The 71,045-nt window shown below is 43.5% G+C and overlaps 4 protein-coding genes and 3 pseudogenes across 4 annotated transcripts; 4 read left to right on the top strand and 3 right to left on the bottom strand.

Moving 5' to 3' along the window:
• Positions 1-7,553: 7,553 nt before the first annotated feature.
• Positions 7,554-11,401, top strand: LOC113100638 (cytochrome P450 3A30-like). Its single transcript, XM_026265265.1, has 13 exons — positions 7,554-7,663; positions 7,875-7,968; positions 8,191-8,243; positions 8,540-8,639; positions 8,953-9,066; positions 9,198-9,286; positions 9,531-9,679; positions 9,760-9,890; positions 9,974-10,061; positions 10,129-10,289; positions 10,363-10,589; positions 10,702-10,864; positions 10,946-11,401. The coding sequence occupies exons 1-13, from the start codon at positions 7,593-7,595 to the stop codon at positions 11,060-11,062; spliced, it is 1,557 nt and encodes a 518-aa protein (XP_026121050.1). The 5' UTR covers positions 7,554-7,592; the 3' UTR covers positions 11,063-11,401.
• A 2,240-nt stretch (positions 11,402-13,641) lies between these two features.
• LOC113100631 (cytochrome P450 3A27-like) lies at positions 13,642-20,010 on the top strand (annotated as a pseudogene).
• A 203-nt stretch (positions 20,011-20,213) lies between these two features.
• Positions 20,214-23,080, bottom strand: LOC113100642 (general transcription factor 3C polypeptide 1-like). Its single transcript, XM_026265267.1, has 6 exons — positions 22,914-23,080; positions 22,342-22,622; positions 21,814-22,255; positions 21,707-21,740; positions 21,401-21,587; positions 20,214-20,812 (listed from the first exon to the last, which is right to left on the bottom strand). Exons 1-6 carry the CDS (start codon positions 23,047-23,049, stop codon positions 20,582-20,584), a joined length of 1,311 nt encoding a protein of 436 aa, XP_026121052.1. The 5' UTR covers positions 23,050-23,080; the 3' UTR covers positions 20,214-20,581.
• An 8,235-nt stretch (positions 23,081-31,315) lies between these two features.
• On the top strand, positions 31,316-35,149 carry LOC113100639 (cytochrome P450 3A30-like). The gene is made up of 13 exons (XM_026265266.1): positions 31,316-31,435; positions 31,647-31,740; positions 31,934-31,986; positions 32,283-32,382; positions 32,700-32,813; positions 32,948-33,036; positions 33,282-33,430; positions 33,511-33,641; positions 33,725-33,812; positions 33,880-34,040; positions 34,114-34,340; positions 34,450-34,612; positions 34,694-35,149. The coding sequence occupies exons 1-13, from the start codon at positions 31,365-31,367 to the stop codon at positions 34,808-34,810; spliced, it is 1,557 nt and encodes a 518-aa protein (XP_026121051.1). The 5' UTR covers positions 31,316-31,364; the 3' UTR covers positions 34,811-35,149.
• A 2,390-nt stretch (positions 35,150-37,539) lies between these two features.
• Positions 37,540-45,471, top strand: LOC113100640 (cytochrome P450 3A30-like; annotated as a pseudogene).
• A 212-nt stretch (positions 45,472-45,683) lies between these two features.
• Positions 45,684-66,304, bottom strand: gtf3c1 (general transcription factor IIIC subunit 1). The gene is made up of 36 exons (XM_026265262.1): positions 65,990-66,304; positions 65,203-65,583; positions 64,238-64,381; positions 64,068-64,164; positions 62,666-62,789; positions 62,402-62,578; positions 61,589-61,704; positions 61,256-61,496; positions 61,051-61,187; positions 60,692-60,795; positions 60,457-60,610; positions 60,266-60,369; positions 59,242-59,387; positions 59,001-59,168; positions 58,785-58,930; positions 58,199-58,296; positions 57,827-57,923; positions 57,574-57,754; positions 54,712-54,811; positions 54,491-54,626; positions 54,310-54,403; positions 53,816-53,980; positions 53,587-53,732; positions 52,864-53,006; positions 52,651-52,732; positions 52,259-52,371; positions 50,144-50,203; positions 49,903-49,996; positions 49,610-49,782; positions 49,216-49,515; positions 48,913-49,151; positions 47,812-48,092; positions 47,280-47,721; positions 47,177-47,210; positions 46,871-47,057; positions 45,684-46,282 (listed from the first exon to the last, which is right to left on the bottom strand). Exons 1-36 carry the CDS (start codon positions 66,217-66,219, stop codon positions 46,052-46,054), a joined length of 5,865 nt encoding a protein of 1,954 aa, XP_026121047.1. The 5' UTR covers positions 66,220-66,304; the 3' UTR covers positions 45,684-46,051.
• Positions 66,305-67,957: 1,653 nt separating this feature from the next.
• The window catches only part of LOC113100630 (THUMP domain-containing protein 1-like), an 8,572-nt pseudogene continuing 5,484 nt past the window's right edge, over positions 67,958-71,045 (bottom strand).

The following is a 71,045-nucleotide window of genomic DNA, read 5'->3' as shown; positions in this document are numbered from 1 at the left end:
ACAACTCATGGGCCAAGCTTTCGGTGAATAGGGTCACTTGGGAGCCTGTATCCAAGAGGCACTGCACTTTCTGGTCATTGACCTGAACCACCACCACTGGGCAACAGCCCACCAGGCGGCTCCTAGAAGTTGTAGGCAGAGAGGGGTCTGATAAGGGGGTCCCGACCACTTGACCCACAGTGGCCGGAAACTCTAAAAACCCCCCTGCGATGCACGTCGAGCAGGACACTGACGGAAGTAATGTCCAGCTCTCCACAGCCGTTGCAGATGGGACGCCCACGCTCATCCCACTGAAATCGAGAGCCGGAAGGTCGGGATGGACGGCGGTCGGGAGGACGGTTCCCATCAGAGTAAGCCCGCTCCCGCGGTAAAGAGGACAACTGGAGGCGCTCTCGACGAAGCTCCTCCATAAAAGATTTAGATAGGTCAGACATTTGTTCCCGCACATCTCTCTTCAACTCTTCCCGGAGGACCTGCTTCCAGTCAGATGTCATAGTAGTCGAAGGGGTGCTAACAACATTCGTGGCTAGGCAAGCTGGGAGGATCTACATTCTCCATGTGATCACACTCAAGGGCCAGTGCTTCTTGTCGAAGCTCTTCAAAGGTCAGGTTCGGGGTTCGTCGAAATTGCACCCGCAGACTCTGACGCACAGGGCCTTCCCGCAATCCCACTAAAAACTGATCTCGTAGTAAAACCTCTTCGCCCCCAGGCCATGATCCTGTCTCCCTGTAAGTCTAGAAAACTGCTCCCGTAATTGTAGGGTAAATGCCCGAACAGATTGCCGAGGGCCTTGCCGAGAATTGAAAAACTGCATCCTCAGAACAGCTACTGGGGTGGTGTCTCCATATTGTCCCGTGAGGAAGTCAAAAATGGCCTGGACAGTCGCTCGAGTTGCTGCCGGTGCTGCCTGAACTTCTCTCCTCGCTTCCCCTTCCAAGGAGTTTAAAACAAACTGAACCTGCTGCGGGGCACTCAGACCTTGGAGCCCTGCCAGGTACTCCACCTGCACCTTCCACATCGACAAGCTCATTTCGGATCCCGGGCCTCCATACTTCGGAGCCCACGGAGCCCCCATAAAGATTGGCACGACGGGTTGCCGTGCCCCAAGCACTTCCTCTTCTGCCATCTCGACCTCTGGTCGCTCAACTCGAGGTAGAACCCTGCCGACTACGCCAATCTGTCACAGGTCAGGAGGGCCAAGCTGGACTGCGCCCACCCCTAAACCAGGACCACCTCGAGGAGCATATCAGAGGGAAGAGTCGGAGACAGAGAATAAATTTAACAAGTTTTATTTTGAAGTAAAAGCAAATTGGGAATCCTAACCTAAAATCTTCTTTGTTACTCTCAGGGATTGAAGGTGAACAGTGCAGCGACCGGGGACTCTCCCGCCCTCTTCCTCTGTGCGGGCCCCGCAATAGATAGACAGATGGGTGGTCAAGTAGGTATTTCACAGGTGGGAATACGATCGGCAAGCCAGCAGTCTGGTAAGTCTCCTCTGGTAATTAAATACTTCCAAACTTCCTTCCCTTTTTCACAGATGCAGAATTTGGGACAGATGGATATCGGTCAGGTCCGTACACGGCAGATACACAGCCTTGAGGTGGGGATGTGTTTGGCAAGTGAGGGGTCCGGTAAGTCTCCTCCGGTAGGTATATAATTCCAGCCTTCCTTCCTTCTTCCACAGGTACGGAATTTGAGGTGAATGATATCAGTCGAGTACGTATACGGCAGGTGCACGGTCTTACAGTAAGGTGGCTTCTCCTGACACCGTCAGAGTGGATATTCCAGACAAAGCGTGCCCATCTCACGTTCGTGACAAAGGACAGTCACCTCTCTCAGCACAGGTGGGCCACAAGGATGCAACAAACTCTAAGTCAACAGGCTGAATGGGGCTTCTTCTGAGACAGACAGAATGGATGTTTCAGGCAAGTATACAGTTCACATGCATTGGAAGGAGCGAACACTTCTCACCATACAGATGAATGGCAGGGATACAGCAGACTCGAAGTCAACAGGCTGAATGGGGCTTCTTCTGAGACAGACAGAATGGATGTTTCAGGCAAGTATACAGTTCACATGCATTGGAAGGAGCGAACACTTCTCACCATACAGATGAATAGCAGGGATACAGCAGACTCGAAGTCAACAGGCTGAATGGGGCTTCTTCTGAGACAGACAGAATGGATGTTTCAGGCAAGTATACAGTTCACATGCATTGGAAGGAGCGAACACTTCTCACCATACAGTTGAATGGCAGGGATACAGCAGACTCGAAGTCAACAGGCTGAATGGGGCTTCTTCTGAGACAGACAGAATGGATGTTTCAGGCAAGTATACAGTTCACATGCATTGGAAGGAGCGAACACTTCTCACCATACAGTTGAATGGCAGGGATACAGCAGACTCGAAGTCAACAGGCTGAATGGGGCTTCTTCTGAGACAGACAGAATGGATGTTTCAGGCAAGTATACAGCTCACATGCATTGGACGGGACGAACACTTCTCATAATACAGTTGAATGGCAGGGATACAGCAGACTCGAAGTCAACAGGTTGCACAGAGCTTTTCTGAGGCAGATAGTAAATATTTCAACAGGGCATCTCTTCTCCTATTAGCACAACAGAGGGGTTAGGACTCTTACTATTGACAGTCAGCCCTCATGACACATAGAGAGTGCATGGCAAAAAGGAATGTAGCTTACACACACACACGACAATTCCACTTCAAACATATATTGTAGGGGAAAACATCAATTGTAGCCACTGCAAACTCACTTCACGAAGTGCAATTTAAAGCCAGCACTCACATTCGGGTTTCTGTCCGAGGGGAAGGGGGGGGGGGGCGCAATCCTCACTGCCACTGAGGATGTGCTGAGATGTTTTTCTTCACAGTCACAGGCAGAGTTCACATCACCATTTATAGAGGAGGGAGAGGTAAGAGATCGGTAATGAATCAGTACAATCCACTCAGTGAAATTTATGATCGTGATCCAAACACTCCAAACCACATCCAATTCAGTGTCAAACGTGTGCAATTACAAGACTCAGTTCTCAGTTACTCAGCTCCTCTCCAATGCAAACAGGGTAATTCACTCTCCTTCTGTTGTCCTCGAATCCCTCATCAAGCAACACTTTCCTCTTCATTCACCCGTCCTCCAGTAACTATTACCACCCAATAAAACGACTTTTCACAAGGGAGAAAAACCACCCACACCACCTCTCTCTCTTGCTTTTTATCCTCTCCACTGTTGATGAGGCCTCACGCAAACTCTGAGTAAATCCCCCACACCTGTTGCCAATCCGTCATTTGGGGTTGTCACAGCAACAAACGCACACACAGGCCTGGGAACAGGGTTACACTCAAAGCGTTCCCCCGGGAACACTGCTTCAGCGGGAATAAGTTCCACATGCCATTTGTCACACTGTGACATGAACTTATTGAAGCAGCTTCAGTGCAGGGGTGGATTCCTCACACAGGCCGATTCTTCCAACGGTGCCTTGCCAATGAAGACATAGCCTGTGATGTGGATGAAATCTTATGGCCTGATCCAGCCAGACGGAGGGACGGATAGTTACAGTATTCTTGTTGCTTTTACAATAGTTTTCTTTAATTTCTTTTTACTTTTTCTTCAGAGTCAAAGTGTATGTACTGTAATTCATGCAGTAATTTTTATTTGTCAATAGATTTTATTTGTTTACAGTAATTGATATCATTGTTGGTTGATTACTGTAACTGATTAGGGTAAGAAATACTGTAAGTATTGGAAAAAAAACTTGAAATATTCAGTCTGCAGCATCAAGTGTTGTAGAGTGCTTGGTAAGGTTATAGTAGGCCTACAGTATTTGTCTACATTCTCCTTGTATCTCAAAACAAATCACGAATAATGTGAGTTTCTCACTATATTTTTGTCACCTAAATTGTCTCTTACATACAATAAGAATGTCTAGCCAAAAGTCATTTTGCAAACAATCTAGGAATTTTGCTAATTGATTGTGGTGTTTGGATAATTGTGATTTATATTTTGACAAAAAGAACTCCGTTTTCAAAATTGCGTGTAAACAATTGAAAAAAACTGTAAGTACCCCATAATTACCATAGCAAAGGTGACCTTTCATGTGTGGCAGATCGGAGTTGTCACAGTGTCTGGTTTGTGTTCCCTGGTTAACTACTAGATGTCCTCCTTCCCCACGGTGTCTGTCACTTCCTGAACCACATTCCCCATGATCTCTGTCTCCTCATTGCACTCAGCTGTCACTGGTCATTAATCATTGCACACAGCCAATTCCCCATTAGCATTGTCATTTCCCTGTGTGTGTATGTATCCCCCGTCTGTTTTAGTACGTGTCACAGAGTCCTTGTAGTTTTCACAACTATTCTAAGTCTTGTTCTTGCCATGTGTTTAGTGACTGTTTATGTTTCATTGGCTATTTTGGTTTTGACCCCTGCCTGGACTGGATTTCGAATTGGATTACCCCAATAAAGACATACCTGCACTTGGTCGAGAGGAGGTTCAGTATCGTTCTCCACCATGGCCCCCCCTTCGACCTGGGGCTCGTGTGGGATGGATCAGAGCCGCCGTCTCACCATGGCGGACGGAGAAGGGAGAGGAAGTGCACATCTGCCGAGCCAGCGCCACAGCCCATGATGGCCGCAAGTCAAGCGCCACAGCACAAGATGACCGCCAACCCAGTGCCACTGCCCAAGATGGCCGCTGAAACATTTTTTTGATTATTTCTCTATGCTGTCCAAAATCCTAGAGATTCAAAAGACTGTTCACGTCATGTCTGCCGAGCCAGCGCCACAGTACAAAATGGCTGCCAACCCAGCGCCACTGCACAAGGTGGCCGCCAGCCCGGAGCCCTGCAGAGGATGGCAGCTACAGTGGGCTTTCCAGAGTCAACTCAGGTCCTCGTTGACTTTCCAGAGTCAACTCAGGTCCTCGTTGACTTTCCAGAGTCGAGTCAGGTTCCCGTTGACCTTCCAGAGTCAGGGCTAGTCACCGTTGACACTCCGGAGTCAAGCCAAGTCACTGGTGATTTGCCTTTGTCCATGAATTTCACCAGTGTTCTTCATGGGCAAGGTCAAGTCACTGACTATCTTCATGGGCAAAGGCAAGTCACCATTGATCTTCACAAACAAAGGCAAGTCACCATTGATCTTCATGAACAAAGGCAAGTCACCATTGATCTTCTGGAATCCAGTCTAAACACCATGGGATTACCAGAGCCTCTCCACATCTCTGCTGAACTACTAGAGCCTCTCCTCATCTCGGCTGAACTACCAGAATCTCTCCTCACCTCTGCGAAACTTCCAGAGCCTCGTCACATCTCATCCGAACTCTCTGAATGCTCCACTGATCCTGTCGTGGCCATGGGGGCTACCTTTAACTTGTTCATGTTTTCTGTTTCAGACTTGCCTACCCAGACTTGCTCTCCTGTCAATTTGATCCCACTGTGGTGGTCTTCTGCGCCGCCCTGGTGAGCTTCTGTCTCGACCGCGCGGATGTGGTGGTCTTCTGCTCCGCCCTGGGGGACTTCCGTCTTGACCACACGGACGTGGTGGTCTTCTGCTCTACCCTGGGGGGCTTCTGTCTCGACCACATGGACGTGGTGGTCTTCGGCTCTGCCCTGGGGGACTTCTGTCTCGACCACACGGATGTGGTGGTCTTCTGTGCCGCCTTGGTGGGCCTCTGTCTTGACCTCACGGAGATGGTGGTCTTTTGCTCCACCCTGGTCTCCTTTTGTGGTGGTGGTGGTGGTGGTGTTGTTGTTGTGTGTGTGGTGTTTTTTTTTTTCACTTCCTGTCCCTGTTCCCGTCTGTGAGCCTGGCCCTCTGTCCCTCCCCCTGATCCTCTGCCGGTCCACCTCCCTCCTGGGCTCCCTGTTTTTGTGTTTGCACTTCTGGTCTCTGTTTGCCTAATTTACATGTTCCTCTTGTCTCTGTTTTCCACATTTTACCTGGCCCTCCATCCCTCCACCTGTCCACCACCCTCCTGGTCTCCTGTTTTGTCAGTCTCGTCTTGGAGCATCTGGTCGCCGCTCCGTAGAGGTGGGGGTTGTCACAGTGTCTGGTTTGTGTTCCCTGGTTAAGCACTAGATGTCCTCCTTCCCCACGGTGTCTGTCACGTCCTGAACCACATATTCACCACGATCTGTCTACTCATTGCACTCAGCTGTCACTGGTCATTAATCATTGCACATAGCCAATTCCCCATTAGCATTGTCATTTCCCTGTGTATGTATACCCCATCTGTTTTAGTATGTGTCACAGAGTCATTGTAGTTTTCACGACTATTCTAAGTCTTGTTCTTGACGTGTGTTTAGTGTCTGTTTATGTTTCATTGGCTATTTTGGTTTTGACCCCTGCCTGGACTGGATTTCGAATTGGATTACCCCAATAAAAACATACCTGCACTTGGATCTCTCTCTGTGTTTTCCTGTGTCCCGATCGTGACAGGAGTAGTGTCTTGGAAACCTGTTTAGAAACAGTCATTATTTAGGTCCGATTACAGTTGTTGCATGAATGACATATAGGTCACCTGTATCGTCTAACAGGTCATTTCCCACATTCCCAGGAGAACATGCCCAGACCTGCCCCAGGAACAACTGCATACTCATAAACACGCAACCTGAGAGCCGTAAAACACAAGCTGTTCACTCCTCCTCCTCCTCCATTCTTCTGCACAGAGTGGGAAAATAATTTCCTCAATGAGGGCCGGAATGGACTCTGGTTTCTGTTTGCAAAATCAAATACGGTTTAGAGAGAAAAACAGAGCATCTAAAACAGTCCCACGAGCCACTGGATCACATTGCTGAATATGCTATGTTTACATTCAGCCAAAGCAAATGAGTTATGAAATGAATTCATGTACACATGCTAATCTTATCAAGCTCACTCTATAGAGTAAGTGCACAACACCATGATGTCATGTGCGTGTCAAAACCTCATCACTGTCAGTGACTGATTGACAGAAGCTGAAAACATGACCATTATCCAAGAAAGAGGAGCCATAAAATATGAGGCCGAAGAGTCACACACTAATTTGGTTTAAAAAGACTCATGCAAAATATGCCACACTCCTAATTCAGGTTAAAGAGATGAAATAAACATTTCATTACAGCAATGCACCTATGAACACAGTCCAGAACATCCAACAAAACCAAACATCACAGCTTCTGCACTGTGAAAATACTGGAGGAAAACTGGTCAGATGCTGCTTCAGGAGACATGATGTTTCTTAGTTATATTTGCATGATACTTACATTCATATGATAAATTACATTTGAATGAAAGCCACACTGACATGTATGAAATTACATCAAATTTGACCAATCTATGTGGTTATGTAACAGAATGAATCATGTTTGAGCTGTGTTTGGTAGCTGTTAGACTAGTCCTGGTGGTTTATGTAACCATGATGGTGCTGCTGTGGTTTGATGAACAGAAGTGAGTGTGTTCAGAGGTGAGCGTGACGCTGTGGGAGGGTTTGTGAGGCTCTTCTCCACTAGTTAATATGTAATCTGAGAGCAGAATAAAGCTGCTGCTGCTGCTCGCTGCCAGTGTTTAGTCTGAGCGTCCTGGAGCAGGAACCATGAGCTACGGTCTGTTCTTCTCTGCTGAAACATGGGCTCTGCTCATACTGTTTGTGACACTTCTGTTCATGTAAGTGATGCTCTCTTCAACTGAAGAACTAGTTCTAGGTCTGGAATCTTAATAAGAATGAGTCAGTAAGTAATGAGTTTGAAGAATTACAGTCGTCTTCTGTCAAAGGTCTAACAGTTTAAACACTCAAAGCAATCAGTAGCAAAAGCTGCTGTTGTGAATGTCATACTATCTGTCTAAAATATTCATTTGGTTCTGATGTCATTTCCAGATATGGATCCTGGCCTCATGGTGTCTTCAAGAAGTTGGGGATCCCGGGGCCCAAACCTCTGCCGTTCTTCGGAACCATGCTGGAATATAGAAAGGTGTGATATTATGTTAAACTGAGCTTTGGACACATTTGGATGTTGATGATCTCCTGATTTTCCGTCAGTCTTCAGTTCAGATCTACTCCTTTTATTGAAGGAATGTGATGTGAATCTGGATGTTGTTACTTCAGCTTCACTTCTATTCATAGTCTTCTCACAGTGTTTCTTTGGTGACTTTTTAGATTCGTCTCTAAATGTGAACACATCTGTTATTTTCAGGGGTTTCACAACTTCGATATGGAGTGTTTCAAGAAGAACGGACGAGTCTGGGGGTGAGTGTGAGACTAAACGATGAAGCCTCAGAGATCAGTCTCAAAGTAAAGAACATCTGACACAAATGAAACAGAGCTGATTCAGATGACGATACTTTGAAACTAAATGATAAATATGACTGATGGTTTGACACTGTCTTTATGAGATCATTGACAAGATTCATAAGATCTGTAATGAAGAATCAGAGCAGACAATGATGGTCATTACGCAATACTGAACTGTTAAAAAGTCATGATTATAATGAACTGAATGATTGTTCTCAATTTGATGTTAATATTGCTTGTGGTTCTGGCAGTATTTACGATGCGAGGCAGCCTGTTCTGTGCATCATGGACCTATCCATCATCAAAACCATCCTGGTTAAAGAATGCTACTCTCTCTTCACCAACAGAAGGGTAAAATCATCTTCATCTGAAATTAAATCAGCCTCATCAAATACTGATTTGATCTGCCCTGAATGTTGACATTACTGATGACCAAAAAAAAAGGAAAGGTTATATTTGCTCACAAAGCAAGAAAATGCAGAGGTTTTGCAAGCAATTGTTTTTAGTCACCACGTCCACTTTGGGGCTCAAAAAAATACAGAGGGACTTGAGCAGAAAATTAGATTCTTTCTAATAATAATAAATCTGCATGACTGGGATGTTTTAGGGCCGCTGGAACAGTATGTGTTTGTGTTTCATCTGGGTTTGTTCTCTGAACCGGCAGAACTTCCGTCTGAACGGGCCGCTGTACGATGCCGTGTCCATCGTAGAAGACGACGACTGGAGGAGGATCCGCAGCGTCCTCTCGCCCTCCTTCACCAGCGGGAGGTTAAAGGAGGTGCGTGAGTCTGGAGTCACTCACACATACATAATAATGGCACAGAAAAACTGTCAGTCACCTGTGTGTGATGGAGATGGTTTGAGTTAATGATGATGATGATGATAATATACTGGCATTCCTCGCTCTAGATGTTCGGTATCATGAAGACTCACTCTCACACTCTGGTTGATAATCTGGGGAAAACAGCAACGCGAGGAGAAGCGGTGGAAATTAAAGAGTGAGACACACATTCAAGATTCTTACATAATATTACATATGGCCTGTTGTTATCTTAATAGATAAGAACAGAGCTGCAATAAATCACTGTAATTACAGACCAAAGGTGTTCAAATGCCTCAACTATAACCTACAATAACCTATACAGACTGATAATATTCATGGAGAACATTCACTATTTATAGAGAATATAGGTTATAAGTTTATCAGATGGCAATATCTCACTGTGGTCTGAATGTGTTCAGGTTCTTCGGGGCGTACAGTATGGATGTGGTGACCAGCACAGCGTTCAGCGTCGACATCGACTCCCTCAACAACCCTAAAGACCCATTTGTGACCAACATCAAGAAAATGCTGAAGTTTGACTTTCTGAACCCTCTGTTCCTGTTCACAGGTAAACAGCTCAACTAGTTCTGTCAGTTCAACAGTGTTTAGTGTAGGAAATGTTGTGACCTTTTTCAATGTCTTCCCCAGCTTTATTTCCTTTCATCACACCTGTCCTGGACAAAATGGATTATGCCTTTTTCCCAACATCCGTGACCGATTACTTCTACGCTGCCTTAAAGAAGATCAAGTCCGAAAGAGTGGCCAAGGACCACAAGAAGGTACGACAAACACTTCACACGAACAGACAGATGTGAGCCTTTAAATGAAGCTGTCACCAGAGCATGTTTCTCACTTCCTGCAGAAGCGAGTGGACTTCCTGCAGCTGATGGTCGACTCTCAGACAGAAGGGAAAACTGAGCATGGAAGCAGCGAGGAACACCCAGAGAAAGGTAAAGCATCTCAGAATGATCTTGTGCTGTATTTGAAGAAACATTCCTCACACAGTGTCCTGTGCAGGTCTGAGTGACCACGAGATCCTCTCACAGTCCATGATCTTCATCTTCGCCGGGTACGAGACCAGCAGCAGCACTCTGTCCTTCTTCTTCTACAATCTGGCAACCAACCCAGAGGCCATGAAGAAACTGCAGGAGGAGATCGACCAGACCTTCCCTAATAAGGTAGAGCTCGGAGAACTGAGTGAATTTGTAGATGAGAAGAGTTTGAGAGGTTAAGCTCTGAACTGTGTTGAAGGCTCCAGTGGACTATGAAGGCGTCATGAACATGGAGTATCTGGATGCGGCTCTGAATGAGTCTCTGCGCCTGTTCCCCGTCGCTGGTCGACTTGAGCGGGTCTGTAAGAAAACGGTGGACATCAATGGCCTCCTTATCCCTAAAGACATGGTGGTGATGATTCCCACATATGTCCTCCACAGAGACCCAGATTATTGGAGCGACCCGGAGAGCTTCAAACCCGAGAGGTAGGTAACCACAAAACACAGCTCTGTAGAGAACTAGAGCCAGATAAACACAGAGTTCACACTGAAACCTAGCATCTCAGTGCTTGTGTCAATGCTTCTGCTTCATTCCCAGGTTCACTAAAGACAACAAGGAGTCGATCGACCCCTACATGTACATGCCCTTCGGTCTGGGGCCCAGGAACTGCATCGGGATGAGGTTTGCTCAGGTGACCATGAAGCTGGCCATCGTGGAGATCCTGCAGAGGTTCGACGTCTCTGTGTGTGACCAGACTCAGGTGAGCAGACGGATCCTCCACACTGTCTCACATGACGACTGCAGTCATTCGCTCACACTCACCTTCTCTTGCTCTTCACAGGTTCCTCTGGAGCTTGGCATCAGCGGTTTCCTTTCTCCCAAAGAGGCCATTAAACTCAAGTTCAAGCCTCGGAAGGTTTCCCTCTCAGAAGATATCTGTAACAACAACACATCGTAGAGCAGCTCCTGAACCACCATTCATCTGCTGTTTGATTCTCTTTCAGTCCGAGGAGGAGGTTTGATCTGTCTTTTAAAATAAAAGAATAGACATAGTTTGTAGTCTTCAGTGAAGAGGAGGATTCTCTGGGTCTTTCGGACTCGGACTGAGAGATTGGACAGGTTCTCCTGTCATCTGGAGCTTTCAGAGAGTGGAAATGATGATGCCATGAGATTTATATTAAGAGGTTTTTCTTTGTGATGATTGAGAAAACTGATTAAATGAGGTTAACCTTGAAAGAAATGAAATAGAAATATGAAATGAAATGAATCAAATCAATTAAAGCAGATATGTATCTGATGTGTGTGTGATGTCTATTACTGTACAACACAACCTTACATTTTACGGGATTTGGTTTAAAGAGACTCTGGTGCCTGTTTACACAATCATACAGAGTTTAAATAATAATTCAGTGTACAAAGAGAAAATTATGCTGCATTATCACCAAATATTGGATTAAATCTTTTTGATTATGAACACTACAATTGTGACTTTGTGCCATTTTGTACAAGATAAAACATCTCAAAACAAACTTCATTGTTAAACATTAAAGAACAATACTGTGATAAACAGTGCATTTCTTAATATTTTATGTAAAATTACTACTAATAATACACAAATTATGCTTTTTTATGTAAAACCTAGTTGATAAAAAGATCAACTATTTAAGATCCAATATTTGGTGATAATATACCATAGTGAGAGATTTATAAACTATTTTATTGTAGGATGGTCTTTTTGGACCAGGAACACTACACTACAACAACAAAGTGGGAAATAAATCCCCCCAAAATACAAAAGTAGTCCAACATTTTTTTAAAGCTGTAACAGTACGTTTTAGTTCTGGATAACATGTTGTTATGGAGCTGCTCAAACTATTACCAGCTTCACTTGTTACTAACCAGTTTGACTTTGTTTTTGTGAGACGTCTACAAAAGCTATTTTTGAGAATTAACAGAGGTTTAAATGTTGATGTTTTTTTTTGAAAATGTAAACCATTATTTTGATCAGTGTTTGCTTTAGTTGGGTAGTTTGACTCTTGGCTTAGAAAGTTTGTGGTTCTTGTAATAGTTTTACAAAAACAAAATTTATTATAAAAGGAGCCATAAATGAAGATGAGTTGGTATAGTTTTCATCACCATAAAGAAAACTGATTGAGGACTTTCATAATTGAACAAGTGGTGATTTATTATAAGTGAATTATTTTCAGCAACTACTTTCCACAGATCAGACATTTTGAATTTTCATTTTTAAATACATTTTGGGAGAAAAATCTTTCATGCAGCAATGCATGCTGTATAAAACTCATGGCTCCCAGCATGCATTGCTGCATGAAGCATGTCACCATTATTGAGATGCATATGCTGTTTGTTGATGTCTGCGTGTGTCAGCTTAGGTTAAGTTTTTTGAGCTCATGTTTGTTATAATTCTGCTGGATCTGGGTTTGAAATATGAATGTACCTAAGAAACAACATAATTGTTAGATTAAAAAAAACATCAGTGAATCAGGTTATTTCATGATGATTATAAAACCATCAACTGATAGCAGCTATCACCTGATCTCATGTCACTTTAGCTTTCTTTGATGTGCTTGACAAACACAGCCACAGTAGCCAAAAAAAACAAAATATATAATAAGATTTATGAGCCCAACTAATGGAAACACTAATCACTGTTATGGTGTTTAACTGTTATGCTGTTATGGAAATTAAACACATTAGAGTTAAACCCCTGTTAATTTTCAATGAGAGCTTTTGTAGACGTCTGACAGAAATAAAGTCAGGTTAGTAATAAATTAATCTGGTAATGTTGTTTGTGGAGTTGTTTAATCCTCCTCTGCTGAGATCTTGAGATATTTAAAATGCTGCCATGCATTTAACCCTTTGTTGCAGTGTGGTGCTTATTCTAACCAAAATTCAACGTCTGTCTGATGTCGGAGTTTTACGTCAAACAAAGTTGGGTTTAGACGTCAACCCGACTTTCATTTTCAACCAAAATATGACGTCTGACTGACGTTGGATTAGTTGGAGTCCAACGTCTTCCTGACGTCACATTGATGTACTGTGCCTGCTGGGGAGCAATAGAAGGCAGCAGCTTGAGGATTTCAGGAAACATGGACTATAATCCAACACCAGCATCTCTAAAACACACTCTTTTGAGCTACTAAACCTCGAGCAACACCTTCAATTTGCCACATTCTGATTCAATAACATTCTTGAGGATACAGTAATAAAATATAGGTCAACTCAGTGACGCCTCTATCTAGAGCTTCAAACTAACATTACAGACTCTAGAATGGAGCAGAGTCACCACAAATACATCTCCAGATCAGATCAGATCGTATGCTGCTCTTTCACAGCTGCCCATAACAAACCCAGATCTTAAAGAGCTCATGTGTTGTGTGTTTGTGGTGGGATCGATGAGTTCAGCTCAGTTCAGCAGTGATTGTGAGTGTGTTCAGAGGTGAGCGTGTTGTTTGTGAGGCTCTTCTCCACTGGTTAATGTGTAATCTGAGAGCAGAATAAAGTGTTTCTAGTCTGAGCGTCCCGGAGCAGGAACCATGAGCTACGGTCTGTTCTTCTCTGCTGAAACATGGGCTCTGCTCATACTGTTTGTGACACTTCTGTTCATGTAAGTGATGCTCTCTTCAACTGAAGAATTAGTTCTAGTTGTATCTTCATAAAAATCCACACAGAAATCTGATAAATGTGAATCTGTTAAATTTACATATTGTGACGTTGTGTGTTAGGGAAAACACAAGGAGAGGGTAGGATCCAATTGCAAGATATGTTCAATTAACAAAAAGGGTAAATACAAAATAAACAGTCCAGGAAGACAAACGAAACAAAACAAAAGAATGTATCGGATGGAACTCGGAGGAACGAGAAGGTAAGGGTAGGTCTCAGGAAATGAGAACATATGACACATAGGGTAAGGACTCCATACAAACAACAGAGAAGGACAGCTATATATAAGGAGACTAACGACAAAGGATTGGAAGCACCTGTGCGATTTAATTGGAGTGCAATTACTGTGAAGACAGGACCAGACTAGAGGAATTAAAGTGCCTATGGTGAAGTGCCTAAGGAGAAGTGAGCTTACTAGGGAACACCCAGGAAAACAGAGACTGACAGCGTGACATTACCCCCTCCCCTAAGGAGCAGCTACCAGATGCTCCACCTGAAACCCAGTAAAACCCGACAGAAAAAGTGATAGGAGGGAGGTGGAGCTGCGGCGGACTAGGGGGAGGGACGGAGGGTCAGAAAACAGAGACAGGAGAACCAGATATAATGGAAAGGCAAAGACAGGACAACCATGTAAAATGGAAAGACAAAGACGGGAGAAGTGTAACACAAAACAAGGAGTCCAGGGGGGTGGTGGACCGGCAGAGGATCAGCGGGAGGGACGGAGGGCCAGGTCCAAAGAAGGAGACAGATAGAGGGCAAAAGAAAACAAAAACATGGGTCCATAAAGGACATCATGTGATGCCCTCCCGTGCGGAGCAGAGGGCCATCACCACCATGTGGAACTAGCCCTGATTCTGGAGGGTCAATGGTAACTAACCCTGACTCTGGAAGGTTGATGGTGACTAACCCTGACTCTGGAGGGTCCATGACCATCTGACTCGACTCTAGAGGGTGAACCGGGAACTGACTCAACTCTGGAAAGTCAATGGGCACCTGACTTGACTTGGGAAGGTCAACAGGAATCTGACTTGATTCCGGAATGGCCTCGGGCACTGCCTCGGCCTCCGGGACAGCATCGGGCACCGCCTCGGCCTCCGGAACAGTATCAGTCACCGCCTCGGCCTCCGGAACAGCCTCGAACATTGCCTCGGCATTGGGGCACCACCTCAGCCCCCGGAACAGCATTGGGCACCACCTCAGCCCCCGGAACAGTATCAGTCACTGCCTCGGCCTCCGGAACAGTATCGAGCACCGCCTCGGCCTCCGGAACAGCATCGAGCACCGCCTCGGCCTCCAGAACAGCATCGGCATCGCCTCGGGAACTGTCTCGGGCACCGCTTCGGCCTCCGGAGCGGCCTTGGGAATGTCCTCCTGGACGGCAGCTGCCCGCTCGGGAACGTCCTCCTGGACGGCAGCGGCCCGCTCGGGAATGTTCTCCGGGCTTTGAGGAATGGTAGACGCCGGTCTCCTCCTCCTCCATGATGGCGAGTCGGTAGCACCTTGTCTGGAGACTCAGGCGTTGAGTCGGCCATCTTGTTCTTTGGCACTGTGCTGGCTGCCATCTTGCCTCGTTGTGCTGGGTTGGCGGCCATCTTGTGCTGTGGCGCTGGGCTGGCGGCCATCTTGTGCTGTGGCGCTGGGCTGGCGGCCATCTTGCCTCGTGGTGCTGGGTTGGCGGCCATGCCGTGCAGCGGTGCTGGGTTGGCAGAAATTTTGTGCAGCAGCACAGGACTGGCGGCCATCTGATACAACGGTGCTGGCTCGGCCGATTTGCGTCTCCTTTCTCCTCTCGGGACATACTGGGTAAATGGCGGCCCCCAACCGAACCCCGGGTCAACGGGAGCCCACCGTGGAGATCGCTGCCGGACCTCCTCTCGACTGTTTGCTCCGGAGCGACCTCCCCTGGTCCCCCGGAACACCACTAGGCGAGAGCCCTCAAAGCCACCTTTCTCCCGCTTGCTGGCTGGGGAGGAAATGGCAGCAAACATACCGCTGGATCCTTGGTGATGGAGTCCTTCTGTGACGTTGTGTGTTAGGGAAAACACAAGGAGAGGGTAGGTTCCAGTTGCAAGATATGTTTAATTAACAAAAAGGGTAAATACAAAATAAACAGTCCAGGAAGACAAACGAAACAAAACAAAAGAGGGGACCGGATGGAACGAGAAGGTAAGGGTAGGTCTCGGGAAATGAGAACATATGACACATAGGGTAAGGACTCCATACAAACAACAGAGAAGGACAGCTATATATAAGGAGACTAATGACAAAGAATTGTCAGCACCTGTGCGATTTAATTGGAGTGCAATTACTGTGAAGACAGGACCAGACTAGAGGAATTAAAGTGCCTATGGTGAAGTGCCTAAGGAGAAGTGAGCTTACTAGGGAACACCCAGGAAAACAGAGACTGACAGCGTGATACATATGAGATACATTGTCATATAAATCAAAAACATGGAACATAAAACTGAAATAATTTCATATATTAACATGCATATCTAGTCCATACAAATATCTATGTTTTCAATATGAATGTGTAATACATTTTGGGGCATGAATGTCATGTATTAGATATATTACAAAAGCATACAGATTTTTGGCATGCATGTTTTTATTTAATTTGCATAAAATATATATCGTTGACACTTGCAACAAACAATATCATAAATTTAAGAATATAGATATTAAAATATGTACATACCTGTATACACATTTTACTATGGGGGTTTTATATTTTGTAATATTGCTCACCTACCCAGATAATGACCAGAAGTATTAATTTTTTTTCATGTATGTGAAAATGATACAGCTTTATTTGTAACACATAGATAGTAAAAGTCTTGATACAGGATATACATGTATATGTCATATAATACATTTCTGTATGGGGATGATTCAGTAAACAGTGTCTGTGGACACACTTCATAGCAGAAGAAAGTGATTCTCAAACACGTGACTGTTGCTGATGTCATAACATCTGTCTTAAAAGATTCTGATGTCGTTTCCAGATATGGATCCTGGCCTCATGGTGTCTTCAAGAAGCTGGGCATCCCGGGGCCCAAACCTCTGCCGTTCTTCGGAACCATGCTGGGATATAGAAAGGTGAGCTCCTGAAGTTTGACTTAACTAAAGATTCATCCGCTCTAATGAATGGATGATCTCCTGCACACTTCAGCTTCGTCTCCTCTGCTCTCAGTGTCTTATCATAACCTGCTCTTTCAGGGTGTTCATCTTTTCGATGTGGAGTGTTTCGAGAAGTATGGACGAGTCTGGAGGTGAGTGTGAGACTAAACGATGTAGCTATGAAAGAATCTGATCATCTGGTTCACAAACTCAAATTATTCAATAACAATGAAATGATGAACATGTTTGAAACTCTGTGATCCTGAGAGCTTCAATGAATCACGTCTCTGGAAGTGAATAATTTATACAGTTGCATTGAATTCATGATTAGAACAGATGAGAAGCAGAAATCATTCTTCTGAAATCAAGAGTTTTTTTTTTTTTTTTTGCAGTATTTACGATGCGAGGCAGCCTGTTCTGTGCATCATGGACCTATCCATCATCAAAACCATCCTGGTTAAAGCATGCTACTCTCTCTTCACCAACAGAAGGGTAAAATCATCTTCATCTGATATTAAATCAGCCTCGTCAAATACTGATTTGATCTGCATTGAACGTAGAGTGATGGACCTTGATGATGGTCAAAAAGGAAAGGTTATATTTGATTACAAAGCTAGAAAATGCAAAAGTTTTGCAAGCAATTGTTTTCAATCACCGTGTCCACTTTGGGGCTCTAAAAAATACAGAGGGACTTGAGCAGAAAATTAGATTCTTTCTAATAATAATAAATCTGCATGACTGGGATGTTTTAGGGCCGCTGGAACAGTATGTGTTTGTGTTTCATCTGGGTTTGTTCTCTGAACCGGCAGAACTTCCGTCTGAACGGGCCGCTGTACGACGCCGTGTCCATCGTAGAAGACGACGACTGGAGGAGGATCCGCAGCGTCCTCTCGCCCTCCTTCACCAGCGGGAGGTTAAAGGAGGTGCGTGAGTCTGGAGTCACTCACATGTCTTCTTCTGTTTAATAATGCCACAGATAAACCATCAGTCATCTGAGAGAGAAACCCAATAATCTGAGGAAAACAGCAACGTGAGGAGAAGCCGTAGATGTTAAAGAGTGAGTCTTACTAATATCATGAGTCATGGCTTCTTCTAATCTGAATAGATAATGATAATAATATGACTATATTTTAATCACCAAAGCAAAGGTACTATGCATCATTTATTATTATTATTATTATAATAGTAAGTACATGTAATGTGTAATAAGGACATCTTGAAATAAAGTGTTACCATTCTTTGCTTTTGGTGATGGTCATTAATACACCAGTGGACTGTAAAAATCACGACTAAGAGAAGAATATATTGCTCAAAGTAACTGAGCAATATCTCTCTGTGGTCCGAATGTGTTCAGGTTCTTCGGGGCGTACAGTATGGATGTGGTGACCAGTACAGCATTCAGTGTCGACATCGACTCCCTCAACAACCCTAAAGACCCATTTGTGACCAACATCAAGAAAATGCTGAAGTTTGACCTGTTCAGCCCTCTCTTCCTGACCATCGGTAAAGTCTCAACAGAACACACAGAAATCTCTGTGGGCTGCCATATTAGAACAGTGACCAATGGTGTAGGCTACATGACGTACCAATTCATTTATCTAATTAATAGCACATTAATCACCCCATGAGGAGAGTAAAGCATTGATTTGAGATTTCAGAAACTAGTTTTAGAGAGAAACATTCTGATGCATTCAGAAACAAAGACAGCTTGTGTGAACGAGTCACTGAATCATTCACTCACTCATTTGATCAAATATTTAGATTTACGGAGTGTAAGATGACACATAGGTCTGGCCTTATATATAATGTATTACTCATTTAACATACTCTCCCCCCAAACTGAAACATACCAAATTAATAAAAATAAAAATAGTTCAACACAAATCGACACATTCCTACTTGTGAAAGGTTATCCCATTTGATCTTGAATTGGTGGTTTTTACATCCGTGCGCTGCTCAATACTGTGGCATCGATGAGAACTCGCTGGTTTGTTAGTGACGAACTGCATCGTGTTGATCATCCAGGTACAGGTTTTTAAAAAGCTAACGTACTTTGCAAACATCCTGCATTTCAAAAATGTAATAAGAATCTTTTTCAATGTCTTCCCCAGCTTTATTTCCTTTCATCACACCTGTCCTGGACAAAATGGATTATGCCTTCTTCCCGACATCTGTGACCGATTACTTCTACGCTGCCTTAAAGAAGATCAAGTCCGAAAGAGTGGCCAAGGACCACAAGAAGGTACGACAAACACTTCACACGAACAGACAGATGTGAGCCTTTAAATGAAGCTGTCACCAGAGCATGTTTCTCACTTCCTGCAGAAGCGAGTGGACTTCCTGCAGCTGATGGTCGACTCTCAGACAGAAGGGAAAACTGAGCATGTGTGTGACCAGACTCAGGTGAGACTCCTACAGCTCACATGAAGCTGTACATGTAATCTGGATTAACATACACAGTTTCTGCCAGGTTTAAGATACATTTAAGAGTTATTTTTAAAGGTTTATAATGTCCAGTAAAGACAAGCTAAGAGATTACATTCTCTAATTGTAAATGTCTAGTGATAAACACTATGACTTTATTAGCAACACTTTAAAGTCTGGAAAATTTAATCAATATCAGCTCCTTTCTTTATTTTACAAAAGACCAAGCTTAAGGCTTGAATATATCTGCTGACAAACACTAAATAGCATATGGAAATTATTGTTTTAAGAATAACTTAAATGTAAAACTTTTCCAGGATTTATTTTACATTCATGCATCTTGATTTAAGGACTTTTAGATATTTTAACCGGAAAACAAAAACACTGAGGAAGATATACATTCGACCGCATGATCTGAAGACATTCTGCTCTGATTTAAGAGCTTTTTAGACTTGGTGTAAGTGTGAATAAAGAGGTTTTTCAGACCTGCAGAAACGCTGTAAACATTAGCATCATGTGTTTCTGCATCGCTGCTGTGGAACAGTGAAACCGTCTCTCTCTACACAGACTCCTCTAGAGCTCAGCTTTAACGGCCTGCTGGCTCCCAAAGAGCCCATCAAACTCAAGCTGACACCGCAGATAATGAAGCATAACATCACGAGGAGCGCTCCGACGTGAACCTAGTCCTCAGACTCCTGACCTCTGGGTCCTTCTCTGAAGATGACTGAAGAACAGCCATGTTTAGGGGTTTGGCTGTGTGACGGTAAGACCAGGAGAAATGAGATTAACATCTGTAGGAATAAAAGTTTGATTGAAGAGACTGAAGTCTGCAGAAATGCATCTGATGTGTGTGGTGTCTAACAAACACGCTTGACAAGATATATTTTCACAAGCTCTTCCACGCTGTTTATTAGTAAGAATGAAACATACAAGCTTAAAACTAAAGTAAACTTTTAAACAAATGTGGTATGATTAACCTCCAAAATGTCTAAAATAAAGCTATTTCCCAGAGGGAGACCTTTACATACAATTATTTCTCATTGATTATGTAATTGATCTGTTTCGAGCTGCTTCAGATCCTCTTCCTCTGAATCATTCACATTCAGCATTTCTTCACTGTTATCTCTCAAAATAAAAAAATAAAACCAGCTGGCTGCTCCAGGAACATGTTGAACTGAAGTGGCACATCATGGACAGAAGTCTTTGTTTAGACGTATGAACAGATGATGATATTAAAACACAGTTCGTCTCACGAGCGCAGACACAGCTGCACCCATCTGTTCCAGTTGAGCTCGTGAGGAAAGACCCGCGCCAGTCTGAGCACACAGTCCACCGTCGGCTCGTAAAACACCGTCCCAGCGTCCCTCAGACTGACCTCGGCCTGACCTTTGACCTGCGGCGCTCTGGGCTTGGAGAAGAGCGACGGTTTGTGCTGCTGGATGGTGTAGCGCTTCTTCACGCAGCCCACATCCACCAGGACCTGACCACACACACACACACACACACACACACTTCTCTGAGAACATGTGAAGTGGCCAAGACACTACACAGACACAAGAGTTTGGACTATTGTCTCCATCACGGTTAAATGCTCATGTGGCGTTGGCGTCAGTTTTTTTTGATCGAACCTTGGTGTGTCAAAATAGCATCTTTGCAAGTATCCTCGTAAACACAAGAGGTCGTAAGAGAAAGAAAACACATGTAACAGTACACTGAGTCCAGGAAGCTCTTAAAGTGACAGCAGTCTAATATTCCTGCTGTCTGTCATTCATGCTAATCAAACTCTCACTGCTCCAGACTAAATCAGTTTTATTACTTTAAAAAGAAGAAATATATACATCTGTTAGTTTTTATTTCCTATTGCCTGTAATTAGTTTCTTTCTTAATCGTCGACTGTTTCCTTGTCTTCAGCGAGTGTGAGTTTATTATTATTAGTATTTAGGCTAGTTTTATATATTTTTATGACTTTGACACTGGTGAAAAATAACTATTTAGTGATATACACTTTTGTGGTGTATTAAAACGAATGTCTCTGAGGGTGGTGTAGGGGTGTAGGGGTGTAGGTCACCTGCAGCAGCTCCAGCACCACCACCGGCTGGAGCACCTGACTGTAGTGCTGCAGCAGCTGAGCCTCCAGCAGCGCCGGGCTGGACATGATGTGCAGCAGCAGAGACTCCAGCATGCCTTTACACACGGGCCGGTTGAGCGAGCCGTCCACCACACGCCACGGCCGGCTGACGAACCGCAGCGACCCGCTGACGGAGAGAGAGAGAGAGAGCGCTCGGATCACTGCGTCACACACACACACACAGCCTCTCTCAGGACTCTGATCAAGCGCTTCAACAACTATAATGCTATAAAGAGTGTGACTCACTGTGTGTCCAGATCAGCAGCTCCTTCAGCTCCGTCTGGAACAACAACAGAGACATCAGCACACACACACACACACACACACACCACAGACCAGAGGCAAACACACACCTTTCATCGGGGAGGGGGCGGGGCTTGTGTTAAGCCCCACCCCTTTGTCATCTGATATATGCTGTTCTGAGCCTCCGTCATCTTTATGGACCACCTCCTCCATAGCAACCACCTCCTCAGCATCAAGCTCCATGGAAACGGACCGATTTTCAGCGGTGTCTGTGGAAACAGGTTCCATGGCAACAGTCTGATTGACAGCTGTGTCCATGGAGACGGGATCCTCAGTGACTGTCTCCTGTAGTTCTGATTCCACAGGCTGTCCCTCAGTAGGTGGGGGCGTGTCATGGGCGGAGTCGGGGGCGGGGCTTCTCGTTGGGGATGCCTGCTGAATCTGCACACTCTCACACCTGGTGTGTAACAGCCAATGAGACGCAGCCTCCGCACACACCAGCCTCTGTGAGAGAGCGCCCGCCTCCACCAGCTGCTCCCCGTCCACCAGGTCCTGCACACACACACACACACACACACGCTCTGAGCAGCTGAACCCGTGGGGATCTCTCTCTCGTCACCGGTTCGTCTCTCTCTCACCTGTATGTACTGCAGGAGTGTTCTGCTCCGCCCATCTTCAGGCTGGTCCAGGTGTATGAAGCGCTCGCAGAGGTCCTGTCTGTCAACGCCAAACTCCGCCCCCTCCTCCACGGCGCGCGTGATCTCCGTCAGCGCCTGCACGTCCTGCGCTCCGTATCCCAGCAGGCTCACACAGCGCTCCAGGAACAGCTGCAGGTCGACGGGAGCCGAGCGATACGTGCGAGTGAAGAACGGAGGGAGAGACGGAGGAGTGCAGGGAGACAGAGCTGAGAGAGCAGCAGCTACAACACAGACACACCAGTGAGGAACACCACCACCACCCAGTCAAGAGTGTGTGAGTGTGTGTGTGTGTGTGAGAGAGTGTGTGTGCGCGTGTGTGAGGAGTGTGCGCTGACCGCTGCTGCTGAACAGTGTGTGTGTGAGGAGTGTGTGTGTGTGTGTGTGTGTGCGCGTGCGTGCGCTGACCGCTGCTGCTGAACAGTGTGTGTGTGTGTGCGTGTGTGTGTGTGCGCTGACTGCTTCTGCTGAACAGTGTGTGTGTGTGTGCGCGTGTGTGAGGAGTGTGCGCTGACCACTGCTGCTGAACAGTGTGTGTGCGGGCGTCTGTCTCAGTCGCAGGTGGACGTTGCAGGTGTTGACCATGATGCTGTCGGTGCTGTTGGAGTTGTGTGTCTGAGAGCGCAGGATGGGTGTGTAATATCCCCTCATCAGCAGGTAATTAGTGTGAGACGCCTGAGTGGGTTTGCCTCCTCTTCCTGTCACTTTCCTCCTCCTCCTCTTCCTCCTCCAGCGCTCTAGTGAGGCTGAAACACACACATGGTCAGCTGCAGAGTCTCACACACAGACATGAGTCTTGTGAATCACCATTTCTCTATTGTCACCATTTCTTTCGAGGTTTTCACCATTTTAATTTCCCCTTTAGTTCTTCATTCTTCGAGTTCCAATGGGAAAATATAAAAAAAATGTAAAATTATTCCTTTTTTTGGCATTTCACTTAAGGATACAATGGAATAATCAGGTCTTGTAGGATTACAGCCTGTAAACTTATTGACACTTTATCTTTGATTGCTACACCAAAGTTTATGAACCAGAGCTCTGAAACAGTCTCAGGAATAATATGTTAATGATGACCCAGAAGCATTTCTATTACATAACTAAATGTGCACTAAACTGGTAGAAAATTACTGAGCTTGCTGCCCTCTGAACGATGATAATGACTGATCATAAACATCCCACATGATACAGATAACTCTGTGATTGAATCTGTGATCAAGCATTCCTCATGCTATGGAGCAGAACTGCAGTGAACTCAATTTTTTTTTCACAGGTTTAGATTTGTACTTTCTTTTCTTTCCTTTTTTTTATATATAGGTTTCCCAGGGTTTGAAGCAAGTGTCCCTTTTGTTTCCTACCATCAATGTCAGTTGAAATGGACAATATTTTATGAATTAAATGAAAAATCTTATATTAAAAACTATGTCTGTAATGTGCTTTGTGAATGTTTTGTTAACCTTCCATTAAGATATAAAAAATATATATTCTCTGAATGTTTCAAACATCTATTTTTAAATGTTTTAGAAATGTTTCTCCTGGTGATGTGAAAGTTAAAGGAATGTTTCATTGTGCAAACATTAGGGGAATGTTACTTTTGAATGTTCTTCTGAAAGTTCAGAAAGAAGTAACATTTAAAAAAATAGGTCCAACAAATAATGTTTCAAAAATACAGTGAGTTATGAAATCAATTTTACTTACATTTTTAGAACATTATACAATCTAAAAAAAAATGTAATTTTAATGTTACTGGAAGTACGTTTGTCCGTAGCTTACCGGAACATTAGTCAGAAAACTGAGGACAGCTGAGGATACAGCACTCATATCTCATTTCACTGCTGAACATGTGTAACAGTCAAGCTATCTGCTTCTTATCACAGATCATTAGTTTCCCTCCCTCAATTTATCAAGATAATTATTCCTTTCTTCCATTAATGGAATATCTCAACAAAACTAACCATTCACTTTATGAACACTTTCACTTCATACAAATATGACAGTTTGCTTCCAGTTATTTTAAATGTACAAAAAAAAAATTACTTTATAGTATTTTATATTGCAAACTACTATTTTTTATTATTTGAATTAATATATTTAATTTTAGTTTGCAGCACATATATTTTTTTAGTACATGCATTCACAGAAAAAAACTATTACAAAATATTTTGGACATTCATTAACTAATTATCAGCTACACAGCAAAATCTCCAGTGTTAATTTAACACTCTGAGTGTGGACACACATAAACACTGAAGCAGTGTTAAAAGTAAAACACTGAAGCAGAGTTGAAGTTAATGAGATAATTACGAAATTAATTGAGTCATGGTTGAGCATTATTGAAGACACCTAATGTTAACAAGCAGACTCACCAAACGAGAAAATCACAATTTGTGTGTCACCATTATAGTGATCAGTGTTTGCTTTAGTTGGGATCTTTGCTTGTGGCTTTTTACTTAAAAAATTTGTTTTGGAAGTCAAGAGCAAAAGTCATCGGGTGGTGATGATTATGTTTTAATGTAATCATTGTTTGACCTGGGTTACTGAACTAATTTATAGTGTTTTCTCCAAATAAAACTTCCATTATTGATTGTAACAGCTTTGATTCCACAATGAAAGCGTCTGCATTTTCTATTCATTTTGTAGCCATCTCTTGCAAGTGTTTTTTTTTTTTTTTTTTTTAATTAAAGAGTCTTTATTTTAGGCACGCACCGATAACAAGAATCAGCGTATGAATCTCAACAACGGTGACAAACAGCATATTCAGATAAACAGATCTACTCTGAACATCACAAAAATAGATACTAAAAATTCACATAAAAACAGCAAAATAAAATATAGTTAGAATAAAAAGTTAAAAAGACAGTTCAGCTCATAATTTATTCAGGCCGCAATGCATGATGGGAGCCATGGACGAGTTTTTATTGGCTACAACATGCTTTTTTGATGGTCACCGTTGTTGTGATGCTCACGCTGATTCTTGATGTCTGTGTTTCTAAACTGAAGACTTTTTTCTTTATGTAGAACTAACTTTTAAAAACATGTCATTGCTATGTTTGTTTTTCCCACTTAATTTATGTATACATTAATGAAACCTGAACTCACACATTCAGATCACTCCATGACAATTAGTTCAAACCACAATCAATAGCACACATGATTGCCTTTGCTCTGGTCTGTATGTTATAATTCTGTTACCACAGCAACACAAAATCTAAAGTAAATAACTGAAGGTTCAATATCCCAACTAAAGCAAACACTGACCACTATAATGATGACACACACATTGTGATTTTCTCGTTTGTCTTCAATAATGCTCAATCATGACCCAATTAATTTCGTAATTATCTCATTAACTTCAACTCTGCTTCAGTGTTTTACTTTTAACACTGCTTCAGAGTTTATATGAGTCCTCAGACTTTACACTCAGAGTGTTAAATTAACACTGGAGATTTTGCTGTGTAAACAGTAAAAAAAATAGTGTGTTTTAATGTTTGTGTATTCACTAATTCTTATGTGCAAGAACTGCAATGTAAATATATTTATATTTTTACAGTTCTTTACGATTGTTTACACACTAAAATTAAAATTTCCACACAAGTAGCAAAATTTTACTCCAATGAGCAAAACACCTCCACAGATTTGCACAACATTACACACAATGTCTGCTTCAGCCTTTTTGCAAAACATTACACACAGTGATTTGTAAAACTCTACACACATTTTCATACCTTAGACACAAATAAGGATTGTGAGGTTACTTCCTTGTAATTACAAAACGGATTGCCAATTACCACAATAATGAACGAATTGGATAAACACATCTACCAGGTATGGAAGCACACATGTGCTAATTTGAAAATGCAGCACTCAGGTGTGCTATAAAAGGCAGCAGGTTTGTCTTCAACAAAAATGGAAGGAGTTAGAAGAAGAAGAGTGAGAGTGAGAGTGAGAGTGAGGGTGAGGGTGAGAATGAGAGGGAGAATGAGAGGGGGAGCTCAAAGAGGAGAAGAGGGCGGTAGAGGAAGAGGCATAGGTAGAGGAGAAGAAGGTAGAGGAAGAGGAGAAGAAGGTAGAAGAGGACACCTAGGTAGAGAAGGACTTGAGGTGATAGAACCTGAACAAAGAAGACGAGGACCAAATTTGACTCGAGAAATCCGTGCAACACTTATTGACCATGTTATCAACCATGGACTGACACTGATGGAAGCTGGACAAAGAGTCAACCAGATCTCAGCAGAAATACTGTTGCATCAGTAATTCAGACATTTCATGGAGAAAACAGGTAAGCTAACCACACAGTATACATTGAAACTGAAGCTTGTATAATCAATATTGTTAACTGTGACATTTGACAGTAGGCTATAGATAGATAGATAGATCTATCTATATCCTTTTTTTTTTTTTTTTTTACATAGGATTGAGGGTCGAGGACACCAAGGTGGAAGGGGTCCTATGTTTAGTCGTGCACAAGAGGCCGCCATTGTGAACATGGTTTTGGCCAATAATTGTATCAGGCTACGAGAAATCCAAGTCAATATCATCAACGATGACAATATTTTCAATAACATCCAACGAGTCTCTCTGTCAACATTACGTCGAATCCTAAAGAAAAATCAAATATACATGAAGCAACTGTATTGGGTACCATTTGACAGAAATTCAGAGAGAGTGAAACATCTGCGCAATGAGTATGTGGAGGTATGCATTGTTCATCTGACTATGGTGTGGTATCATGCACTGCTCATAATGTTCTGTCACAAAAAATACTGTGCTATAGATATTGAATAGCATCCTATTTTCTTTAATGTGTTTCAGAGAGTCTTGCAAATGGATGCTGCTGAAATTCAACATGAATTTTTATGTGGATGAGGCTGGATTTAACCTTGCAAAAACAAGAAGAGGGAGAAATGTAATTGGGCACAGGGCAATCACCAATGTGCCAGGGCAGCGAGGGGTAACATCACCCTTTGCGCTGCTATCACACAAAATGGGGTCCTCCACCACCATGCAAATCTGGGACCCTATAATGCAAATCTGATACTTGCATTTCTTGACCGATTGCATGAGATTGTCACAGCATTACACCAAATGGACCAGATGCGGTACATTGTTGTTTGGGACAATGTCTCATTTCATCGGGCTGCTCCAGTCCAGAACTGGTTCCATGATCACCCTGATTTTGAAGTTTTATACCTTCCCCCATACTCCCCCTTCCTGAATCCTATAGAAGAATTTGTTTCAACGTGGTGGTGGAAGGTATATGACCTGCGGCCTTATGACCGTTTGCCCCTCATTCAGGCCATGGAACAGGCATGTGATCTTATTGAAGCAGCTTCAGTGCAGGGGTGGATTCCTCACACAAGGCGATTCTTCCAACGGTGCCTTGCCAATGAAGACATAGCCTGTGATGTGGATGAAATCTTATGGCCTGATCCAGCCAGACGGAGGGACGGATAGTTACAGTATTCTTGTTGCTTTTACAGTAGTTTTCTTTCATTTCTTTTTACTTTACTTTTCTTCAGAGTCAAAGTGTATGTACTGTAATTCATGCAGTAATTTTTATTTGTCAATAGATTTTATTTGTTTAAAGTAATTGATATCATTGTTGGTTGATTACTGTAACTGATTATGGCAAGAAATACTGTAAGTATTGAAAAAAACTTGAAATATTCAGTCTGCAGCATCAAGTGTTGTGGAGTGCTTGGTAAGGTTATAGTAGGCCTACAGTATTTGTCAACATTCTCCTTATATCTCAAAACAAATCACGAATAATGTGAGTTTCTCACTATATTTTTGTCACCTAAATTGTTTCTTACATACAGTAATAATGTTAGGCCAAAAGTCATTTTGCATACAATCTAGGAATTTTGCTAATTGATTGTGGTGTTTGGATAATTGTGATTTATATTTTGACAAAAAGAACTCCGTTTTCAAAATTGGGTGTAAACAATTGAAAAAAACTGTAAGTACCCCATAATTAGCATAGCAAAGGTGACCTTTCATGTGTGGCAGATCGGATTTTCTTCCCCAGCCACCGAGCGGGAGAGAAGGAGTCGGTTTGAGGGAACCCGCCTGGTCGTGTTTCGCGGGACCAGGGGAGGTCGCCGAGGAGTGAGTGGTCGAGAGGAGGTTCAGCATCGCTCTCCACCATGGCCCCCCTTCGACCCGGGGCTCGTGTGGGACGGATCAGATCCGCCGTCTCACCATGGCAGACAGAGAAGGGAGAGGAAGCGCACGTCTGCCGAGCCAGCGCCACAGCCCATGATGGCCGCAAGTCCAGCGCCACAGCACAAGATGACCGCCAACCCAGTGCCACTGCCCAAGATGGCCGCTGAAACATTTTTTTGATTATTTCTCTATGCTGTCCAAAATCCTAGAGATTCGAAAGACTGTTCACGTCATGTCTGCCGAACCAGCGCCACAGTACAAAATGGCTGCCAAGCCAGCGCCACTGCACAAGGTGGCCACCCACCCAGAGCCACTGCACAAGGTGGCCGCCAGCCCGGAGCCCTGCAGAGGATGGCAGCTACAGTGGGCTTTCCAGAGTCAAGTCAGGTTCCCGTGGACCCTCCAGAGTCGAGTCAGGTTCCCGTGGACCCTCCAGAGTCGAGTCAGGTTCCCGTGGACCCTCCAGAGTCAAGTCAGGTTCCCCTGGACCCTCCAGAGTCGAGTCAGGTTCCCGTGGACCCTCCAGAGTCAGGGCTAGTCACCGTTGACCTTCCAGAGTCAGGGCTAGTCACCGTTGACACTCCGGAGTCAAGCCAAGTCACTGGTGATTTGCCTTTGTACATGAATTTCACCAGTGTTCTTCATGGGCAAGGTCAAGTCACTGACTATCTTCATGGGCAAAGGCAAGTCAGCATTGATCTTCACGAACAAAGGCAAGTCACCATTGATCTTCTGGAATCCAGTCTAAACACCATGGGATTACCCGAGCCTCTCCACATCTCTGCTGAACTACTAGAGCCTCTCCTCGTCTCGGCGGAACTACCAGAATCTCTCCTCACCTCTGCGAAACTTCCAGAGCCTCGTCACATCTCATCCGAACTCTCTGAACGCTCGACTGATCCTGTCGTGGCCATGGGGGCTACCCTTAACTTGTTCATGTTTTCTGTTTCAGACTTGCCTACCCAGACTTGCTCTCCTGTCAATTTGATCCCACTGTGGTGGTCTTCTGCGCCGCCCTGGTGAGCTTCTGTCTCGACCCCGCGGATGTGGTGGTCTTCTGCTCCGCCCTGGGGGACTTTCGTCTTGACCACACGGAGATGGTGGTCTTCTGATCCACCCTGGTCTCCTTTTGTGGTGGTGGTGGTGGTGGTGTTGTGGTGTGTGTGTGTGTGTGTGTGTTTACATGTTCTTCTTGTCTCTGTTTTCCACATTTTACCTGGCCCTCCGTCCCTCCCCCTGAGCCTCCACCTGTCCACCGCCCTCCTGGTCTCCTGTTTTTTCAGTCTTGTCTTGGAGCATCTGGTAGCCGCTCCGTAGAGGTGGGGGTTGTCACCGTGTCTGGTTTGTGTTCCCTGGTTAAGCACTAGATGTCCTCCTTCTCCACGGTGTCTGTCACTTCCTGAACCACATTCCCCACGATCTCTGTCTACTTATTGCACTCAGCTGTCACTGGTCATTAATTATTGCACATAGCCAATTCCCCATTAGCATTGTCATTTCCCTGTGTATGTATACCCCGTCTGTTTTAGTATGTGTCACAGAGTCATTGTAGTTTTCACGACTATTCTAAGTCTTGTTCTTGACGTGTGTTTAGTGTCTGTTTATGTTTCATTGGCTATTTTGGTTTTGACCCCTGCCTGGACTGGATTTCGAATTGGATTACCCCAATAAAAACATACCTGCACTTGGATCTCTCTCTGTGTTTTCCTGTGTCCCGATCGTGACAGGAGTAGTGTCTTGGAAACCTGTTTAGAAACAGTCATTATTTAGGTCAGATTACAGTTGTTGCATGAATGACATATAGGTCACCTGAGAGCCGTAAAACACAAGCTGTTCACTCCTCCTCCTCCTCCATTCTTCTGCACAGAGTGGGAAAATAATTTCCTCAATGAGGGCCGGAATGGACTCTGGTTTCTGTTTGCAAAATCAAATACGGTTAAGAGAGAAAAACAGAGCATCTAAAACAGTCCCACGAGCCACTGGATCACATTGCTGGTTTCTATGATTGACAGAACTGTGAACCCCTGAATATGCTATGTTTACATTCAGCCAAAGCAAATGAGTTATGAAATGAATTCATGTACACATGCTAATCTTATCAAGCTCACTCTATAGAGTAAGTGCACAACACCATGATGTCATGTGCGTGTCAAAACCTCATCACTGTCAGTGACTGATTGACAGAAGCTGAAAACATGACCATTATCCAAGAAAGAGGAGCCATAAAATATGAGGCCGAAGAGTCACACACTAATTTGGTTTAAAAAGACTCATGCTAAATATGCCACACTCCTAATTCAGGTTAAAGAGATGAAATAAACATTTCACTACAGCAATGCACCTATGAACACAGTCCAGAACATCCAACAGAACCAAACATCACAGCTTCTGCACTGTGAAAATACTGGAGGAAAACTGGTCAGATGCTGCTTCAGGAGACATGATGTTTCTTAGTTATATTTGCATGACACTTACATTCATATGATAAATTAAATTTGAATGAAAGCCACACTGACATGTATGAAATTACATCAAATTTGACCAATCTATGTGGTTATGTAACAGAATGAATCATGTTTGAGCTGTGTTTGGTAGCTGTTAGACTAGTCCTGGTGGTTTATGTAACCATGATGGTGCTGCTGTGGTTTGATGAACAGAAGTGAGTGTGTTCAGAGGTGAGCGTGGCGCTGTGGGAGGGTTTGTGAGGCTCTTCTCCACTAGTTAATGTGTAATCTGAGAGCAGAATAAAGCTGCTGCTGCTGCTCGCTGCCAGTGTTTAGTCTGAGCGTCCCGGAGCAGGAACCATGAGCTACGGTCTGTTCTTCTCTGCTGAAACATGGGCTCTGCTCATACTGTTTGTGACACTTCTGTTCATGTAAGTGATGCTCTCTTCAACTGAAGAACTAGTTCTAGGTCTGGAATCTTAATAAGAATGAGTCAGTAAGTAATGAGTTTGAAGAATTACAGTCGTCTTCTGTCAAAGGTCTAACAGTTTAAAAACTCAAAGCAATCAGTAGCAAAAGCTGCTGTTGTGAATGTCATAATATCTGTCTAAAATATTCATTTGGTTCTGATGTCATTTCCAGATATGGATCCTGGCCTCATGGTGTCTTCAAGAAGTTGGGGATCCCGGGGCCCAAACCTCTGCCGTTCTTCGGAACCATGCTGGAATATAGAAAGGTGTGATATTATGTTAAACTGAGCTTTAGACACATTTGGATGTTGATGATCTCCTGATTTTCCGTCAGTCTTCAGTTCAGATCTGCTCCCTTTATTGAAGGAATGTGATGTGAATCTGGATGTTCTTCTCACAGTGTTTCTTTGGTGACTTTTTAGATTCTTCTCTAAATGTGAACACATCTGTTATTTTCAGGGGTTTCACAACTTCGATATGGAGTGTTTCAAGAAGAACGGACGAGTCTGGGGGTGAGTGTGAGACTAAACGATGAAGCCTCAGAGATCAGTCTCAAAGTAAAGAACATCTGACACAAATGAAACAGAGCTGATTCAGATGACGACACTTTGAAACTAAATGATAAATATGACTGATGGTTTGACACTGTCTTTATGAGATCATTGACAAGATTCATAAGATCTGTAATGAAGAATCAGAGCAGACAATGATGGTCATTACGCAATACTGAACTGTTAAAAAGTCATGATTATAATGAACTGAATGATTGTTCTCAATTTGATGTTAATATTGCTTGTGGTTCTGGCAGTATTTACGATGCGAGGCAGCCTGTTCTGTGCATCATGGACCTATCCATCATCAAAACCATCCTGGTTAAAGAATGCTACTCTCTCTTCACCAACAGAAGGGTAAAATCATCTTCATCTGAAATTAAATCAGCCTCGTCAAATACTGATTTGATCTGCATTGAATGTAGAGTGATGGACCTTGATGATGGTCAAAAAGGAAAAGTTATATTTGCTCACAAAGCAAGAAAATGCAGAGGTTTTGCAAGCAATTGTTTTTAGTCACCATGTCCACTTTGGGGCTCAAAAAAATACAGAGGGACTTGAGCAGAAAATTAGATTCTTTCTAATAATAATTAATCTGCATGACTGGGATGTTTTAGGGCCGCTGGAACAGTATGTGTTTGTGTTTCATCTGGGTTTGTTCTCTGAACCTGCAGAACTTCCGTCTGAACGGGCCGCTGTACGACGCCGTGTCCATCGTAGAAGACGACGACTGGAGGAGGATCCGCAGCGTCCTCTCGCCCTCCTTCACCAGCGGGAGGTTAAAGGAGGTGCGTGAGTCTGGAGTCACTCACACATACATAATAACGGCACAGAAAAACTGTCAGTCACCTGTGTGTGATGGAGATGGTTTGAGTTAATGATGATGATAATGATGATAATATACTGGCATTCCTCCCTCTAGATGTTCGGTATCATGAAGACTCACTCTCACACTCTGGTTGATAATCTGGGGAAAACAGCAACGCGAGGAGAAGCGGTGGAAATTAAAGAGTGAGACACACATTCAAGATTCTTACATAATATTACATATGGCCTGTTGTTATCTTAATAGATAAGAATAGAGTTGCAATAATATCACTGTAATTACAGACCAAAGGTGTTCAAATGGCTCAACTATAACCTACAATAACCTATACAGACTGATAATATTCATGGAGAACATTCACTATTTATAGAGAATATAGGTTATAAGTTTATCAGATGGCAATATCTCTCTGTGGTCTGAATGTGTTCAGGTTCTTCGGGGCGTACAGTATGGATGTGGTGACCAGCACAGCGTTCAGCGTCGACATCGACTCCCTCAACAACCCTAAAGACCCATTTGTGACCAACATCAAGAAAATGCTGAAGTTTGACTTTCTGAACCCTCTGTTCCTGTTCACAGGTAAACAGCTCAACTAGTTCTGTCAGTTCAATAGTGTTTAGTGTAGGAAATGTTGTGACCTTTTTCAATGTCTTCCCCAGCTTTATTTCCTTTCATCATCCCTGTCCTGGACAAAATGGATTATGCCTTTTTCCCAACATCTGTGACCGATTACTTCTACGCTGCCTTAAAGAAGATCAAGTCCGAAAGAGTGGCCAAGGACCACAAGAAGGTACGACAAACACTTCACATGAACAGACAGATGTGAGCCTTTAAATGAAGCTGTCACCAGAGCATGTTTCTCACTTCCTGCAGAAGCGAGTGGACTTCCTGCAGCTGATGGTCGACTCTCAGACAGAAGGGAAAACTGAGCATGGAAGCAGCGAGGAACACCCAGAGAAAGGTGAAGCATCTCAGAATGATCTTGTGCTGTATTTGAAGAAACATTCCTCACACAGTGTCCTGTGCAGGTCTGAGTGACCACGAGATCCTCTCACAGTCCATGATCTTCATCTTCGCCGGGTACGAGACCAGCAGCAGCACTCTGTCCTTCTTCTTCTACAATCTGGCAACCAACCCAGAGGCCATGAAGAAACTGCAGAAGGAGATCGACCAGACCTTCCCTAATAAGGTAGAGCTCAGAGAACTGAGTGAATCTGTACATGAGAAGAGTTTGAGAGGTTAAGCTCTGAACTGTGTTGAAGGCTCCGGTGGACTATGAAGGCGTCATGAACATGGAGTATCTGGATGCGGCTCTGAATGAGTCTCTGCGCCTGTTCCCCGTCGCTGGTCGACTTGAGCGGGTCTGTAAGAAAACGGTGGACATCAACGGCCTCCTTATCCCTAAAGACATGGTGGTGATGATCCCCACATATGTCCTCCACAGAGACCCAGATTATTGGAGCGACCCAGAGAGCTTCAAACCCGAGAGGTCAGAAACCACAAAACTAGAGCTAGAGAACTAGAGCCAGATAAACACAGAGTTCACACTGAAACCTAGCATCTCAGTGCTTGTGTCAATGCTTCTGCTTCATTCCCAGGTTCACTAAAGACAACAAGGAGTCGATCGACCCCTACATGTACATGCCCTTCGGTCTGGGGCCCAGGAACTGCATCGGGATGAGGTTTGCTCAGGTGACCATGAAGCTGGCCATCGTGGAGATCCTGCAGAGGTTCGACGTCTCTGTGTGTGACCAGACTCAGGTGAGCAGACGGATCCTCCACACTGTCTCACAGGATGACTGCAGTCATTCGCTCACACTCACTTTCTCTTGCTCTTCACAGGTTCCTCTGGAGCTTGGCATCAGCGGTTTCCTTTCTCCCAAAGAGCCCATTAAACTCAAGTTCAAGCCTCGGAAGGTTTCCCTCTCAGAAGATATTTGTAACAACAACACATCGTAGAGCAGCTCCTGAACCACCATTCATCTGCTGTTTGCTTCTCTTTCAGTCCGAGGAGGAGGTTTGATTGGTCTTTTAAAATAAAAGAATAGACATAGTTTGTAGTCTTCAGTGAAGAGGAGGATTCTCTGGGTCTTTCGGACTCGGACTGAGAGGCTGGACAGGTTCTCCTGTCATCTGGGACTTTCAGAGAGTGGAAATGATGATGCCATGAGATTTATATTAAGAGGTTTTTCTTTGTGATGATTGAGAAAACTGATTAAATGAGGTTAACCTTGAAAGAAATGAAATAGAAATATGAAATGAAATGAATCAAATCAATTAAAGCAGATATGTATCTGATGTGTGTGTGATGTCTATTACTGTACAACACAACCTTACATTTTACGGGATTTGGTTTAAAGAGACTCTGGTGCCTGTTTACACAATCATACAGAGTTTAAACAATAATTCAGTGTACAAAGAGAAAATTATGCTGCATTATCACCAAATATTGGATTAAATCTTTTTGATTATGAACACTACAATTGTGACTTTGTGCCATTTTGTACAAGATAAAAAAGATTTTTTTATGTAAAACCTAGTTGATAAAAAGATAGAATCCAATATTTGGTGATAATATACCATAGTGAGAGATTTATAAACTATTTTATTGTAGGATGGTCTTTTTGGACCAGGAACACTACACTACAACAACAAAGTGGGAAATAAATTCCCCCAAAATACAAAAGTAGTCCAACATTTTTTTAAAGCTGTAACAGTATGTTTTAGTTCTGGATAACATGTTGTTATGGAGCTGCTCAAACTCATTCTGTAGGATACTGGCATGATGACCTGATGTGTGGGTCAAACCTCCATCACCATCAGTCACTGACCCAGCAGGCACAGGATGTAGGCTCCAACGCTAATTCAGAAGATGCTGAATTTTGGCTGGAATACCCCCCCCCCCCTCCAAAAAAAAATCAACCATAACATAGAATACCGTGAAATGCATGGAAGTACACGTATTACCAGCTTCACTTGTTACTAACCAGTTTGACTTTGTTTTTGTGAGACGTCTACAAAAGCTATTTTTGAGAATTAACAGAGGTTTAAATGTTGATGTTTTTTTTTTGAAAATGTAAACCATTATTTTGATCAGTGTTTGCTTTAGTTGGGTAGTTTGACTCTTGACTTAGAAAGTTTGTGGTTCTTGTAATAGTTTTACAAAAACAAAATTTATTATAAAAGGAGCCATACATGCAGATGAGTTGGTATAGTTTTCATCACCATAAAGAAAACTGATTGAGGACTTTCATAATTGAACAAAAGTGGTTATTTATTATTAGTGAATTATTTTCAGCAACTACTTTCTTTCCACAGATCAGACATTTTGAATTTTCATTTTTAAATACATTTTGGGAGAAAAACCTTTCGAGACACACAGACATCAATAATAAGTATATGAATCTCAACAATGATGACATGCTTCATGCAGCAATGCATGCTGTATAAAACTCATGGCTCCCAGCATGCATTGCTGCATGAAGCATGTCACCATTATTGAGATGCATATGCTGATTGTTGATGTCTGCGTGTGTCAGCTTAGGTTAAGTTTTTTGAGCTCATGTTTGTTATAATGCTGCTGGATCTGGGTTTGAAATATGAATGTACCTAAGAAACAACATAATTGTTAGATTAAAAAAAACATCAGTGAATCAGGTTATTTCATGATGATTATAAAACCATCAACTGATAGCAGCTATCACCTGATCTCATGTCACTTTAGCTTTCTTTGATGTGCTTGACAAACACAGCCACAGTAGCCAAAAAAAACAAAATATATAATAAGATTTATGAGCCCAACTAATGGAAACACTAATCACTGTTATGGTGTTTAACTGTTATGCTGTTATGGAAATTAAACACATTAGAGTTAAACCCCGGTTAATTTTCAATGAGAGCTTTTGTAGACGTCTGACAGAAATAAAGTCAGGTTAGTAATAAATTAATCTGGTAATGTTGTTTGTGGAGTTGTTTAATCCTCCTCTGCTGAGATCTTGAGATATTTAAAATGCTGCCATGCATTTAACCCTTTGTTGCAGTGTGGTGCTTATTCCAACCAAAATTCAACGTCTGTCTTATGTCGGAGTTTGACGTCAAACAAAGTTGGGTTTAGACGTCAACCTGACTTTCATTTTCAACCAAAATATGACGTCTGACTGACGTTGGATTAGTTGGAGTCCAATGTCTTCCTGACGTCACATTGATGTACTGTGCCTGCTGGGGAGCAATAGAAGGCAGCAGCTTGAGGATTTCAGGAAACATGGACTATAATCCAACACCAGCATCTCTAAAACACACTCTTTTGAGCTACTAAACCTCGAGCAACACCTTCAATTTGCCACATTCTGATTCAATAACATTCTTGAGGATACAGTAATAAAATATAGGTCAACTCAGTGACGCCTCTATCTAGAGCTTCAAACTAACATTACAGACTCTAGAATGGAGCAGAGTCACCACAAATACATCTCCAAATCAGATCAGATCGTATGCTGCTCTTTCACAGCTGCCCAAAACAAACCCAGATCTTAAAGAGCTCATGTGTTGTGTGTTTGTGGTGGGATCGATGAGTTCAGCTCAGTTCAGCAGTGATTGTGAGTGTGTTCAGAGGTGAGCGTGTTGTTTGTGAGGCTCTTCTCCACTGGTTAATGTGTAATCTGAGAGCAGAATAAAGTGTTTCTAGTCTGAGCGTCCCGGAGCAGGAACCATGAGCTACGGTCTGTTCTTCTCTGCTGAAACATGGGCTCTGCTCATACTGTTTGTGACACTTCTGTTCATGTAAGTGATGCTCTCTTCAACTGAAGAATTAGTTCTAGTTGTATCTTCATAAAAATCCACACAGAAATCTGATAAATGTGAATCTGTTAAATTTACATATTGTGACGTTGTGTGTTAGGGAAAACACAAGGAGAGGGTAGGATCCAATTGCAAGATATGTTTAATTAACAAAAAGGGTAAATACAAAATAAACAGTCCAGGAAGACAAACGAAACAAAACAAAAGAGGGGATCGGATGGGGATCGGATGGAACTCGGAGGAACGAGAAGGTAAGGGTAGGTCTCGGGAAATGAGAACATATGACACAAAGGGTAAGGACTCCATACAAACAACAGAGAAGGACAGCTATATATAAGGAGACTAACGACAAAGAATTGTCAGCACCTGTGCGATTTAATTGGAGTGCAATTACTGTGAAGACAGGACCAGACTAGAGGAATTAAAGTGCCTATGGTGAAGTGCCTAAGGAGAAGTGAGCTCACTAGGGAACACCCAGGAAAACAGAGACTGACAGCGTGATACATATGAGATACATTGTCATATAAATCAAAAACATGGAACATAAAACTGAAATAATTTCATATATTAACATGCATATCTAGTCCATACAAATATCTATGTTTTCAATATGAATGTGTAATACATTTTGGGGCATGAATGTCATGTATTAGATATATTACAAAAGCATACAGATTTTTGGCATGCATGTTTTTTTAAATTTGCATAAAATATATATCGTTGACACTTGCAACAAACAATATCATAAATTTCAGAATATAGATATTAAAATATGTACATACCTGTATACACATTTTACTATGGGGGTTTTATATTTTGTAATATTGCTCACCTACCCAGATAATGACCAGAAGTATTAAATTTTTTTCATGTATGTGAAAATGATACAGCTTTATTGGTAACACATAGATAGTAAAAGTCTTGATACAGGATATACATGTATATGTCATATAATACATTTCTGTATGGGGATGATTCAGTAAACAGTGTCTGTGGACACACTTCGTAGCAGAAGAAAGTGATTCTCAAACACGTGACTGTTGCTGATGTCATAACATCTGTCTTAAAATATTCTGATGTAATTTCCAGATATGGATCCTGGCCTCATGGTGTCTTCAAGAAGCTGGGCATCCCGGGGCCCAAACCTCTGCCGTTCTTCGGAACCATGCTGGAATATAGAAAGGTGAGCTGTGTGTTCGAGCAAACACTGACCCATGATGAGCTCCTGAAGTTTGACTTAACTAAAGATTCATCCGCTCTAATGAATGGATGATCTCCAGCACACTTCAGCTTCGTCTCCTCTGCTCTCAGTGTCTTATCATAACCTGCTCTTTCAGGGTGTTCATCTTTTCGATGTGGAGTGTTTCGAGAAGTATGGACGAGTCTGGAGGTGAGTGTGAGACTAAATGATGTAGCTATGAAAGAATGTGATCATCTGGTTCACAAACTCAAATTATTCAATAACAATGAAATGATGAACATGTTTGAAACTCTGTGATCCTGAGAGCTTCAATGAATCACGTCTCTGGAAGTGAATAATTTATACAGTTCCACTGAATTCATGATTAGAACAGATGAGAAGCAGAAATCCTTCTTCTGAAATCAAGAATTTTTTTTTTTTTTTTGGCAGTATTTACGATGCGAGGCAGCCTGTTCTGTGCATCATGGACCTATCCATCATCAAAACCATCCTGGTTAAAGAATGCTACTCTCTCTTCACCAACAGAAGGGTAAAATCATCTTCATCTGAAATTAAATCAGCCTCGTCAAATACTGATTTGATCTGCATTGAATGTAGAGTGATGGACCTTGATGATGGTCAAAAAGGAAAGGTTATATTTGCTCACAAAGCAAGAAAATGCAGAGGTTTTGCAAGCAATTGTTTTTAGTCACCATGTCCACTTTGGGGCTCTATAAAATACAGAGGGACTTGAGCAGAAAATTAGATTCTTTCTAATAATAATAAATCTGCATGACTGGGATGTTTTAGGGCCGCTGGAACAGTATGTGTTTGTGTTTCATCTGGGTTTGTTCTCTGAACCTGCAGAACTTCCGTCTGAACGGGCCGCTGTACGACGCCGTGTCCATCGTAGAAGAAGCCGACTGGAGGAGGATCCGCAGCGTCCTCTCGCCCTCCTTCACCAGCGGGAGGTTAAAGGAGGTGCGTGAGTCTGGAGTCACTCACACATACATGTCTTCTTCTGTTTAAAAATGCCACAGATAAACCATCAGTCATCTGAGAGAGAAACCCAATAATCTGAGGAAAACAGCAACGCGAGGAGAAGCCGTAGATGTTAAAGAGTGAGTCATGGCTTCTTCTAATCTGAATAGATAATGATAATAATATGACTATATTTTAATCACCAAAGCAAAGGTACTCAAATACCTCACTAATAAGCTTTTATAACCTCTCAAATCAGAGGGGCAAGGTAACGACAGTGAAATGAACAAACATGAACAGACACTGTTGTAAAAACTGCTGGTCACTGGATTTGATTCAAGCCAGAAAACACACACATCTCTGTAGTCCGACAGACCTCACTAAACAATCACAGACCTCAGCGTGAAGCGCTGCGAGTCAGAGTGGTATCTCTGATGTTTTGACCACTAGTTCTTTGGGTTACACTTTATTTTAAGGTGTCCTTGTTATAGTGTGATTTTTAAGTACGGAGTAATATTAATTAATTGTATGTACTTATTATATGGCTAGGGTTTAGGGTTGGGGTTTTGGCTTAAGATTACTTGCATGTAATTATGCATCATTTATTATTATTATTATTATAATAGTAAGTACATGTAATGTGTAATAAGGACATCTTGAAATAAAGTGTTACCATTCTTTGCTTTTGGTGATGGTCATTAATACACCAGTCGACTGTAAAAATCACAACTAAGAGAAGAATATATTGCTCAAAGTAACTGAGCAATATCTCTCTGTGGTCCGCATGTGTTCAGGTTCTTCGGGGCGTACAGTATGGATGTGGTGACCAGTACAGCATTCAGCGTCGACATCGACTCCCTCAACAACCCTAAAGACCCATTTGTGACCAACATCAAGAAAATGCTGAAGTTTGACCTGTTCAGCCCTCTCTTCCTGACCATCGGTAAAGTCTCAACAGAACACAGAGAAATCTCTGTGGGCTGCCATATTAGAACAGTGACCAATGGTGTAGGCTACATGACGTACCAATTCATTTATCTAATTAATAGCACATTAATCACCCCATGAGGAGAGTAAAGCATTGATTTGAGATTTCAGAAACTAGTTTTAGAGAGAAACATTCTGATGCATTCAGAAACAAAGATATTCATTGAGTCACTGAATCATTCACTCACTCCATTTGATCAAATATTTAGATTTACGCACTGTAAGATGACACATAGGTCTGGCCTTATATATAATGTATTACTCATTTAACACATACTTAACACATCACCCCAAACTGAAACATACCAAATTAAAAAAAATAAAAATAGTTAAACACAAATCGACACATTCCTACTTGTGAAAGGTTATCCCATTTGATCTTGAATTGGTGGTTTTTACATCCATGCGCTGCTCAATACTGTGGCATCGATGAGAACTCACTGGTTTGTTAGTGACGAACTGCATCGTGTTGATCGTCCAGGTACAGGTTTTTAAAAAGCTAACGTATTTTGCAAACATCCTGCTTTTCAAAAATTTAATAAGAATCTTTTTGAATGTCTTCCCCAGTTTTGTTTCCTTTCATCATCCCTGTCCTGGACAAAATGAATTACACCTTCTTCCCGACATCTGTGACAGATTTCTTCTACGCTGCCTTAAAGAAGATCAAGTCCAAAAGAGTGGCCAAGGACCACAAGAAGGTACGACACTTCACACGAACAAATGTTAAATCATCTAAACCAACAACATGTATGTTTGACCCTATACCATCTAAGCTCCTAAAAGAGGTGCTTCCAGAAGTCATAGATCCTCTTCTGACTATTATTAATTCCTCATTGTCATTAGGATATGTCCCCAAAACCTTCAAACTGGCTGTTATTAAGCCTCTCATAAAAAAACCACAACTTGACCCCAAAGAACTTGTTAATTATGGACCAATCTCGAATCTCCCTTTTCTGTCCAAGATACTAGAAAAGGTGGTATCCTCACAATTATATTCCTTCTTAGAGAATAATGGTATATGTGAGGATTTCCAGTCAGGATTTAGACCGTATCATAGTACTGAGACTGCTCTCCTTAGAGTTACAAATGATCTGCTCTTATCATCTGATCGTGGGTGTATCTCTCTATTAGTTTTATTGGATCTTAGTGCTGCGTTTGACACAATTGACCACAACATTCTTTTGCATAGACTTGAACACTTTGTTGGCATCAGTGGAAGTGCATTAGCATGGTTTAAATCGTACTTATATGACCGCCATCAGTTCGTAGCAGTGAATGAAGATGTATCATATCAATCACAAGTGCAGTATGGAGTACCTCAAGGCTCAGTTCTAGGTCCGCTACTCTTCACGCTTTATATGTTACCCTTGGGAGATATCATCAGGAAACATGTTGTTAGCTTTCACTGTTACGCTGATGATACTCAGCTCTATATTTCTTTGCAGCCCGGTGAAACACACCAATTGGAAAAACTAATGGAATGCATAGTCGATATAAAAAATTGGATGACGAGTAATTTCTTACTGCTAAATTCAGAAAAAACAATGGTGTTAATTATAGGACCTAAAAACTCTGCTTGTAATAACCTAGAACACTGTCTAAGACTTGATGGTTGCTCTGTCAATTCTTCGTCATCAGTTAGGAACCTAGGTGTGCTACTTGATCGCAATATTTCCTTAGAAAGCCACGTTTCTAGCATTTGTAAAACTGCATTTTTCCATCTCAAAAATATATCTAAATTACGGCCTATGCTCTCAATGTCAAATGCAGAAATGTTAATCCATGCATTTATGACTTCAAGGTTAGACTATTGTAATGCTTTATTGGGTGGTTGTTCTGCACGCTTGGTAAACAAACTACAGCTAGTCCAAAATGCAGCAGCAAGAGTTCTTACTAGAACCAGGAAGTATGACCATATTAGCCCGGTCCTGTCCACACCGCACTGGCTCCCTATCAAACATCGTATAGATTTTAAAATATTGCTTATTACTTATAAAGCCCTGAATGGTTTAGCACCTCAGTATTTGAATGAGCTCCTTTTACATTATACTCCTCTACGTACGCTACGTTCTCAAAACTCAGGCAATTTGATAATACCTAGAATATCAAAATCAACTGCGGGCGGCAGATCCTTTTCCTATTTGGCTCCTAAACTCTGGAATAACCTACCTAACATTGTTCGGGAGGCAGACACACTCTTGCCGTTTAAATCTAGATTAAAGACCCATCTCTTTAACCTGGATTACACATAACATACTAATATGCTTTTAATATCCAAATCCGTTAAAGGATTTTTAGGCTGCATTAATTAGGTAAACCGGAACCGGAAACACTTCCCATAACACCCTATGTACTTGCTACATCATTAGAAGAATGGCATCTACGCTAATATTTGTCTGTTTCTGTCTTATTCCGAGGTCACCGTAGCCACCAAATCCAGTCTGTATCCAGACCAGAGGGTCACTGCAGTCACCCGGATCCAGTACGTATCCAGACCAGATGGTGGATCAGCACCTAGAAAGGACCTCTACATCCCTGAAAGACCAGACCAGGACAACTAGAGCCCAGATACAGATCCCCTGTAAAGACCTTGTCTCAGAGGAGCACCAGGACAAGACCACAGGAAACAGATGATTCTTCTGCACAATCTGACTTTGCTGCAGTCTGGAATTGAACTACTGGTTTCGTCTGGTCAGAGGAGAACTGGCCCCCAACTGAGCCTGGTTTCTCCCAAGGTTTTTTTCTCCATTCTGTCACCGATGGAGTTTCGGTTCCTTGCCGCTGTCGCCTCTGGCTTGCTTAGTTGGGGTCACTTCATCTACAGTGATATCATTGACTTGATTGCAAATAAATGCACAGACACTATTTAAACTGAACAGAGATGACATCACTGAATTCAATGATGAACTGCCTTTAACTATCATTTTGCATTATTGACACACTGTTTTTCTAATGAATGTTGTTCAGTGCTTTGACGCAATGTACTTTATTTAAAGCACTATATAAATAAAGGTGACGAACAGACAGATGTGAGCCTTTAAATGAAGCTGTCACCAGAGCATGTTTCTCACTTCCTGCAGAAGCGAGTGGACTTCCTGCAGCTGATGGTCGACTCTCAGACAGAAGGGAAAACTGAGCATGGAAGCAGCGAGGAACACCCAGAGAAAGGTAAAGCATCTCAGAATGATCTTGTGCTGTATTTGAAGAAACATTCCTCACACAGTGTCCTGTGCAGGTCTGAGTGACCATGAGATCCTCTCACAGTCCATGATCTTCATCTTCGCCGGGTACGAGACCAGCAGCAGCACTCTGTCCTTCTTCTTCTACAATCTGGCAACCAACCCAGAGGCCATGAAGAAACTGCAGAAGGAGATCGACCAGACCTTCCCTAATAAGGTAGAGCTCGGAGAACTGAGTGAATTTGTAGATGAGAAGAGTTTGAGAGGTTAAGCTCTGAACTGTGTTGAAGGCTCCGGTGGACTATGAAGGCGTCATGAACATGGAGTATCTGGATGCGGCTCTGAATGAGTCTCTGCGCCTGTTCCCCATCGCTGGTCGACTCGAGCGGGTCTGTAAGAAAACGGTGGACATCAACGGCCTCCTTATCCCTAAAGACATGGTGGTGATGATCCCCACATATGTCCTCCACAGAGACCCAGATTATTGGAGCGACCCAGAGAGCTTCAAACCCGAGAGGTCAGGAACCACAAAACTAGAGCTAGAGAACTAGAGCCAGATAAACACAGAGTTCACACTGAAACCTAGCATCTCAGTGCTTGTGTCAATGCTTCTGCTTCATTCCCAGGTTCACTAAAGACAACAAGGAGTCGATCGACCCCTACATGTACATGCCCTTCGGTCTGGGGCCCAGGAACTGCATCGGGATGAGGTTTGCTCAGGTGACCATGAAGCTGGCCATCGTGGAGATCCTGCAGAGGTTCGACGTCTCTGTGTGTGACCAGACTCAGGTGAGACTCCTACAGCTCACACAAAACTGTACACGCTACACAGCTCTCAGCTGATAAATCTGGATTAACATACACTGTTTCTGCCAGGTTTAAGATACATTTAAGAGTTATTTTTAAAGGTTTATAATGTCCAGTAAAGACAAGCTAAGAGATTACATTCTCTAATTGTAAATGTCTAGAGAGAAACACTATGACTTTATTAGCAACAATTTAAAGTCTGGAAACTTTAATCATTATGCACTCATTTCTTAATTTTACAAAAGACCAAGCTTAAGGCTTGAATATATCTGCTCACAAACACTAGATAGCATATGGATATTCTTGTTTTAAGAATAACTTAAGTGTAAAACTTTTCCAGTATTTATTTTACTTTCATGCATCTTGATTTAAGGACGTTTAGATATTTTAACCGGAAAACAAGAACACTGAAGAAGATATACATTCGACCGCATGATCTGAAGACATTCTGCTCTGATTTAAGAGCTTTTTAGACTTGGTGTAAGTGTGAATAAAGAGGTTTCTCAGACCTGCAGAAACGCTGTAAACATTAGCATCATGTGTTTCTGCATCGCTGCTGTGAAACAGTGACCGTTTCTCTCTACACAGACTCCTCTGGAGCTCAGCTTTAACGGCTGCTGGCTCCCACAGAGCCCATCAAACTCAAGCTGACACCGCAGATAATGAAGCATAACATCACGAGGAGCGCTCCGACGTGAACCTAGTCCTCAGACTCCTGACCTCTGGGTCCTTCTCTGAAGATGACTGAAGAACAGCCATGTTTAGGGGTTTGGCTGTGTGACGGTAAGACCAGGAGAAATGAGATTAACATCTGTAGGAATAAAAGTTTGATTGAAGAGACTGAAGTCTGCAGAAATGCATCTGATGTGTGTGGTGTCTGACAAACACGCTTGACAAGATATATTTTCACAAGCTCTTCCACGCTGTTTATTAGTAAGAATGAAACATACAAGCTTAAAACTAAAGTAAACTTTTAAACAAATGTGGTATGATTAACCTCCAAAATGTCTAAAATAAAGCTATTTCCCAGAGGGAGACCTTTACATACAATTATTTCTCATTGATTATGTAATTGATCTGTTTCGAGCTGCTTCAGATCCTCTTCCTCTGAATCATTCACATTCAGCATTTCTTCACTGTTATCTCTCAAAATAAAAAAATAAAACCAGCTGGCTGCTCCAGGAACATGTTGAACTGAAGTGGCACATCATGGACAGAAGTCTTTGTTTAGACGTATGAACAGATGATGATATTAAAACACAGTTCGTCTCACGAGCGCAGACACAGCTGCACCCATCTGTTCCAGTTGAGCTCGTGAGGAAAGACCCGCGCCAGTCTGAGCACACAGTCCACCGTCGGCTCGTAAAACACCGTCCCAGCGTCCCTCAGACTGACCTCGGCCTGACCTTTGACCTGCGGCGCTCTGGGCTTGGAGAAGAGCGACGGTTTGTGCTGCTGGATGGTGTAGCGCTTCTTCACGCAGCCCACATCCACCAGGACCTGACCACACACACACACACACACACACACACTTCTCTGAGAACATGTGAAGTGGCCAAGACACTACACAGACACAAGAGTTTGGACTATTGTCTCCATCACGGTTAAATGCTCATGTGGCGTTGGCGTCAGTTTTTTTTGATCGAACCTTGGTGTGTCAAAATAGCATCTTTGCAAGTATCCTCGTAAACACAAGAGGTCGTAAGAGAAAGAAAACACATGTAACAGTACACTGAGTCCAGGAAGCTCTTAAAGTGACAGCAGTCTAATATTCCTGCTGTCTGTCATTCATGCTAATCAAACTCTCACTGCTCCAGACTAAATCAGTTTTATTACTTTAAAAAGAAGAAATATATACATCTGTTAGTTTTTATTTCCTATTGCCTGTAATTAGTTTCTTTCTTAATCGTCGACTGTTTCCTTGTCTTCAGCGAGTGTGAGTTTATTATTATTAGTATTTAGGCTAGTTTTATATATTTTTATGACTTTGACACTGGTGAAAAATAACTATTTAGTGATATACACTTTTGTGGTGTATTAAAACGAATGTCTCTGAGGGTGGTGTAGGGGTGTAGGGGTGTAGGTCACCTGCAGCAGCTCCAGCACCACCACCGGCTGGAGCACCTGACTGTAGTGCTGCAGCAGCTGAGCCTCCAGCAGCGCCGGGCTGGACATGATGTGCAGCAGCAGAGACTCCAGCATGCCTTTACACACGGGCCGGTTGAGCGAGCCGTCCACCACACGCCACGGCCGGCTGACGAACCGCAGCGACCCGCTGACGGAGAGAGAGAGAGAGAGCGCTCGGATCACTGCGTCACACACACACACACAGCCTCTCTCAGGACTCTGATCAAGCGCTTCAACAACTATAATGCTATAAAGAGTGTGACTCACTGTGTGTCCAGATCAGCAGCTCCTTCAGCTCCGTCTGGAACAACAACAGAGACATCAGCACACACACACACACACACACCACAGACCAGAGGCAAACACACACCTTTCATCGGGGAGGGGGCGGGGCTTGTGTTAAGCCCCACCCCTTTGTCATCTGATATATGCTGTTCTGAGCCTCCGTCATCTTTATGGACCACCTCCTCCATAGCAACCACCTCCTCAGCATCAAGCTCCATGGAAACGGACCGATTTTCAGCGGTGTCTGTGGAAACAGGTTCCATGGCAACAGTCTGATTGACAGCTGTGTCCATGGAGACGGGATCCTCAGTGACTGTCTCCTGTAGTTCTGATTCCACAGGCTGTCCCTCAGTAGGTGGGGGCGTGTCATGGGCGGAGTCGGGGGCGGGGCTTCTCGTTGGGGATGCCTGCTGAATCTGCACACTCTCACACCTGGTGTGTAACAGCCAATGAGACGCAGCCTCCGCACACACCAGCCTCTGTGAGAGAGCGCCCGCCTCCACCAGCTGCTCCCCGTCCACCAGGTCCTGCACACACACACACACACACACACACACGCTCTGAGCAGCTGAACCCGTGGGGATCTCTCTCTCGTCACCGGTTCGTCTCTCTCTCACCTGTATGTACTGCAGGAGTGTTCTGCTCCGCCCATCTTCAGGCTGGTCCAGGTGTATGAAGCGCTCGCAGAGGTCCTGTCTGTCAACGCCAAACTCCGCCCCCTCCTCCACGGCGCGCGTGATCTCCGTCAGCGCCTGCACGTCCTGCGCTCCGTATCCCAGCAGGCTCACACAGCGCTCCAGGAACAGCTGCAGGTCGACGGGAGCCGAGCGATACGTGCGAGTGAAGAACGGAGGGAGAGACGGAGGAGTGCAGGGAGACAGAGCTGAGAGAGCAGCAGCTACAACACAGACACACCAGTGAGGAACACCACCACCACCCAGTCAAGAGTGTGTGAGTGTGTGTGTGTGTGTGAGAGAGTGTGTGTGCGCGTGTGTGAGGAGTGTGCGCTGACCGCTGCTGCTGAACAGTGTGTGTGTGAGGAGTGTGTGTGTGTGTGTGTGTGTGCGCGTGCGTGCGCTGACCGCTGCTGCTGAACAGTGTGTGTGTGTGTGTGCGCGTGTGAGTGAGAGAGTGTGTGTGTGTGTGTGTGTGTGTGTGAGAGAGTGTGTGTGTGTGAGTGTGTGTGTGTGTGCTGACCGCTGCTGCTGAACAGTGTGTGTGTGTGTGTGTGTGTGTGTGTGCTGACCGCTGCTGCTGAACAGTGTGTGTGTGTGTGTGTGTGTGTGTGAGGAGTGTGCGCTGACCGCTGCTGCTGAACAGTGTGTGTGTGTGTGTGTGTGTGTGTGTGTGTGTGTGTGTGCTGACCGCTGCTGCTGAACAGTGTGTGTGTGTGTGTGTGTGTGTGTGTGTGTGTGTGTGTGTGTGTGCGTGCGTTGACCGCTGCTGCTGAACAGTGTGTGTGTGTGTGTGTGTGCGTGTGTGCGTGCGCTGACCGCTGCTGCTGAACAGTGTGTGTGTGTGTGTGTGTGTGTGTGCGTGCGCTGACCGATGCTGCTGAACAGTGTGTGTGTGTGTGTGCGTGTGTGTGTGTGCGTGCGCTGACCGCTGCTGCTGAACAGTGTGTGTGTGTGTGTGTGTGTGTGTGTGTGTGCGTGCGCTGACCGATGCTGCTGAACAGTGTGTGTGTGTGTGTGCGTGTGTGAGGAGTGTGCGCTGACCGCTGCTGCTGAACAGTGTGTGTGCGGGCGTCTGTCTCAGTCGCAGGTGGACGTTGCAGGTGTTGACCATGATGCTGTCGGTGCTGTTGGAGTTGTGTGTCTGAGAGCGCAGGATGGGTGTGTAATATCCCCTCATCAGCAGGTAATTAGTGTGAGACGCCTGAGTGGGTTTGACCTCCAGCCTCCTCTTCCTGTCACTTTCCTCCTCCTCCTCTTCCTCCTCCAGCGCTCTAGTGAGGCTGAAACACACACACGGTCAGCTGCAGAGTCTCACACACAGACATGAGTCTTCAGCGTGTGTACCTCTTGACCACTTCGCTGTCCATCATGGTGCTGTCCACCACCACGATCTGCTGCGGGATGCTGACGTCCACAGACAGCAGCCCCAGGGTCATGAGGGTCAGGCAGCAGGCGCTGGCGCCCCCCGGAGCGTCCATGGGGAACTGCAGCATGCCCTGCGTCTCGTCCTCGTCCTCCTCTGTGTCCGGCTCCTTCTGGAAGGAGAAGCGGCTGTCTCTGTCGCCGCGGCCGGCCTCGCTCAAACCCGTCAGCAGGTCGAAGGCCTCGTTGTAGATGGTGCTGGGGAAGCGCCAGGTGAAGAACCTGCGGAGCACAGAGCCGAGCGTGAGCGCCGCGGGCCGCCGGGGAAACTGTGAGTGTGTGCGAGTGTGAGCGTGTGTGAGCGCGTGTGTGTTACTTGTAGTAGTGCTGTGACAGCTGGTAGGACATGGGCAGGAAGGGCAGCACGTGGCTCTTCTTCAGGCCGTAGACAGACGTGGGCCGCCGGCGGTTCACCAGCGCACGATTACGACACGTCTGGAAGGCCTCACACAACACCTCCTCTCTATAGTGTGTGTACAGACAGAACGTCTGAGAGAGAGACACACACGATCAGTGACACTGTACCAACACGTGTGTGTGTGTGTGTTTGTGTGAGAGAGTGAGTGTGTGAGAGAGTGAGAGAGAGTGTGTGTGTGTGTGTGTGTGCACCTGGAAGGGCCTGTAGTTCTTCATCTGGGCGTTGGTCAGCACTAGTGTGCTCTGAATCAAATTAAACAGCACCAGAACATGAATGTCCTCCGTACTGAAACACACACACACACAGATGATTAACTAGTGTCTGAAAAATAAACAGTAACATCTTCTCATACGAAATAAAAGCCAGCAGCACAAGAACTGATACTTTTTCACTCATTTTTTTTAAATAAATTAATATAGTGCACACACACACCTCTTGATGATGTCTTTAGTGCGTTCAGTTGATCCGTCTCCGATCGCAAACACCTTAAACCTGAGATAACACACACATTTAGACTGAAAGACATCCACAGAGAATAAAAGTCAGTGTTATATTCACATCAAACTGATAGAGGTATTAAAATGCAATGAGTTTGCTTCCTTCTTTTCTGAGATCATCAATATCAGGAAGGTGATTAGCACATCCTCAAGTAATAAAGAGGTCAGACAGATTCGGCCAAAATATCAAAAAGATACTATGTCTATTTTTGAAGCAATTGATAGCAAAATTCTGGAAGACATAGTGCAGCACAAAATCGTCAACCTGCTATCTTGAAACACTTCCCACATCTTTTTTTCAAAAGTGTGCTTAATGCTTAGAAGCAGATCTTTTAGGAGTGGTGAATGCCTCACTTCTTTCTGGGACATTTCTAAACTCCCTAAAAACTGCAGTTGTTAAGCCCCTCCTGAAAAAGACCAATCTTGATAACACCATTTTGAGCAATTTTAGACCAATATCTAATCTTCCGTTTATAGGCAAAATTATAGAAAAGGTAGTTTTTAATCAGCTGAACAAATACTTAAACTCAAATGGATACCTGGACAATTTTAATCTGGTTTTCGACCGCATCACAGCACAGAGACAGCACTCATTAAGATAATAAATGATATTCGCTTAAATTGTGACTCTGGCAAAATATCAGTGCTGGTATTGCTAGATCTCAGTGCTGCGTTTGACACTGTCGATCATAACATACTACTAGAGAGACTGCAAAACTGGGTCGGGCTTTCTGGGATGGATCTCAAATGGTTCAGGTCATACTCAGAAGGGAGAGGCTATTATGTGAGTCTAGGAGAGCATAAGTCTAAGTGGACGTCCATGACATGCAGAGTCCCACAAGGCTCGATCCTAGCACCGCTCTTGTTTAGCCTGTATATTCTCCCACTAAGTCAAATATTGAGAAAGAACCAGATTGACTATCACAGCTATGCTGATGATACCCAGATCTACCTAGCCTTATCTCCAAATGACTACAGCCCCATTGACTCCCTCTGCCAATGCATTGATGAAATTAATAGTTGGATGTGCCAGAACTTTCTTCAGTTAAACAAGGAAAAAACTGAAGTCATTGCATTTGGAAAACAAAGATGAAGTTTTCAAGGTGAATGCATACATTGACTCTAGGGGTCAAACAACTAAAAATCAAGTCAGGAATCTTGGTGTGATTCTGGAGACAGACCTTAGTTTCAGTAGTCATGTCAAAGCAGTAACTAAATCAGCATACTATCATTTAAAAAACATTGCAAGAATTAGATGTTTTGTTTCCAGTCAAGACTTGGAGAAACTTGTTCATGCCTTTATCACCAGCAGGGTGGACTATTGTAATGGGCTCCTCACTGGCCTTCCCAAAAAGAGCATTAGACAGCTGCAGCTCATCCAGAACGCTGCTGCCAGGATTCTGACTAGAACCAGAAAATCTGAGCATATCACACCAGTCCTCAGGTCCTTACACTGGCTTCCAGTTACACTTAGGATTGATTTTAAAGTACTTTTACTCGTATATAAGTCACTAAATGACCTAGGACCGAAATATATTGCAGATATGTTCACTGAATATAAACCTAACAGAGCACTCAGATCACTAGGATCGAGTCAGTTAGAAATACCAAGGGTTCACACAAAACAAGGGGAGTCCTCCTTTAGTTACTATGCTGCCTGCAGCTGGAATCAGCTTCCAGAAGAGATCAGATGTGCTAAAACACTAGTCACATTTAAATCTAGACTCAAAACTCATCTGTTTAGCTGTGCATTTATTGAATGAGCACTGTGCAATGTCCAAACTGATTGCACTATATTTTCACTGTTTTATTTTATTAATTTTTTATGTAAAATCATTTTCAAAACTGTTTTTAAATGTTTTAATAATTTTCAAAGTTTTAAATGTTTTATTTTTGTTATTATTTTTCTTCATGATTATTTTACTTTCTTTTATGTAAAGCACTTTGAATTACCATTGTGTACGAAATGTGCTATATAAATAAACTTGCCTTGCCTAAAATCTGAAAACAGTGTGTGTGTACTGGTGTGTGTGTGTGTGTGTGTGTTTACTTGTTGAAGAGCTGCTCTCTGGTGTCTGGTATGATGACATCACTGGAGCCGTAGCTGGAGCTGAACTTTGTCCTCAGAGAGCGGACAAACTCCTTGTACTCCAAAGCACACACCTGTAACACACACACACACACACACACACACACACACAGTCAAGTTTGTATTTTTGGTCACTTCTGATCTGATTGTAAAGTAGATCGTATATTTCCTTCTGTTTATTAATGCTAAGCCAGCTTCTTTGGCCTGGGTGAAAAACACATCAGAATTGTTGTTGTAATTTCTAAAGCTAACTTTGGATGAACATGATGAAGAGGTAACGAGAGAATGAAACCGGTTTTGTGGACAGGTAGACCGGTCACTCAACGGAGAACAGAATCATCAGCGTCTCTCACCTTCACATCGTTATAGTCTCCAGTTCGGTTCATGAATTTACCCATCAGCTCTTTGTCCTGATACATCTCAGCCAGACAGATCCTGAAACATGACACACTGAACTGTGATTCATCAGCATCTGTGTCCATCTGCAGTCACTATACTGAACTACATCAACTTATGAGACACACCATCCCACTCTCACACACACACACACACTCACACACACACACCTGTAGTTCAGGCAGGTCTGTGGGTTCCTCATGATGTAGCGTGCGCGTCGGCTGACAGACAGTGATGTTTTATCCAGAGATAACTCAAACTCAGCGTGCAGCACGTCACGCACCACAGTCCAGGGCACGAACGGCCTCTTCAGCTGCACACACACACACACAGAGAGAGAGAGAGACACAAACACACAGTGTTCAACACATGTGATTGGGGAGTCACATTACAACAGAAGTTAAGTAATCAGATGTGTGTGTGTGTGTGTGTGTGTTTGTGTATGTCTCTCTCTGTCTGTGTGTGTGTCTGTCTCTGTCTGTGTGTGTGTGTGTGTGTGTGTGTGTGTGTGTGTGTGTCTCTCTCTGTCTGTGTGTGTGTCTGTCTCTGTCTGTGTGTGTGTGTGTGTTCTCTCTCTGTGTGTGTGTGTGTGTGTGTGCGTGTCCCTCTCTGTCTGTGTGTGTGTCTGTCTCTGTGTGTGTGTGTGTGTGTGTGTGTTCTCTCTTTGTGTGTGTGTGTGTGTGTTCTCTCTCTGTGTGTGTGTGTGTGTGCGTGTCTCTCTCTGTCTGTGAGTATGTCTCTGTGTGTGTGTGTGTGTGTGTGTGTGCGTGTCTCTCTCTGTCTGTGTGTGTGTCTGTCTCTGTGTGTGTGTGTGTGTGTTCTCTCTGTGTGTGTGTGTGTGTTCTCTCTCTGTGTGTGTGTGTGTGTGTGTGTGTGAGAGTCTCTCTCTGTACCTTGCGGTTGAGGAAGTGGCTGGCGACGCGGCACAGCATCAGCAGGCTGTCCTCCATGTGTGTCCAGGTGACTCTCTGTCTGGTCATCTGCAGGAGAGCGTGGCGGTCCGTCTCGTCCTGAGCCTGACTCCGTCTGCTCGCGCGCACTGACACACACACACACACGCACACAGTTTAATCACGTGACTTCAGGACTGTTCAGCGCTAATGTCCTGCTAGCGTGACTGACCTCTCTTCTTCTTGCAGGGGGGTTTGCTGCTCTCCTTCTTGTCTCTCTTGCGTTTGAGGTTTCGTCCTCCGCGCACCTCCTGGTTCCTGCTGGACGGCTCTGAGCTGGTGCGCACCTCCTCCTCCAGGACAGCAGGGGGCGCCACCTTCACGCCGCTCTGAGCCGCTGACAACACCACAGAGACCAGTCACATAATCTGATATAACACCATCTTACGCTTCTTACTGCTTCAAAAAAACTGTTCGGAATAAAGCTAAATAGCCATAAGTCTTCTGTGATTATTAAATCATACAGGCTAAGAATAAATTACATTAAACTATTATTAATTATATATATGCGCTGTAAACATGTTTTTTTCTGCTGTTAAGTGCAGCGTTTTAACATCTTGAGTCTATGGGATTGCCTCTACTGGCCAGTTGATGAATTACAGTTTGAGTCACTTCCGTGTGAGAGAGCAGGAGACTAGAATGTGTGTGTGTGTGTGTGTGTGTTACCGGTGAGCGTGGCAGGTTTGGGCGGGGGGAGTTTGGACAGCAAGTTCCTCAGTCTGACCGTGTGATGGGTTCCTATCTCTTGGGTTCCAGTGCTCTGAAACATCACAAGCACATTAACACACCACTGCTGACCCCAGCTCAGTGTGTGTGTGTGTGTGTGTGTGAGTGAGTGTGTGTGTACCTGTTTGCTGGGGTTCATCAAGTGGCTGGTCCAGGTCCAGTTGCGCTTCAGATGGCTGTAGAAGGAAGAGTCGAGTCCGCCGGCGCCGTGTCCATCACCAGGGGTAACACCGTCATCCACCACCTCACAGCTGCCCCTAGCAAAGGAACACAACAGCACATGACATCAGCCAATCAGACGACAGACAGTCCAGCCTGAGCCAATCAGAGTGGCTGACTCACTGTAGTGTGTACAGAAGCCTGGAGTTGCTCTCCGTTGCCATGACAACATCAGACTCCTCCGTCTCCGCTGCACCTTCACTGGGACGCTGCCGGGCCACACCTGAAACACACACACATTCAGAATAATACATTAGCCTCTTCCAAATATTGTGCCACATCTAGTTGGCATCAACAAGTGTTGACATTTCCCAACACCACAGCAGTAATGACTTTATGAACTACTTTACTTCTAAAATCGATACTATTAGAGATAAAATTGCAACCATTCAGCCGTCAGCTACAGTATCACATCAGACAGTGCACTATAGACCCCCTGAGGAACAGTTCCACTCATTCTCTACTATAGGAGAGGAAGAATTGTATAAACTTGTTAAATCATCTAAACTTACAACATGTATGTTAGACCCTATACCATCTAAGCTCCTAAAAGAGGTGCTTCCAGAAGTCATAGATCCTCTTCTGACTATTATTAATTCCTCATTGTCATTAGGATATGTCCCCAAAACCTTCAAACTGGCTGTTATTAAGCCTCTCATCAAAAAACCACAAATTGATCCTAGAGAATTAGTTAATTATAGACCAATCTCGAATCTCCCTTTTCTGTCCAAGATACTAGAAAAGGTGGTATCCTCACAATTATATTCCTTCTTAGAGAATAATGGTATATGTGAGGATTTCCAGTCAGGATTTAGACCGTATCATAGTACTGAGACTGCTCTCCTTAGAGTTACAAATGATCTGCTCTTATCATCTGATCGTGGGTGTATCTCTCTATTAGTTTTATTGGATCTTAGTGCTGCGTTTGACACAATTGACCACAACATTCTTTTGCATAGACTTGAACACTTTGTTGGCATCCGTGGAAGTGCATTAGCATGGTTTAAATCGTACTTATATGACCGCCATCAGTTCGTAGCAGTGAATGAAGATGTATCATATCGATCACAAGTGCAGTATGGAGTACCTCAAGGCTCAGTACTAGGGCCACTACTCTTCACTCTTTATATGTTACCCTTGGGAGATATCATCAGGAAACATGGTGTTAGCTTTCACTGTTATGCTGATGATACTCAGCTCTATATTTCTTTGCGGCCCGGTGAAACACACCAATTTGAAAAACTAATGGAATGCATAGTCGATATAAAAAACTGGATGACGAGTCATTTCTTGCTGCTAAATTCAGAAAAAACAGAGGTGTTAATCATAGGGCCTAAAAACTCTGCTTGTAATAACCTAGAACACTGTCTAAGACTTGATGGTTGCTCTGTCAATTCTTCGTCATCAGTTAGGAACCTAGGTGTGCTACTTGATCGCAATCTTTCCTTAGAAAGCCACGTTAGACATTAGAAAATGAAGTATGACCATATTGGCCCGGTCCTGTCATCGCTGCACTGGCTCCCTATCAAACATCGTATAGATTTTAAAATATTGCTTATTACTTATAAAGCCCTGAATGGTTTAGCACCTCAGTATTTGAATGAGCTCCTTTTACATTATACTCCTCTACGTCCGCTACGTTCTCAAAACTCATTTGATAATACCTAGAATATCAAAATCAACTGCGGGCGGCAGATCCTTTTCCTATTTGGCTCCTAAACTCTGGAATAACCTACCTAACATTGTTCGGGAGGCAGACACACTCTTGCAGTTTAAATCTAGATTAAAGACCCATCTCTTTAACCTGGCATACACATAACATACTAATATGCTTTTAATATCCAAATCCGTTAAAGGATTTTTAGGCTGCATTAATTAGGTAAACCGGAACCAGAAACACTTCCCATAACACCCTATGTACTTGCTACATCATTAGAAGAATGGCATCTACGCTAATATTAGTCTGTTTCTCTCTTGTTCTGAGGTCACCGTAGCCACCAGATCCAGTCTGTGTCCAGATCAGAGGGTCACTGCAGTCACCCGGATCCAGTACGTATCCAGACCAGATGGTGGATCAGCACCTAGAAAGGACCTCTACAGCCCTGAAAGACCAGACCAGGACAACTAGAGCCCAGATACAGATCCCCTGTAAAGACCTTGTCTCAGAGGAGCACCGGGACAAGACCACAGGAAACAGATGATTCTTCTGCACAATCTGACTTTGCTGCAGCCTGGAATTGAACTACTGGTTTCGTCTGGTCAGAGGAGAACTGACCCCAACTGAGCCTGGTTTCTCCCAAGGTTTTTTTCTCCATTCTGTCACCGATGGAGTTTCGGTTCCTTGCCGCTGTCACCTCTGGCTTGCTTAGTTGGGGTCACTTCATCTACAGCGATATCATTGACTTGATTGCAAATAAATGCACAGACACTATTTAAACTGAACAGAGATGACATCACTGAATTCAATGATGAACTGCCTTTAACTATCATTCTGCATTATTGAGACACTGTTTTTCTAATGAATGTTGTTCAGTTGCTTTGACGCAATGTATTTTGATTAAAGCTTTAATACGGGTGACTTGACTTAATATGCAAGCATCATGAACACATCTATATATCCAGGAGCCGGGAGCAGCCGAGGGTTCAGTGTCTTGCTCAAGGGCACTTCTGTTGTGGTATTGAGGAAGAGAACGCTGTTAAAAGCGTTCATTCTTTTATTATTCTGTCTACTTGTTTCCTGTTATATTAAAAACCGTGATGCGTGTACTGTGTTAAGCTAACTGAGACTTGTTTAGCACTTGAATATCATTGCCCTTTTGTTGATTTTGATTGCTTCTATTGTCCTCATTTGTAAGTCACTTGAGAAACAATGTCTCTTCTAAATGACTAAATGTGGATGTAGTTGTGTTTGTGTGTTACGGAGGTCATCCGCAGCTCACTGAACCGATCAGAGTGACTGTGTTAATGCCAGCGGTGTGTTTGTACCTAGAGGTGTGTTGAGACACACACACAGCAGGTCGAACCAGTAGTTCTCCACGTCCTGCGCGCTCTTGAACACATAGTGTCTCCTCTCGAACGGACGCAGGCTCTCGATGGCCAGGTTATAGTGCGGGTCACACACCGTCGTGTCCACGATACTGGCCTTCGACTTCAGGAACACAAACACCTACACACACACACACACAGAGTCATGACGAGTGTCTCCTCTGCAGTGATCATGTGACCCAGGCGAGCTCACCTGGTCTTTATCCATGAACTTCTCAGTGGGGCCGAACTGAAGCAGACCCATGAAACACAACCGCTGCAGACTCTCGTGGAAACTGAAGATGTACTTCCTGTGTGAAGAACCATCAGCATCATCACAGCACTTACAACGACTTCACCGTCCGCTGTTCTCCTGTAGCTGGCGTGTGTGTGTGTGTGTTAGTATGAGTGTGTGTGTGTGTGTGAGTGTGTGTGTGAGTGTGTGTGTGTGTGTGTGTGTGTGTGTGTGTTAGTATGAGTGTGTGTGTGTGGGTTAGTATGAGTGTGTGTGTGTTAGTATGAGTGTGTGTGTGTGTGTGTGTTAGTATGAGTGTGTGTGTGTGTGTGTGTGTGTGTGTGTGTGTACCTCCTGTGCAGCAGTTGTCGTTTGATCTCAGAAGGCAGGAATCGGATCAGATAATGTTGCTTCACTGGATCTTTCAGGTACTCATCCAAACCCTCAACCTAAACACAACATTATCACACAATGCATATTTAACATATCATTATGTTTGTTTAATTATAAATCAAATTAATAATGTTTAAAATAATTATTTTATTTTACATAAGAGTCAAAATTCAATACCAGCAATGATTCTGTTCAACAGATTTATAAATTATTATTATTGAGGTTATTCATTTTAATATTGTTTTTAAATTTGCTACAAATTTAAGTTTAACTTTAAATAGTCTCCTTTATTATGTTAGTTTAAATGCAGTTTTCATTTAGTGATTTTGCGAACATTTCTATTAGCACCATCTACTCTTTCCTCTGCACACAATTCTACAGTACTTTATAGAGCACTGCTTCAGATCAGCTTCACGGTGATCGACAGGAAAACATTAACAAGTGTCAGTGTTGCTGTAGACAAACAGTTCCTCCTGGTCCAGGGGTGGCAGTGCTGATTCCTGATCTGTGTTCCTCTTCTGAAGGGACAGGTGTGTGTTTGTACCTGATAGTTGACCTGGACGACCTGCACCAAGACGCTGAGCGGCAGAGACACCAGCACGTCACTGATGAGCGCCCAGCCGAAGCCGTAGTCCTTGTGCAGCGGGATGGGAGGGACGTACCTCTTCCAGCTGTTCTCCTTCACGTACACTACACACACACACACAGAGTGTTTGGGAGAGTCTCGTCTCTCACACGCCTCACCTGACCTCACACTCACCCTTGAACTGGTCTTCAGTGGCGCAGGCATCTTCCCCCGGCGGCGGCGGTGCTTCAGGGTCACACTGTCTGAGCGGATGGGCGTGAATCAGGTACCACAGGAAGGAGTGCACCATGCGCAGGCGGGGCATCTTCGGCAGGAAGCCCATGGAGCGGCCCAGTCCTGGAACTGACACACAGAGTGAGCGAGAGTCGAAGCGCTGGACGAGTGTGTGTCTGCTGTGTGAGATCAGCTCACTTACCCAGAACCGGCCGGAAGGACTTCAGCGCTTTGACACCCATCTGCTCAGACACTTTTCTCAGCCCACTGTTCTTAGATGCTCGTGATGCTTTATTCTCCTTCTCCTCCGGGGCGCTGGGCTTGGGCTTCTCAGGCGGTGGCTCAACACTGACGTGAAGAAGAGAGCACACACAGTCAATCAATGCCTCTCGAAGAGTCTCCTCTGCTCACCGAGGCTCTGTTTATTTGATCAGAAATAGTGTAACAATTCTCAAATATTATTGTGATTTAATTCATCTGTTTTCTGTGTGAATCTGTGTTAAAGTGTAATGTATTTCTGTGATGCTCCGCTGTATTTTCAGCATCATTCCTCCAGTCTTCAGTGTCACATGATCTTCAGAAATCAGAATAATATGATGATTTACTGCTCGAGAAACATTTCTGATTATTATCAATGTTGAACACAGTTGTGCTGCTCAATATTTCTGTGGAAACTGTGATCCGTTTTATTTTTCAGGATTCACAGATGAACAGAAAGTTCAGAAGAACAGCATTTATTAGAAATAGAAATCTTCTGTAACATTATACATGTCTTTACTGTCACTTTAATTAGCGCTGGATATCCATTCAGATGTCCCGATTTGATTGGATTTTGATTCACAAGCTCTCGATTTGATTCTTGATTTTTATATATAGATATATGTTTTTTTTCTTTACTTTTTTTTATTACAAACATTGAATATATTTACAAATGAACAGTAAACAGCATTTCTAATATAAATTAGGAGCCACAGGCCTGTATTTTAAAACGTATTTTGTATTAGGGTCCTTTTTTTAAACAATAAATAGGGCCGTATAAAATAATGTTCTTTACTTTTTCAACATCAGATGAAGGCATATAACAATTTATTCTGATCAAATTAAAAATCATTTTATTTTTTGTCAAACAAAGTCAAACAAAGTGCTACACAACAGAGGCTTGCTGTTAGTATGAGTAAGACGTGTGAGTGTGTGTGTGTGTGTGTGTGGGATGTGTTCTCTCTCACCGGGCGCCCGAGGCAGAGCTGGACATACGCAGGCGGATCTGATCGATGGCACTCTTGACCAGCGGATCGTCAGGAGTCACAGACGGGTGAACCACGAACTCCACCTGAGCATTCACAACACACAGGAGTGTATCAGCAGCGGAGCGTGTGTGTGTGTGTGTGTGTGTGAGAGAGAGATGTCTTCTGTGCACCTTCTTCTGAACCCCGTCCTGTATGACGATGGTGCGGTAGAGTTTGAGCAGACCCTCTCGAGACAGTGAGCGGGTCAGCCTCACCACGCTCTTCTTACACACTTTAGTGTTGATGCCGTCCTTCTTCTCCTCCTCCGTCAGCAGCTTCTGCAGCCTGACACACACACACACACACTCAGGTCTGTTGGTCTGCGGTGTCTCCAGCGAGTGAGGAGCACCAGCACGAGACTCTTACGTGTAAAAGCCCTCGATGATCTTGCTGCAGCGCACGGTTTCGATGATCATGTTCTTGCGTTTCAGCAGACGATACGTCTCGTGGATCTCCACCTTCTTCGGCTTCTGCGGAGATACACAACGTCAGTCGCCTGGACATAAAAAACCTGCTCCAACAAACTCACACACACCAGCTATCATCGATCCAGTGCTTTAACATAGGGCTGGACGATTCATTGAACAGAATTAAAAACTGAAATTCAGAACTCCTAACCGACGTCATTTTCCCATGTCAGTTATTTTATTTTCTTAATCCTGTTAATACTAATATATATATATTTTATATAGCATGTGTTAGCGTTCTCACTGCCTCACACTGACCTCCGTCAGCACCTCCTCGATCACCGGCTGGGTGTTCTCGGGCTGCTGTGATTGGCTGGCGCTTGTGCTGGGGGCAGAGTCAACAGGCTCCGCCTTCGGAGAGGCTTTAGCCCCGCCCTCTCGCGCAGGGGGCTTCTCTGAACAAAACAAGCACAAATGAAATCTCTGTAGTTAACAAGCACACCAGCTGTGATTGGTCACTCACTTTTGGGGGGCGCGGGCTGTTTTTTGAAGCTGAGTTTGGACTGCTTTAGCTGCTGGGGTGTGTGTGTTTTCTGCGGTGTTTCCTGCACTTCCTGTTCCTGGGGTTCGGCGAGGTGTGTGACGCGCAGGTGCTGGCTGCGCTGCCGCTCTTTAGTGAACTGCTGGTTGAGCTGGCTCTGCTCCACAAACAGCTTGCTGATGTATTTGGTGGTCCTCTGGCGGCCCTCGTCCTCCATGAAGCCCTGACACACACACACACACACACACACGAGCAGGAGTGCAGTGTTGTTTCTTCACTATGCTGTGAGCTGTGTGAGAGTCAGGCGTCTGTTACCTTGATCATGTTGATTCTCTCCAGTAGTCTGCAGATCATGCGTCCCTCCAGTTTCCCGATGTTGAGGCGTCCGCGCAGCACTGACTGAGAGATCCCTCTGGTCCCGGTCGACACCACTGCAGCAGCCAATCACAGAGCACACACACACTCAGACACGCCCACTACTGTAAACCTGGACAATAGTGACGTCCACACCACAAACACAGCTACAACGACAAAACTACAGACTGCACTTACAACAAACACAACACTATCATCCATGATGTGCACGCTAATATAGCATCCTTTATCATTATCACTATAACTTACCATATTACCTTTTATATTATAGTTAGCATTATTGATAACAGTTTAGTTGTTATTCATGAAAATAATGATAATGATAATGTAAGTGTAAGAATAAATGCAATTAAAATGTTAACAAAAATGACAACTATTTTTCATTAACACTGCAGTTATCGTAATAGTTACTTTTATAGTTAACGTTATATTCAGTGTTATCATTATAAATATCATAACAATTATTAGAGTTATAGTTATCACTATAACTTAAATTATCATTAGCAATAATATAAAACTATCATTAACGTTACAGTTATCATTATTACTATTACTTACAATATGATCATTAACATTATAGGTATCGTTATACGTATTATCGTTAACAGTTATCGTTATAGATATTATCGTTAGCGTTACGGTTATCTTAACAGGAATTAGTTAATATTGCAATAGTTATCAGTTATCTGTTATTGTAAAAGTCTGACTGAAGACTGATGTTTATAGTCAGTGGTGAGTAGTGGACGGTCTGACCGATGTCGTAGGCTTGCGTGAGCATGTCACGCTCGATGATGCGCGGCTCTCCGAGGACGTTCCTCTTGGCTGACGCATCGCCGTCTTCATCGTTGTTCTCGTCGTCCTCATCTTCCTCCGCCTCCTTCTGTCCGTACGGCTTCACCAGCTTCAGACAGCGCACGAACACTTCAGTGCCTGACAACCAATCACACGAAGCCGTCAGTACACAGCACTGCGCCTGCTCCAATCAGACGAGCGACGGTGCGGCGCGTGACCTCTGACCTCGCTGTGTTTTGAAGGGTCCTCCGCCAGGGTCGAGCTCCTTCAGGGCGATCCTCACCACGCTCACCATCTTCGCCGCTAACATGTACTGATAGACACGCTTGAACGTGCGGTCGCTCACACGCTACACACAACAACACCACACGAGAGATGACATCATCACCTTTACAGGCCTCATTACAGCTATCATCGCTAATGCTAATCGTATTGTCAGTTATTATTGCAGATATGATTTGAAACATTATAGTTATTTCTGTAGTTATTCTTACAAGTATTGTTATAATTATGGTCTTATTATAATTATCGTTCTTATAGGTATCGTTATTGTTATTTGCGTTCATTATAGTCATTATAGTTATAAATTATGTTATGTTAAATGAGCACTGTGCGATGTCTGAACTGATTGCACTGTATTTTACATATTCACTGTATTTTATGTAAAAGTTAAACATTTTATATTTTAACTGTTTTAAATGTTTTTTAAATGAGTCAATTTTTTATCATTTCAAAGTTTTAAAATTGCTTGTTTTTATTTTTGTTATTATTTTTGTTCATGATTATTTCACTTTTTTTATGTAAAGCACTTTGATTTACCTTTGTGTACGAAATGTGCTATATAAATAAACTTGCCTTGCCTTATTGCTACCATGATCACTATAATTATAGTAAGTTATCGCTATAGTCATATCATAACTATCGTTATTATTATAGCTACCAATATCACTAAGGTTATCATTACAGTTATTCTTAACTTTATAGTTATAGTTTATGTTATCGCGTGTAATAGATATCATTATCATTAGTTATTGTTAGTAACTATCATTGTAGTCATTTTATAGTTCTTTTTATTAAAGTTTCCATTAATAACTATAGTTATTGTTAGTTATCGTTATCATTATAGAAATAGTTATTGTTAGCTATCCTTATCAATACAGACAGTTATAGTTATATATAGTATAATTAGACATATTTATCGTTATTGTTATAGCTATAATTATTATTATAGTTATCGTTATCAGTATAGATAGTTATCATTATTGTCATAGTTTGTTAGTTATCATTATAGTCATATTATGGTTATCGTTACAGCTCTCATTAATGTTATAGTTATTGTTACCATTATCATTGTCCTTAAAGTAATAGCTATCGTTATAAGTATTATTATAGTGATCATAATTATAAAAATAATAATTATAACAATAACTGTAATGATAAAAATAAAGATACAATGATTACTATAAAGACAACTGCAGCCATTACAATAAATACAATAACGATAACAACACATATAACTGTTATATTAATTAATATCATTACAGTTATAATAACTCTAACAGTCTATAAGGATATCTGAAACACTAATGATAACAGCTGTACTGACTGATGATAATGCGTCTCTCACCAGCTGATCGCGCAGCTTCACCATGATCCCGGTCTTCTCTGGCAGCTCAGACAGGAGTCTAGACGTGGACTCCATCAGGATGTCGTACTTGCTCCTCCTGAAGGACAGAGGCGGGGTCAGCGAGCCTGTGACATCAGTGTGTGGCGTGTCATGCGTGTGCGTGTGCTGACCTGTCCACGTGGAAGCGCTTGAGCAGCAGAAGGAGCGAGTGCTGCTGGGCTCCGGAGGGCAGACGAGCCACATGGGACTGCAGCGTAATCAGCCCGACCTTATCCAGCTTCCTCCTCAGGTAATGCATCTTCCCTGCATCCATTCTGACCAATCACACAACACCCTCACATCAGCTGCACGTCCTGCTCTCATCCGCAGCATACAGGGCTGCTAGCGCCCACTAATACTCCTCAAACAACACATTTATAGATTACTGTCTGACTGATCAGGTGTGTGTCACCTGAAGATGCGTGTGTGCAGGTCTCCCTGCCAGCATGTGTGTGTGTGTGTGTGTCACCTGAAGATGCGTGTGTGCAGGTCTCTCTGCCAGCATGTGTGTGTGTGTGTGTGTGTGTGTGTGTGTGTGTCACCTGAAGATGCGTGTGTGCAGGTCTCTCTGCAGCTCTCCCTGCCAGCGTGTGTGTGTGTGTGTGTCACCTGAAGATGCGTGTGTGCAGGTCTCTCTGCAGCTCTCCCTGCCAGCGTGTGTGTGTGTGTGTGTGTGTGTGTGTGTGTGTCACCTGAAGATGCGTGTGTGCAGGTCTCTCTGCCAGCGTGTGTGTGTGTGTGTCACCTGAAGATGCGTGTGTGCAGGTCTCTCTGCCAGCGTGTATGTGTGTGTGTGTGTGTGTGTGTGTGTGTCACCTGAAGATGCGTGTGTGCAGGTCTCCCTGCCAGCATGTGTGTGTGTGTGTGTGTGTGTGTGTGTGTGTGTCACCTGAAGATGCGTGTGTGCAGGTCTCTCTGCAGCTCTGCCTGCCAGCGTGTGTGTGTGTGTGTGTGTGTGTGTGTCACCTGAAGATGCGTGTGTGCAGGTCTCTCTGCCAGCGTGTGTGTGTGTGTGTGTGTGTGTCACCTGAAGATGCGTGTGTGCAGGTCTCCCTGCCAGCGTGTGTGTGTGTGTGTGTGTGTGTGTGTGTGTCACCTGAAGATGCGTGTGTGCAGGTCTCTCTGCAGCTCTCCCTGCCAGCGAGCTCGTCCCAGTCTCTCCAGGATGCAGTAGCACAGGTCGGGCAGCTTGAGCTCAGGGTTTCCCTCGGCTCCGATCAGAGCTCGATATCTCTGCTCCTGAGACGCCACCAGCACCAGCCGCTCGCTCCACCGGCTCTGCACCTGCTCCAGGGTCAGCGGCGCTCCGGGATCAGCGCTCCGGATCTGATCGCTCACATCCTCTCGCTCGCTGAAGAACAGACAGGAGCCCTGGACACCGGCCGGATCCTCCGTCACCACACTCACCGGATACACGTCCACCGGGTCGGCCTCCTGCATCTCGTGGATCCCAGTGTCCCGGTCCACCTCCACAAACCTCAGCACACACACACACACACACACACTTACGGTCTGCTCACTCTAATGTACAACACTAGTATTATCAGCAGCTGAAACTGGTTGAAGTCAGTTGTGTATCTTCTGCTGTCGTGTGTCAGTAGGAAATATCAGTCTACATTTCCAAACACTGAGTTAGTCATTAATTGTAATAATGCAGAGATGTGAACCAGTTTCAGCTGCTGATAATACTAGTGTTGTTCTGATTTTATAAGATATAACAGAACATGTGACTGTCATGCAGCTGAACGGTTTGTCGTCAGACACACATCTTAACTACACTGTGCAGGAGAAACTAAACAACTGAAGCGACTACACCTGCAACAGTTACAGAGACACACACTCGGTGCTCAAACCGAGAGTTATCAGTGTAGAGTAGGCGGTACCGGTCGCGCAGGGTGACGGTCCTCCGGTTCTCCGGGAGCAGGTAGAAGCGGATCTCCGGGGCTCGGATCAAGCAGCTCCAGATGAACTGCTGACTGAGCGGGTCCAGATTCAGACCGAACTCGGGCTGTCGACTCCTCAGCCGCAGCCACAGGGTCTGGATACTGATGCCGTCCAAACCCTCCAGCGCCACCTCGTCCAGAACCGCGTCCAGCGGGTCCATCATCATCATCAGCCCCACCGTGACCGGACTCACACCGAACTCAGCTCACATAGCGCTGCTCCGCCGCTTCCGCTGCTGGGAGAGAGAGCCGGAGCACTGCCACCTGCCGAGCCCCGCCGGTACTGCAGCAGGACACACACACACACACACACACACACACACACACACACACACACACAGACATAGAGAGAGACAGACACACACACACACAAACACACTCTCTCTCTCTCTCTCTCTCTCTCTCACACACACACACACACACACACACACACTCACAGACACAGACACACACACACACACACACACTCACACACACATAGAGAGAGACAGACACACACACACAAACACACTCTCTCTCTCTCTCTCTCTCTCTCTCTCATACACACACACTCACAGACACACACACACACCCCTCCTGTCTGTTATTCATGACGTGATGATCTCTCATCAGGAACAGAAACATTCCACTGACTTCATGAAGAACATCTGATGGTGTTTCACTACTACTTCTACTACCACTTACAATGAGCACTCTAATATATTTCGTATTAAAATAAAAATAAAAAAGCTTCTCAATATGCTTTACAAAAAAAAAAAATGTGTACAAATTATTATTCAGATACCATTTTTGTTAATATTTGAATTAGTTTTCATGTTATATTTTATTGTGTTTGTTGTTTTGTTTCATTTTTTATGAATTTTCTCTAGGCTTTAGTTAAGTAATGTTTTATTAAATTACATGAAAATTAGAAATGTTGCTTTGACAACTGTCCTAAACAAAATAACAAAATACAAAATAAATTAGAATTTACATATGCAATTTATTATTATTTAACTTTATTTTTATATTATTTCAAGTAATATATGTATATATATACATATATATATATATATATATATATATATATATATATATATATATATATATAACTCACCCATCCCTGTCCCCTCGGTGGGACACTTACGATTAATTCACTATTTTACAATTAAATCTAATCTAATCATGACAAACTATATATCGTTGGAAAGGTCTAAGACTCCAAAGTAAACATCTTATCTTTTTTATTATTTATTTATTATGTAGGAAAAGTAATAGATTAATTAATGGCAAGAGTGCATCTCAAAAACCTACATCATAACAAGAGTTCTGACCTTCTTCTTTGTTGCCTTTTTCTCTATCACACTTCAGAAATCATCAGAAGTTATATATTGCTGGAAAGCCAAAAATCTCAAAATTCATCCTTTGAAACCCATTTTAAATTCAAACATTGCATTACCATGAAAATGGTACATCAATATCATGTAACAAACTGTTTTCAGTCATGAATTATAAAAATGTAGGTTTGGATCATGCACATTCAAGTCTATCTTCAAAAATGTGAGTCACAGTTAACAGGTTAAAGGTTTTGTATTAGTTGCATAAAATTAATTTAGCAATTTAGACAAAAGAAAAATCATAAGCTAACATTAAATAGTATTTTTCCCATGAGATGTAAAATACACAATGTCTGAGTGGGTCTGAGTTTGCACTTGCTTTATTGCTCTTGGTTTTGTTTATTTGTAAAGCACTTTTCACAATGCATATTATATCTGTCACATTATGTATACATATAAGCACACAATAACTTTTTTGTTATTTATTTAGAGAGATGTGAAATGTGTCATTACTGCTGTGAGAAATGTATTTCTGTAAAATGTTTTAATCATAAAAGCAAAACCGTTTAAGTTGAATGACAAACACAAGTTATTTTAGTTGATTTATTTAATTTCCACACCTCTGTCTTCTTTTTAGAGGAAAATTTGTCCAAAATGACACAAGAGTCCAGTACAATGAACAGAAAATGGAAATAAACAACCATCATACAGAAGAAAAAACAAAAACCTGAACAAAACACACACACTGTGTAGAAATGATTTTAAAAACAGTCATGTGACACACATTCACTTAAGTCAAACATTCCTCCGGGCCTGTGTTCTGATTGGTTGGTTCCTGCTTGCCTGTGTTCTGATTGGCTGGTTCCTGCGGGCCTGTGCTCTGATTGGTTGGTTTCTGCGGGCATGTGTTCTGATTGGCTGGTTCCTCCGGGCCTGCGCTCTGATTGGCCGGCTCCTTGGCCACTTCCTGTAGGTTATACTTGCGGAAGAGTGTGTAGTCTTTGAGGACGCTGACGCAGCAGACAGTCTTGATGATCTCGATCTCGACAGCTAAACCTGTATCAAGGACTGTAAAAAGATGGACTAATGAAGCAGAGCAGGATTTACAATCTTGTTTTGACCTCACTGATTGGAGTGTTTTTGAAGCTGCTACCACCGATCTGGATGAACTCACAGAGACCGTAACATCATATATCAGTTTCTGTGAGGATATGTGTATTCCTACAAAGACTCAACTAATTTACAATAATGACAAACCGTGGTTCACTGCAAAACTCAGACAGCTCCGTCAGGCCAAAGAAGATGCTTACGTGAAGGGGGACAATGTCTTGTATAAACAGGCTAAATACACATTGGAAAAGGAGATCAAAGTGGCAAAGAGGAATTATTCTGAAAAAATAAGGACTCAGTTCACTTCCAACGACTCCGCATCAGTGTGGAAAAGTCTAAAGAAGATCACCAATTACAAGACACCACCCCCCAGCACTGTAGAGAATCAACGACTGGCAGACGATCTGAACGAGTTTTACTGCAGGTTTGAAAGAACACCCATCACCTGCCCTGAACACCTCCCCACACAACCATTCACACCATTCACAACTCCTGCAACCAGCCCTGAATGCCTCTCCAAACAACTGTTCACACCATTAACAGCTCCTGCAACCCATCCTGAACACCTCTCCAATCAAGCACTCTCACCATTCACACCTCCTGCATCCCCCCTCTCCCCCACACCTGCAATTCAGATCAGCGAGGATGCGGTGCGCCAGGTCTTCCGGAAGCAGAAAAGGAAAAAAGCACCAGGCCCAGATTGTGTTACACCAGCCTGTCTGAAATCCTGTGCTGACCAGCTGGCCCCCATCTTCACACAGATCTTCAACAGATCGCTGGAGCTGTGCGAAGTCCCTTCATGCCTCAAACGTTCCACCATCATCCCCATCCCTAAGAAACCCAAAATTGCAGGTCTAAATGACTACAGGCCTGTGGCTCTAACGTCTGTAGTCATGAAGTCATTTGAGAAACTGGTGCTGGGCCACCTGAAGGACATCACTGGGCCCTTGCTGGATCCTCTTCAGTTTGCCTACAGAGCAAACAGGTCTGTGGACGATGCAGTAAACATTGGACTGCATTATGTTCTGCAACACCTAGACAGACCGGGGACTTATGTGAGGATCCTGTTTGTGGACTTCAGCTCGGCCTTCAACACGATCATCCCAAACCTCCTCCTGCCCAAACTAAATCAGCTCTCCGTGCCCACCTCCGTCTGTCAGTGGATCAACAGCTTCCTGACAGACAGGCAGCAGCTAGTGAGGCTGGGAAAATACACATCCAGCACCCGTACAATCAGCACCGGAGCTCCCCAGGGGTGCGTTCTCTCCCCACTGCTCTTCTCCCTGTACACCAACGATTGCACGTCTAAGGACCCCTCTGTCAAGCTCCTGAAGTTTGCAGATGACACCACACTCATCGGCCTCATTCAGGACGGTGACGAGTCTGCTTACAGACAGGAGGTTGAGCAGCTGGCTGTCTGGTGCAGTCTCAACAACCTGGAGCTTAACACCCTCAAAACAGTGGAGATGATCGTGGACTTCAGGAGAAACCCCCCTGCACTCTCCCCACTCACCATCATGAACAGCACTGTGACTGCAGTGGAGTCATTCAGGTTCCTGGGCACCACTATCTCTCAGGACCTGAAGTGGGACATTCACATTAGCCGTGTTTCCACTATCGAGCTAGGACCGGGCGTGCTAGTGCGTGCCAGGGCCAGTCGCGTTTCCACTGTCACTTCCGGGGCTTGATCGTGCCTCGCCGGGGCTTCCTCGGGGCCAACGGCCAGGTTTTTTCGGCCCGACGAAAACCTTGGGCCAAAGCGGGCCAGCTGGGGCTAGAGGAGGGGTTACGAACAAAGGCGGAGTTTCTCCGTGTCTGGAGAGCGTCAGCGCGGATCATTTCAGAGAGATAACAGCTTTAACACCAGCATTAAAGACGTTTTAAAATAAGTTGAGCTTAAAACTCACTCTTAGTAAGCAGCAAGTGTTTGAAATAACTTGATCCGATGTGGATTATAATCATTAAACAAGGCAGAAATATTTATAAGCGATGTAAAAGATTATGCACGCCAAACATTAACGTTATATACCTAGTAAACATGTTAAAAATGACCGCTTGGATAAATCAGACGTCAGCTTCTTATTCTCTATCACATTTATTAGGTAACATTGTATCTGTCGTTTCGTGAGTTTAGCTCCACGTTGCATATCATCAAAATATAATAATGATTTTTGTTTGGGAGCTTTTATAAAAATAGAGAGTCTGCGCTGCGGATCATTTCAAAAAGATAACCGCTTTAACATCAGCATTTAACACTTTTTTTTAAATAAGTCGAGCTCAAAACTCTCTTTCAGTCAGCAGTGAGTGTTTGAAATAACTTGATCCAATGTGGATTATAATCACTAAACAAGGCAGAAATATTTATAAGTGATGAAAAAGATATGCACGCTAAACATGTTACCATAGTAAACATTTTAAAATATGACCGCTTGAAGAAATTAGACGTCAGCTTCTTATTCTCTATCACAATCGTGTAAGTAACTTATATTATCTGTCACAAGCCTCGTCTCGAGAGTTTTTCTCACGTTGCCTATCATAAAAGAATATAGCCAAACAATGTTTTTTGTTCG

This window comes from Carassius auratus, unplaced genomic scaffold (genome assembly GCF_003368295.1).
Source record: "Carassius auratus strain Wakin unplaced genomic scaffold, ASM336829v1 scaf_tig00217318, whole genome shotgun sequence".
NCBI lineage: Eukaryota > Metazoa > Chordata > Actinopteri > Cypriniformes > Cyprinidae > Carassius > Carassius auratus.
This window is presented reverse-complemented; position numbering and strand designations above follow the sequence as displayed.

Coding starts and splice junctions, on each gene's coding strand:
- LOC113100639 (XM_026265266.1), top strand. CDS start 31,365: ATGAGCTACGGTCTGTTCTTCTCTGCTGAAACATGGGCTCTGCTCATA. Junction 33,037..33,281: donor GAAGCGGTGGAAATTAAAGA/GTGAGACACACA, acceptor GAATGTGTTCAG/GTTCTTCGGGGCGTACAGTA. Junction 34,613..34,693: donor CTGTGTGTGACCAGACTCAG/GTGAGCAGACGG, acceptor TGCTCTTCACAG/GTTCCTCTGGAGCTTGGCAT.
- gtf3c1 (XM_026265262.1), bottom strand. CDS start 66,219: ATGATGATGATGGACCCGCTGGACGCGGTTCTGGACGAGGTGGCGCTG. Junction 60,796..61,050: donor TCGAGGAGGTGCTGACGGAG/GTCAGTGTGAGG, acceptor GTATCTCCGCAG/AAGCCGAAGAAGGTGGAGAT. Junction 54,404..54,490: donor TGATGAACCCCAGCAAACAG/GTACACACACAC, acceptor GTGATGTTTCAG/AGCACTGGAACCCAAGAGAT.
- LOC113100642 (XM_026265267.1), bottom strand. CDS start 23,049: ATGAGGGGATATTACACACCCATCCTGCGCTCTCAGACACACAACTCC. Junction 21,741..21,813: donor CGCCCCCTCCCCGATGAAAG/GTGTGTGTTTGC, acceptor TTGTTGTTCCAG/ACGGAGCTGAAGGAGCTGCT. Junction 21,588..21,706: donor GCTGCTGATCTGGACACACA/GTGAGTCACACT, acceptor TCTCTCCGTCAG/CGGGTCGCTGCGGTTCGTCA.
- LOC113100638 (XM_026265265.1), top strand. CDS start 7,593: ATGAGCTACGGTCTGTTCTTCTCTGCTGAAACATGGGCTCTGCTCATA. Junction 10,062..10,128: donor CGAGGAACACCCAGAGAAAG/GTAAAGCATCTC, acceptor TGTCCTGTGCAG/GTCTGAGTGACCACGAGATC. Junction 10,290..10,362: donor ACCAGACCTTCCCTAATAAG/GTAGAGCTCGGA, acceptor ACTGTGTTGAAG/GCTCCAGTGGACTATGAAGG.